At 43.0% G+C, this 72,089-nt stretch overlaps 1 protein-coding gene and 1 long non-coding RNA gene across 2 annotated transcripts; both read left to right on the forward strand.

Moving 5' to 3' along the window:
• The first annotated feature begins 7,220 nt into the window (after positions 1 to 7,220).
• Positions 7,221 to 9,904, forward strand: LOC135571800 (uncharacterized). Its single transcript, XR_010463961.1, has 3 exons — positions 7,221 to 8,341; positions 8,522 to 8,672; positions 9,543 to 9,904. It is a non-coding gene; the product is annotated as an uncharacterized LOC135571800 (long non-coding RNA).
• Positions 9,905 to 31,629: 21,725 nt separating this feature from the next.
• LOC115129162 (glycine receptor subunit beta-like) lies at positions 31,630 to 52,216 on the forward strand (the record flags this gene model as incomplete). Its single annotated transcript, XM_029659263.2, has 5 exons — positions 31,630 to 31,789; positions 40,678 to 40,830; positions 42,372 to 42,470; positions 43,046 to 43,236; positions 51,219 to 52,216. Coding segments are annotated over 5 exons (942 nt in total), but the record flags the coding sequence as incomplete, so codon positions are not given.
• Positions 52,217 to 72,089: the final 19,873 nt, after the last annotated feature.

A 72,089-nucleotide genomic window follows, 5' to 3' on the forward strand; every position in this document is an offset into this window, starting at 1 on the left:
TTTGTAGCAATTTTTTGTGATGTTTTTTTTATTTATTTCATTTTTTTTGTACCCCCTATTTCTCCCCAATTTCGATCTTGTCTTATCGCTGCAACTCCCCAACGGGCTCGGGAGGCAAAGGTCAAGTCATGCGTCCTCCGAAACATGACCCGCCAAACCGCGCTTCTTAACATCCGCCCGCTTAACCCGGAAGCCAGCCGCACCAATATGTCGGAGGAAAAAATGTTCAACTGACGACAAGGTCCGCCTGCAGGCGCCCAGCCCGCCACAGGGAGTTGCTAGAGGGCGATGAATCATTTAAAGACCCTCCCATCCAAACCCTGCCCTAACCCTTGACGACGCTGGGCCAGTTGTGCGCCACCCTATGGGACTCCCGTTCACGGCCGGTTATGACACAGCCTGGGATCGAACCTGGGTCTGTAGTGACACCTCTAGCACTGCGATGCAGTGCCTTAGATTGCTGTGTCACTCGGGAGGGCCCCGGGAAACTTTTTCATTTTCAGTCAGTATGTAACAACTCAGCTGTCAGGACAAAATTCTAAACATCTAAATTGTTGAACTAGCCAATCTGTCACAAAATGGGTGGATTGTAACTTGATCCTACTTCTACGATTGGATAGAGCAAAGCTTTCAAATTAGCTCCCTTTCACATCTCCTCACATCTCTCTTCATCGTTCAAATCACTTGCTGCTGTTTACTGCTACTATGAGAACTAGCTCATTGGCGATGCTATTTGCTGCAAAGTCATAAATGTGCATGATATCTAACAAAGAGAGTGACTGTAGAACCTGCATTGTTGTTTCATTTTTTTTGTCTTAAATGCGGAAGGAGATCGGGGTGCCTTGTGAGGATCATGCGACGAGTGGCTAATCAGCCTTTGCCATCCGTACTGTTAGCCAACGTTCAATTCCTGGAAAATAAATGGGATGATCTAAGAGCACATATATCCTACTATTAAAAACTGTAATATTATGTTTTACTGAGTTGTGGCTGAATGAAGACATTAACATACACCTGGCGGGTTATACACTCTATCGGCAGGATAGAACAGCAGCCTCTGGTAAGACACGGGGTGGCGGCCTATGTACAGTGCCTTGCGAAAGTATTCGGCCCCCTTGAACTTTGCGACCTTTTGCCACATTTCAGGCTTCAAACATAAAGATATAAAACTGTATTTTTTTGTGAAGAATCAACAACAAGTGGGACACAATCATGAAGTGGAACGACATTTATTTGATATTAAAAATGTTTTAACAAATCAAAAACTGAAAAATTGGGCGTGCAAAATTATTCAGCCCCCTTAAGTTAATACTTTGTAGCGCCACCTTTTGCTGCGATTACAGCTGTAAGTCGCTTGGGGTATGTCTCTATCAGTTTTGCACATCGCGAGACTGAAATTGATTCCCATTCCTCCTTGCAAAACAGCCCGAGCTCAGTGAGGTTGGATGGAGAGCATTTGTGAACAGCAGTTTTCAGTTCTTTCCACAGATTCTCGATTGGATTCAGGTCTGGACTTTGACTTGGCCATTCTAACACCTGGATATGTTTATTTTTGAACCATTCCATTGTAGATTTTGCTTTATGTTTTGGATCATTGTCTTGTTGGAAGAAAAATCTCCGTCCCAGTCTCAGGTCTTTTGCAGACTCCATCAGGTTTTCTTCCAGAATGGTCCTGTATTTGGCTCCATCCATCTTCCCATCAATTTTAACCATCTTCCCTGTCCCTGCTGAAGAAAAGCAGGCCCAAACCATGATGCTGCCACCACCATGTTTGACAGTGGGGATGGTGTGTAATGTTTTGCATTGTTGCCAAAAAGTTCAATTTTGGTTTCATCTGACCAGAGCACCTTCTTCCACATGTTTGGTGTGTCTCCCAGGTGGCTTGTGGCAAACTTTAAACGACACTTTTTATGGATATCTTTAAGAAATGGCTTTCTTCTTGCCACTCTTCCGTAAAGGCCAGATTTGTGCAATATACGACTGATTGTTGTCCTATGGACAGAGTGTCCCACCTCAGCTGTAGATCTCTGCAGTTCATCCAGAGTGATCATGGGCCTCTTGGCTGAATCTCTGATCAGTCTTCTCCTTGTATGAGCTGAAAGTTTAGAGGGACTGCCAGGTCTTGGTAGATTTGCAGTGGTCTGATACTCGTTCCATTTCAATATTATCGCTTGCACAGTGCTCCTTGGGATGTTTAAAGCTTGGGAAATCTTTTTGTATCCAAATCCGGCTTTAAACTTCTTCACAACAGTATCTCGGACCTGCCTGGTGTGTTCCTTGTTCTTCATGATGCTCTCTGCGCTTTTAACGGACCTCTGAGACTATCACAGTGCAGGTGCATTTATACGGAGACTTGATTACACACAGGTGGATTGTATTTATCATCATTAGTCATTTAGGTCAACATTGGATCATTCAGAGATCCTCACTGAACTTCTAGAGAGAGTTTGCTGCACTGAAAGTAAAGGGGCTGAATAATTTTGCACGCCCAGTTTTTCAGTTTTTGATTTGTTAAAAAAGTTTGAAATATTCAATAAATGTCGTTCCACTTCATGATTGTGTCCCACTTGTTGTTGATTCTTCACAAACAAAATACAGTTTTATATCTTTATGTTTGAAGCCTGAAATGTGGCAAAAGGTCGCAAAGTTCAAGGGGGCCGAATACTTTCGCAAGGCACTGTATATTTGTAAACAACAGCTGGTGCACGATATCTAAGGAAGTCTTGAGGTTTTGCTCGCCTGAGGTAGAGTATCTCATGATAAGCTGTAGACCACACTATCAACCTAGAGAGTTTTCATCTGTATTTTTCGTAGCTGTCTACATACCACCACAGACCAAAGCTGGCACTAAGACCACACTCAATGAGCTGTAAACCACCATAAGCTAACAGGAAAACGCTCATCCAGAAGCGGTGCTCCTAGTGGCCAGGGACTGTAATGCAGGCAAACTTAAATCAGTTTTACCTCATTTCTATCAGCATATGCAACCAGAGGGGGAAAAAACTCTAGACCACCTTTACTCCACACACAGAGACGTGTACAAAGCTCTCCCACGCCTTCCATTTGGCAAATCTGACCATAATTATATCCTCCTGATTCCTGCTTACAAGCTCAAATTTAAGCTGGAAGCACCAGTGACTCGGTCTATTAAAAAAAGTGGTCAGATGAAGCAGATGCTAAACTACAGGACTGTTTTGCTAGCACAGACTGGAATATGTTCTGGGATTCCTCCAATGACATTGAGGAGTACACTACATCAGTCATTTGCTTCATCAATAAGTCCTTCGAGGACGTCGTCTCCACAGTGACTGTACGTACATACCCCCACGATAAACCATGGATTACAGGCAACATTCTCACTGAGCTAAAAGGTAGAGCTGCCGCTTTCAAGGAGCGTGACTCTAACACGGAAGCTTATAAGGAATCCCGCTATGCCCTCCGACAAACTATCAAACAGGGAAAGGGTCAATACAGGACAAAGATCGAATCGTACTACACCGGCTCCGACGCTCGTTGGATGTGGCAGGGCTTCCAAACTATTACACAGGACAAAGGGAAGCACTGCCGAGAGCTGCCCAGTTACATGAGCCTAACAGACGAGCTAATTCACTTCTATGCTCGCTTCTAGGCAAGTAACACTGAAACATTCATGAGAACTTCAGCTTTTCCGGATGTGATCACGCTCTCCGCAGCCAATGTGAGTAAGACCTTTAAACAGGTGAACATTCACAAGGGACAGACGGATTACCAGGATGTGTTCTCCGAGTATGTGCTGAGCAACTGGCAAGTGACTTCTCCCTGACTGAGTCTATAATACCAAAATGTTTCAAGCAGACCACCACCGTCCCTGTGCCCAAGAACACTAAGGTAAACTGCAAAAATGACTACCGACCTGTAGTACTCGTCTGTAGCCATGAAGTGCTTAGAAAGGCTGGTCATGGCTCACATCAACAGTATTTATCCCTAAAACCCTAAACCCACCCCAATTTGCATACTGCACAAACAGATCCATAGATGATGCAATCTCTATTGCACTCCGTACTGCCCTTCACACCTGGACAAAAGGAACCCCTATGTGAGAATGCTATTCATTGACTATAGCTGAGCTTTCAACACCATAGTGCCCTCAAAGCTCATCACTAAGCTAAGGACCCTGGGACTAAACACCTTTGCATCAGGGGTGCGTGCCCAGCCCCCTCTTGTACTCCCTGTTCACTCATGACTGCACAGCCAGGCATGACTCCAACACCATCATTAAGTTTGCCAATGACACAACAGTGATATGCATGACACCGACAACGATGAGACAGCCTATAGGGAGGTCAGATAACTGATTGTGTGGTGCAAGGACAACAACCTCTCCCTCAACATGATCAAGACAAAATTAGATGATTGTGGACTACAGGAAAAGGACGACTGAGCTATCCCTCATTCTCATCTATGAGGCTGTAGTGGATTACGTTGAGAGCTTCATGCTCCTTGGCGTCTACATCCCCAACAACTAACATGGTCCAAGCACACCAAGACAGTCGTGAAGAGGGCACGACAAAACCTATTCCCCCTCAGGAGACTGAAAAGATTTGACATGGGTTCTCAGATCCTCAAAAGGTTTTACATCTGCACCATCGAGAGCATCCTGATTGGTTGCATCACTGCCTGGTATGGCAACTTCTCTGCCTTCGACCGCAAGGCACCACAAAGGGTAGTGCGTACGGACCGGATACTATATAGGTCCTGGATGTCAGGAAGCTTGGCCCCAGTGATGTACTGGGCTGTACGCACTACCCTCTGTAGGGCCTTATTGTCAGATGCCGAGCAGTTGCCATACCAGGCGGTGATGCAACCGGTCACGATGCTCTCGATGGTGCAGCTGTATAACTTTTTGAGGATCCTGGGACCCATGCCATATCTTTTCATTCTCCTGAGGGGAACAAGTTGTTGTCGTGCCCTCTTCACAACTGTCTTGGTGTTTTTGGACCACGATAGTAAATTGGTGACACCAAGGAACTTGAAACTCTCGACCCACTCCACTTCAGCCCCGTCAATGTTAATTAATAAATGACCTAGACTAAGCTGTACCCCTGGACATTTGACTCGGTACTTTTTGGATATAGCCTCATTAACTTGTTGAGTTAATAAAATATTTTACTAACTCTATTTCTTGAACTGCATTGTTGGTTAAGGGCTTGTATAACTAAACATTTCACCGTAAGGTCTACACCTGTTGTATTCAGCGCATGTGAGAAGTATGATTTGATTTAATGGGGGCCCGTTCGGCCCGCTTTTTCCTATAGTCCACGATGAGCTCCTTTGTGTTGCTCACATTGAGGGGGAGGTTGTTGTTGCACTAGACTGCCAGGTCTCTGATCTCCCTATAGGCTGTCTCGTCGTTGTCTGTGATCAGGCCTACCACTGGTGTGTCGTCATTAAACTTAAGGATTGTGTTGGAGTCGTGCTTGGCCACACAGTCGTGGGTGAACATGGAGTACAGGAGGGGACTAAGCACGCACCCCTGAGGGGCCCCAGTATTGAGGATCAGCATGGCAACTGTGTTGTTGCCTACCCTTACAACCTGGGGGCAGCCCGTCAGGAAGTCCATGCTCCAGGTGCAGAGAGAAGTGTTTAGTCCCAGAGTCCTTAGCTTAGTGATGAGCTTTGAGGGCACTATGATGTTGAACACTGAGCTGTAGTCAATGAACAGCATTCTCACATAGCTGTTCCTTTTGTCCAGGTGGGAAAGGGCAGTGTATGATTGAGATTGTGTCATCTGTTGGGGTGGTATACGAATTGGAGTAGGTCTTGGGTTTCTGGCATGATGGTGTTGTGAGCCATGATCAGCCTTTCAAAGCACTTCATGACTACAGACTACAGACTTCATGACTACAGACGCGAGTGCTACGGGGCGGGAATAATTTAGGCAGGATTACCTTTGCTATCAACACAACGAGCAATGGAGAGGAACCACTATCACTGCCTGGCCATCCTGAGTTCATCGGGCCAGTCAGTTTCGCATTTCTACAGGATTATTGAGCATGTCAAATTCGTGATGGTAAATGCCCATTGAAACATATTGGAAATGGACAGCCGTTCTCCTGGTGATCGGAACAGGTTACCAGGAGCCCATTTAAAAAATGGGTTTTATGCCTTTAGGGGGATTCAAGGGGTCCCCCCCCCCCACATGTGCCCATCCAGTAGGGCCCCTGGTCATTTTGGATGTTTTTTAAAAAATCGTTAAAATAACGACAGAGTCCCACTTCTCTCATCATACATGACAAATAGACCTAGGTTGATTCAGGGCTAGGGGGCACTATTTTTATGTTTGGAAAAATAACGTTCCCAAAGTAAACAGCCTATTTCTCAGGACCAGATGCTAGAATATAATTGACAGCTTAGGATAGAAAACACTAAAGCAGTGGTCACCAAACTACGGCCCGCGGGCCGGATACGGCCCGTCAGCACATTTGGCCCGGCCCTCTGAACAATACCAGAGACGCTATCGAATTTTTTTCCTATTTGGCCTCCAGAAAAAAAATCCTAGGCCCGGCCCTGTCAAAGAGAGAACGGAATAATGGCGAAAAGGTTAGGTAAGAGAAAAATTGATTCAGAATGCAGGGTATTTAACCTGCAGTGGACAAACAATTTTTTTTTTGTTCAATGCAAAGAAAAGGCTGTTTGTCTCATCTGTCAAGAGACGGTGGCGGTATTCAAAGAATACAATCTTCGCCGACACTATGAATCCCGTCACAAAGACAAGTACGATAGCTTGCAAGGCCAAATACGAGCAGACAAACTCTCAAAGCTAAAAAGTGGACTACTATCTCAGCAGAATACATTTGTACGCCAAGCTCAGCTGAACCAGGCATCCGTTCGGGCCAGCTTTCGGGTTGCTAAACTGATAGCAAGAAGCGGTAAGCCTTTCACTGACGGAGAGTTTGTTAAGAAATGTATGGATGCTGTCGCAGAGGAGGTGTGTCCCGAGAAGAAAGATGCATTTAATGCCGTAAGTCTGTCGGCGAGTACAATCACCAGACGCGTTGAAGAAATCGGGAGTAATGTATATGCCCAGCTGCAGCAGAAGACGAAAGAATTTGACTTTTTTTCATTAGCACTGGATGAGAGCACGGACGTGCAAGACACAGCGCAACTGCTCATTTTTATTCGTGGAGTTAGCGCAAACTTTATGCGAGGAGATATGCGAGGAGCTGGCAGCCCTCCAAAGTCTCAAAGGGACTACAACGGGAGAGGATATTTTTGACAAAGTGTGCCAAACCATGGAGAAGTTGGACCTGGACTGGTCAAAGCTAGCTAGCATCACGACTGACGGGGCTCCTAGCATGGTGGGCGAAACTCGCGGTCTAATAGGACGCATGAACCGGGAGTTGGAAAAAAGGGGTCTCACCGCCCCGCTACGAGTCCACTGCCTAATTCACCAGCAAGCACTGTGCTGCAAAGTGTTGAAGTGGGATTCTGTAATGAAGGTTGTGGTGTCGTGCATAAACTTCATCAGAGCAAAGGGACTTAAACACAGGCAGTTCCAAGAATTCCTGTCTGAACTGGAGTCTACGCACGGAGATGTGCTGTACTACACAGAGGTCCGATGGCTGAGCCGGGGCAGAGTTTTGAGGCGTTTTTACGAGCTGCTACCCGAAATTAACGCATTTCTTCATTTAAAAGACAAAACGGTCCCAGAGCTGATCGATACTTAACAGCCTTAACTTGCAGCTACAAGGCGAGGGGAAACTCATTTGCGACATGTATTCACACATAAAAGCATTTGAGGTGAAATTAGCGCTGCTTTTGGAACAAGTGAAAAAGCGCAACTTCGTCCATCTTCCTGCTACCCAAAACCTGTCGACAGAGAACCCAGCGGTCCCGTTCCCAGCTGAAAAGTGCGAAATGCTGAAGGCGGAGTTCGGTGTGCGATTCAGTGAACTACATGTTCATGCAAAAGAAATCCGTCTTTTTCAGAACCCCTTTGTTGCCGACATTGATGAAGCCCAGCCTTCATATCAGTTTGAGTTGGCTGAGTTACAGAACTGTGATGTTCTGAAAGACGCATTCAAGCCCAACAGTCTCATTGACTTCTATGCCGCCCTCCCAAACGACACATATCCAAACATCAAAAAACACGCAATGAAAATGTCCACAGTTTTTGGCAGCACGTATATCTGCGAGAAAACCTTTTCTCGCATGAAACTGCTGAAAACCCCGATGAGATCAAGATTGACAGATGAACATTTGCATCAGTGCTTGAGACTGGCTGTAACTAGAATGGAACCTGATATTCAACTTCTCACCAGCCAGATGCAGGCCCACAGTTCACACTGATGAACATACATAGGTAAGCTCACTTTTCTGACTTGAATGAGTCATTCTGAGCATAAACAAATATAATCATAATAAAATCTACTGGGATAAAATCCATCTTTACAACCATACTGGTAGTGAAATGTATTGTGCTGTGTAGGTGCTGTATCACTTAGTTCAGTTTCTCAACCTGCTTCTTTTGTGGTTTTCACAGGGAAGTTGATGAGAGAGAGCTGCAAACAGCGGTGTCTACAAGCCTACTGGAACCTACAAAAGGATTATAAGGAAGGAACACAAGAACTTTAAGAGACTGCTCATATGTGTCAGAGAGATTCTGCTCTGACAACTGAGCTGAACTTTTATCTGTTAACCTGTTGCTTCTACTCGGGACGCTTGCGTCCCAACTAGAGCTCTGGAAATGCAAATGCGCTACGCTAAATGCTAATAGTATTAAATAATTAGCATTTCGGCGTTACACAAACCGCACAATAAAATAGAAAACATTCATTACCTTTCACCATCTTCTTTGTTGGCACTCCTAGATGTTCCATAAACACTATTTGGGTCTTTATTTCGATTAAATCGGTCCATATAAAGCCTAGATATCGTTATATGTAGACTGTGTGATAAACGAAAAAAACATCGTTTCAAAACGTAACGTCATTTTTTAAAATTCAAAAAGTCGACGATAAACTTTCACAAAACACTTCGAAATACATTTGTAATGCAACTTTAGGTATTAGTAAACGTTAATAAGCGATAAAATTCATCAGGAGGCGATGTTAAAGATCATTAGCTGTCCGTCTGGAAAAATGTCCGGCTAGAAACTCAACGAAAATATCCGGTCCTAGACCGGATTAGATACGGTGTCCTGTATGTGTTTGACCAAGAAAAAACTCGAAGGGAAATGACAAGACTCTAGACACCCTGTGGAAGCTGTAGGTACTGCAACCTCAGTCAATTAATTGTGGTTCACGTTTATCAATGGGTTCAAGTAGCGCATGGATATATTTTCCCCATTTTCAGTGATCAGTTTTTCCTGTGCTTTTCGATGTAAATGCCGTTCTGGTAAAGCCAAAGCAGTGATTTAACCAGTTTTTTAAACGTCTGAGTGTTTTCTATCCACACAGACTAAGCAAATGCATATACTATATTCCTGGCATGAGTAGCAGGGCGCTGAAATGTTGCGCGATTTTTAACAGAATGTTCAAAAAAGTAGAGGGTCGACTGAAGAGGTTAAGATTGTGCATGGCACGACAGAAAGTTAATGTTCCATGGCTTTTTTTTCTATGAAGAACCCAGAGAGAGTTATTTAGTTATTATTTATTTCCTGTTTTTTCTGTGAAGAACTCAGAGAGGGTTATTTAGTTATTATTTATTTCATTAATAGTGTTATTATTTGTTTCCTGACTTTTTTTCTGTAAAGAACCTGGAAAGGGTTATTTGGTTATGTGTGGCTTTCTGGAAAACAATACATTTTTTAAGCTCCCCTACGATCGTCACACTTTTTCTGTTACAAACTGACACCGGCCCCCCATCAGAGAAGGGAAAAGTTATGTGGCCCTCACAGGAAAAAGTTTGGGGACCCCTGCTCTAAATTTTCCAAAACTGTAAAAATATTGTCTGTGAGTATAACAGAACTGATATTGCAGGCGAAAGCCTGAGAAAAATCCAATAAGGAAGTGACTCTTATTTTGAAACATCTGTGTTCCTACGCATCCCTATTGACCATTGAAAGGGATATCAACCAGATTCCTTTTTCTATGGCTTCCCTAAGGTGTCTACAGCATTTAGACATAGTTTCAGGCCTTTATTTTGAAGAATGAGCGTGAACGACCACATTACGTAAGTGGTCAGGTGGGGGCTCTCAGAGTGATTTTTGTGCAAAAGAGAGAGGCGGCCATTGTTCCTCCCGGTCCTAGTGAAAAGCCAATTGTCCCGGTTGATATATTATCCAATAGATATTTGAGAAACACCTTGAGGATTGATAAAAAAAAATGTTTGCCATGTTTCTGCCGATATTATGGATATCATTTGGAATTTTTGTCTGTGTTGTCGTGACCGCTATTTCCGGTGGATTCCTGGGCATAACGCATCAAACTAACGGAGGTATTTGGATATAAAAAATATCTTTATGGAACAAAAGGAACATTTGCTGTCTAACTGGGAGTCTCGTGAGTGAAAACATCTGAAGATCATCAAAGTTAAATGGTTAATTTGATTGCTTTTCTGATTTTCGTGACCAAGCATCCTGATACTAAGTGTACATAATGCTATGCTAGGCTATCGATAAACTTACAATAACGCTTGTATTGCTTTCGCTGTAAAGCAATCACCCTGAGACGACAGGGTGATTAACAAAAGGCTAAGCTGTGTTTCTCTATATTTCACTTGTGATTTCATGAATATGAATATTTTCTAGTAATATTTTTTGACTGTTGCGCTATGCTATTCAGCGGTTGCTGATGACAAATATAGCGGATCCGGGATGCGTGGTTCTAAGAGGTTTTTAACATCGTGATATATGCAGTGGGGCAAAAAAGTATTTAGTCAGCCAACAATTGTGCAAGTTCTCCCACTTAAAAATATGATAGAGGCCTGTAATTTTCATCATAGGTACACTTCAACTATGACAGACAAAATGAAGAATAAAAATCCAGAAAATCACATTGTAGGATTTTAAATGAATTTATTTACAAATTATGGTGGAAAATAAGTGTTTGGTCAATAACAAAAGTTTATCTCAATACTTTGTTATATACCCTTGACAGAGGTCAAACGTTTTCTGTAAGTCTTCACAAGGTTTTCACACATTGTTGCTGGTATTTGGGCCCATTTCTCCATGCAGATCTTCTCTAGAGCAGTGATGTTTTGGGGCTGTTGCTGGGCAACACGGACTTTCAACTCCCTCCAAAGATTTTCTATGGGGTTGAGATCTGGAGACTGGCTAGGCCACTCCAGGACCTTGAAATGCTTCTTACGAAGACACTCCTTCGTTGCCCGGGCGGTGTGTTTGGGGTCATTGTCATGCTGAAAGACCCAGCCACGTTTCATCTTCAATGCCCTTGCTGATGGAAGGAGGTTTTCACTCAAAATCTCACGATACATGGCCCCCATTCATTCTTTCCTTTACACGGATCATTCGTCCTGGTCCCCTTGCAGAAAAACAGCCCCAAAGCATGATGTTTCCACACCCATGCTTCACAGTAGGTATGGTATTCTTTGGATGCAACTCAGCATTCTTTGTCCTCCAGACACAACGAGTTGAGTTTTTACTAAAAAGTTAAATTTTGGTTTCATCTGACCATATGACATTCTCCCAATCTTCTTCTGGATCATCCAAATGCTCTCTAGCAAACTTCAGACGGGCCTGGACATGTACTGGCTTAAGCAGGGGGACACGTCTGGCACTGCAGGATTTGAGTCCCTGGCGGCGTAGTGTGTTACTGATGGTAGGCTTTGTTTCTTTGGTCCCAGCTCTCTGCAGGTCATTCACAAGGTCCCCCCGTGTGGTTCTGGGATTTTTGCTCACCGTTCTTGTGATCATTTTGACCCCACGGGGTGAGATCTTGCGTGAATCCCCAGATCGAGGGAGATTATCAGTGGTCTTGTATGTCTTCCATTTCCTAATAATTGCTCCCACAGTTGATTTCTTCAAACCAAGCTGCTTACCTATTGCAGATTCAGTCTTCCCAGCCTGGTGCAAGTCTACAATTTTGTTTCTGGTGTCCTTTGACAGCTCTTTGGTCTTGGCCATAGTGGAGTTTGGAGTGTGACTGTTTGAGGTTGTGGACAGGTGTCTTTTATACTGATAACAAGTTCAAACAGGTGCCAACAGGTAACGAGTGGAGGACAGAGGAGTCTCTTAAAGAAGAAGTTACAGGTCTGTGAGAGCCAGAAATCTTGCTTGTTTGTAGGTGACCAAATACTTATTTTCCACCATAATTTGCCAATGAATTCATAAAAAAATCCTACAATGTTATTTTCTGGATTTATTTCCTCATTTTGTCTGTCATAGTTGAAGTGTACATATGATGAAAATTACAGGCCTCTCTCATCTTTTTAAGTGGGAGAACATGCACAATTGGTGGCTGACTAAATACTTTTTTTGCCCCACTGTATCATTTGGGCAGTATTAATTCCATTTGAACATGGTTCACTGACTTTTGGGTTCTGAAGCTGACTTCCTATGATCATATATGGCAAATGGACATAACATTCTGATTTGGAACTTTCAATACTTATACATTGCATTTGGACGTTTTGTATTGCATTTGGCAATAGTTCACTGACCTTTGGCTTTGACTTTCAGACTTCCTATGATAGCATATTGAAAATGGACAAAACATACGCCTATGGACAAATCAATAAAATATGACAAAGGCATGTTCATACAGTTCTTATACATTATTATTGACAAAAAAAAATCTAAATTAATTTTGAAAAAGGGTCCAAAAAGCACTTTTTTCGAGGGTGATACATTTTCAAAATTTGACACTTGGGTGTTGACTTGATGTCCATTTTCAATATGAAAATTTACGGTGGAGCGCGCTCGCCCTCTTTTTGCTGGATTTTTGCTGTATGACACTTGGCATTTGCCATATGCCAGTTGCCATAAGCTTTGGATGAATTGCCATCCAATTGAGTGGTATCTGCCATCGTGCATATTGCCCAATGGCAATATGTTCCCATTCATTTTTGTCCAATTAAGGGAGGTATTCCCCTACCAATGTCTTTGCACTTCATGGGGAGTGACACCCATAACAAAGCCTTAGATTTTGTATTCTGGAATGTTTTGTCCAATGATCAGTGTTGTGTGTCTGCGGTCTCCCGGCGCACTTAATGCTAACAGTGGTTTTTGCCTTTTTTTTCTCCAGAGTTAGCGGTTGGCTTTTTGAGAGGGAAAATAGTGAGAAAGACCGACAGAGACAAAGTCATAAAGAAAGAAGACACAGACAGGTGCTCATCTTTTTCTTTTCTTTCATATTTCCACTTAGCTATATCCAAGCATGGTAAAAGAGAGGACGGAAAGAGAGTGGGGTGAAGAGAGACAGCTGATTCTCCATTTATCACTCAACGGTGCTTCTGATCTTTTTAAATACTCGTCGGTCATTTACACCTCGGCTGAATACTCCTCTCTGCTGCACGCCCACCATAGTTAATACATCCATTTTCACTTTGAGGCACAGTTGCCTGGAGAGGATGACTAATTTGATGTTGCAGTGGACAATAAATCCCCACAATGTTTTATAAGGCATACACTTGGTGGATGTGTTAAATCTTTTCCAAATTCATAGTGGCAGACGCGTGGTTGATACCCGGCCGTGGAGAATACATTTCATCTTTAGAGATGTACAAAAATCAGGTGTGAAATTTGGAATGCAACAGATTTTGTTTGAGTTAATTAATGACAGGGTATAGTTAAAGATAGGCCTGTTAAACATACTATTATGGTAAGTTGTTAAAGACCCAGTGCAGTCAAAAATGTTATTTGCCTTTATTTTATATGCTGTGTATTTCCACACTATCTGGTTGGAATAATACTGTTAAATGAGGATAATGCCCATTATTGTAAGAGCTTTTTGGAGAAAAAAACACCTGAAAGTTCAGCCTGTTTTGGTGGGATGGAGTTTTAGCCTGCCTTGACTTCACCAGGCTGGCTCTGCCAATGACAGCTAGTTTTCAGTTTTCCCCTCCCCTTTCCGACCACTCCCTGGCAGGCCTAGCAAAATTCTTGCTTTAGAAAACTGCTTTGAAGTTACAGTATTTTTTGTTTCTTTTTGAACATTGTAATTGAAAACAATTACAGTAAGGTACTTAATTTTTACCCGGAAATTATATGTGACTGACCGGCTCGCTTCACCATTTTGAAATGGTGTTTTTTACAATGGATAAAAGTAGAGACTCAGAGCTAGAAAATGGTATATCATACGTTAAAGTTGAGGAACATTGGGAAAGAAATTCCTCTTTGAAAGTTGATAACACTTTTGCAGTTTTACTATGTGATATATTTTCTAAAAAGCCTCGTTCGAAAGGATTACCTACACATACTGTCCAGCTCATGTTATAGACGACAGCATGCTACATGGCAGACCAATCTGAACTCATCTCTCGGCATGTTCAGCCCATCCATTATCTCAGCCAATAATGGCTAGCGGGAAGGTTCTTGACTTTTTCCGTGTCTAAACTTACTAGGCTCGTAATTTAACACTTTTATTAGTATTTACAGATGGCATATCCTGTTGAGGCTAGGGGGCAGCATTTTCACTTTTGGATGAAAGGCGTGCCCAGAGTAAACGGCCTCCTACTCTTTCCTAGATGGAAATATATGCATATTATTATTACTGGTGGATAGAAAACACTCTGAAGTTTCTAAAACTGTTTGAATTATGTCTATGAGTATAACAGAATTCATATGGCAGACAAAAACCTGAGAAGAAATCCAAACAGGAAGTGAGAACTCAATTTAGAAAACAGTGCCATTGGATGTCCACCTTAGATATGGATGAGCATGCACTTCCTAGGGCTTCCACGAGATGTCACCGTCTTTAGATGCTGGTTGAATGATTCTACTATAAAGGTGGGGCTCATAATAGCTCTTTGAGTGGGTGGTCTGGCAGAAAGCCTTTGTCTCATTACGCGCGGTCACGAGAGTGTCCTCCCGTTCCTATGCTTTTCTTCAGACAATGAAATTCTCCGGTTGGTAACTTATTGCTGATTAATGTTTAAAACATCCTAAATATGGATTGCATACATCATTTGACTTGTTTCTACGACCTGTAACGGAACTTTTTGAGTTTTTGTCTGGAGGAATTGCTCATGCTTTTTGAGGATTGAATGCTGGGCTGAACAAGCTAACAACAAGTGGCTAAATTATGGGCTTTTTGGAACTTTATGGAACAAATCAGTCATTTGTTGTCGAACTGGGATTCCTGGAACTGCCTTCTGATGAAGATATTCAAAGGTAAGTGAATATTTAGAGTGTTTTTTTGTAGCTTCTGTTGATGCCAAAATGGCGGCTATTTCTTTGGGTTTTGAGCGCCGTTCTCAGATTATTCTTTTACCCGTAAGGTTTTAAAAAAAAAACTTTAATTCTGTGAATAACACTTGCATCTTTTATCAATGTTTATTGTGAGTATTTCTGCAAAATTACCGGATGTTTTGGAATCAAAACATTACTGCACGTAACGCGCCAATGTAAACTGAGATTTTTATAATTATTTATATATATATATATATATATATATATATATATATATATATATATGCACATTATCGAACAAAACACACAATACATGTATAACATGATGTCCTATGAGTGTCATCTGATGGAGATAGTCAAAGGTTAGTGATTCATTTCATCTATATTTATGCTTTTGTGACTGTGAAATATCACTGTGTGTGTTTTTGAATTTGGTGGTCATTTAACATAAATATATGTTCGAACATGATGGGTAGATTAACAAAATGTTTATCTTTCATTTGCTCTATTGGACTTGTTAATGTGTGAAAGCTAAATATTTCTAAATAATGTTTTTTTCAGCTGTGCCCCCCTAGCCCCAACATTAAGGCACTTGAAAGTTCACATGTTCCAGGAGGCATTTCTGCCCAAATGTGTTTATTTTTTGATTAAAATATGCTTTATGTTCGAATGGCTCACATATGATATTGAGATAAAAACGGCTGCATTGGACCTTTAAGGCCATAATGTATTGCAGGGTTGTCAAACAAACGCATTCGGTCTTCAACGAGAGCCACACTGAAAATTGGTTATACTTTTGTATATATAGTGTATGTGGACACCCCTTCAAATGATTGGATTCACAATTTCGGCCACAACTATTGCTGACTGGTTTATACAACTGTGCACACAGCCATGCAATCTCCATAGACAAACATAGGCAGTAGATTGGCCTTACTGAAGAGCTCTGTGACTTTCAATGTGCCACCGTCATAGAATGCCACATTTCCAACAGGTCAGTTCGTCAAATTTCTGCCCTGCTACAGCTGCCCCGGTCAACTGTAAGTGCAGTTATTGTGTAGTGGAAATGTCTAGGAGCAACAATGGCTCAGCCATGAAGTGGTAGGCCACAAGAGCTCACAGAATGGGACCGGTGAGTGCTGAAACGAGTAGCGTGTAAAAATCGGGGGTCCTAGATTGCAACACACACTACCGAGTTCCAAACTGTCTCTGGAAGCAACGTCAGCACAATAACTGTTTGTCGGGAAATTTGTTTCCATGGCCGAGCAGCCGCACACAAGCCTAAGATCACAAATTTGCTTTGCCAAGCGTCGTCCAGAGGGGTGTAAAGCTCACTGCCATCGGACTTTGTAGCAGTGGAAGCGCGCTCTCTAAAGTGATAAATCACGCTTCACCATCTGGCAGTCCGACAGACTAATCTGGGTTTGTTGGATGCCAGGAGAACGCTACCTGCCCGCAATGCATAGTGCCAACTGTAAAGTTTTGAGGAGTTTTCATGATTTGGACTAGGCCCCTTAGTTCCAATGAAGGGAAATCTTAACGCTACATCATACAATGACATTCTAGATGATTCTGTGCTTCCAACTTTGTGGCAACAGTTTGGAGAAGGCCCTTTCCTGTTTCAGCATGACAATGCTTCCATTCACAAAACGAGGTCCATACGGTGTGGAAGAACTTGACTGGCCTGCACAGAGCCCTGACCTCAACCCCATCAAACACCTTTTTGGTTGAATTGGAATGCTGATTGCCATTTAGGCCTAATCGCCCAACATCAGTGCCCAACCTCACGTGGCTGAATGGAAGTAAGTCCCCACAACAATGTTCCAACATCTAGTGGAGTCTGTTATAGCAGCAAAGGAGGGACCAACTCCATATTAATGCCCATGATTTTGGAATGTGACGTTGAGCGAGCAGGTGTTCACATACTTTTGGTCATGTGTATTTCCTCTCTGTCAGTTTTCGATACTCCCTGACTGTCTAGCTCTAATTTAGGTGATTATTAGTGAGCTGGACACAATATAAATGTAGGTCCATTATCATTTCTACACAGTTTCAAATTGGTTTTAGTCATTTTAAAGTATATTGAGTGAGCTCCCCCTCAAAAGAAAAAAATCATAATAAATCAAACCACCCGCTTGCCGCATTGAATAACCTACAGCTGAAGAACTATTGGACATTTTGTTAATGAATTTATACTGTTAATGAAGATGGTTAAAAAAAACGGATAAAAAAATTAACAAGGCACACACACATAGACACAAGCTAGTGTGTTTGAAGATTATTTGACAGGTTATCCGTCTCCATATTTTGCACTAATAGCCCCTCCCTACACCTGCTCTTCAACAGAATTTGGCATACACCACAACAGAATGTTACATAAAACATCACTGAGTGAAATGTTCTCGTAAACAATTATGGTCTGAGCTCTTAATTAGGCTTTTGCATCATTCCTTGTTGCTGTATTGATAACCCTTTGAACCATGGCAACACCCCTACCTAAACAGTTCATTTCATGTTACCATTGTATTGATTGCTCTAAATAGAAATACAATCAGCCTTTCTCTGCATCTGTAGAACCTAAGAATATCATGTTGAAGTAACTTGGACTATGTTTACACAGGCAGCCCAATTCTGATTTTTTTATTCTCCCATTAATTGGTCTTTTGACCAATCACATCAGATCTTTTCATATCCGATATTTTTCAGAAGACCAGTTAGTAAATAAAATATCAGAATTGTGTAAATAAATGATGAATAGTAATCACACTTTTTTGACATTTAACTCCAGAAAGTCAGGTCTGCTTGTCAAATATTAATCAGAGCAAGTCTGACTACTAGTTGCTGCAGATTCTGGTTCAACAATCCGTGCCGACCTCGACTGGGAGATCCATGAGATGACTGTAGGTTTTTAAAAAACATAAATAAATAATTCAAAATAACAAACTGGCTTTATTTAGAAGTTAGTAACGTCTCACCCCATGTTCTTGAATGGCCTTTTTTCTCGCTCATTTTATGTTATTTAAAAACGAAATCTCCAAAATCTTGTTATTTTTTAACTAAGTGGCTATTATTAATTTAGAATTATATAAAAGCACATTGGATATTCTCACATATATATATATATTATTAACTCCATTATTAGCAGGACAACAAATTCAGCAAAAAAAAATAAACGTCCCCTTTTCAGGACCCTGTCTTTCAAAGATAATTGGTAAAAAGCCAAATAACTTCACAGATCTTCATTGTAAAGGATTTAAACACTGTTTCCCATGCTTGTTCAATGAACCATAAACAATGAATGAACATGCACCTGTGGAATGGTCGTTAAGACACTAACAGCTTACAGACGGTATGCAATTAAGGTCACAGTTACGAAAATTTAGGACACCAAAGAGGCCTTTCTACTGACTCTGAAAAGCACCAAAAGAAAGATGCCCAGGGCCCCTGCTCATCTGCATGAACATGCCTTAGGTATGCTGCAAGGAGGAATGAGGACTGCAGATGTGGCCAGGGGAATAAATTGCAATGTCCGTACTGTGAGACGCCTAAGAGAGCCCTACAGGGATACAGGACGGACAGCTGATCATCCTCGCAGTGGCAGACCACATGGATTGGTACATCCGAATATAACATCTGCGGTACAGGTACAGGATGGCAACAACAACTGCCCGAGTTACACCAGGAACACACAATCCCTCCATCAGTGCTCAGACTGTCCGCAATAGGCTGAGAGAGGCTGGACTGAGGGCTTGTAGGCCTGTTGTAAGGCAGGTCCTCACCAGACATCACCGGCAGCAATATCGCCTATGGGCACAAACTCATCGTCGCTGGACCAGACAATACTGGCAAAAAGTGCTCTTCACTGACAAGTTGCGGTTTTGTCTCACCAGGGGTGATGGTTGGATTTGCGTTTATCGTCAAAGAAATGAGCGTTATATCGAGGCCTGTACTCTGGAGTGGGATCGTTTTGGAGGTGTCATGGTCTGGGGCGGTGTGTCACAGCATCATCGGACAGAGCTTGTTGTCATTGCAGGCAATCTCAACGCTGTGCGTTACACAGAAGACATCCTCCTCCCTCATGTGGTACCCTTCCTGCAGTCTTATCCTGACATGACCCTGCAGCATGACAATGCCACCAGCCATACTGCTCATTCTGTGTGTGTTTTCCTGACAGGAATGTCAGTGTTCTGCCATGGCCAGCGAAGAGCCTGGATCTCAATCCCATTGAGCACATCTGGGACCTGTTGGATCAGAGAGTGAGGGCTAGGGACATCCCCCCCAGAAATGTCAGGGAACTTGCAGGTGGAAGAGTAGGATAACATCGCACAGCAAGAACTGGCAAGTCTGGTGCAGTCCATGAGGAGGAGATGCACTGCAGTACTTAATGCAGCTGGTGGCCACACCAGATACTGACTGTTACTTTTGATTTTGACCCCCCCTTAAACAGGGACACATTAATCCATTTCTGTTAGTCACATTTCTGTGGAACTTGTTCAGTTTATGTCTCAGTTGTTGAATCTCGTTATGTTCACACAAATATTTACACATGTTTAGTTTGCTGAAAATAAACGCAGTTGACAGTGAGAGGACGTTTCTTTTTTTGCTGAGTTTATTGAGAGTAATATATGTACTTTACATTGAACCATAACATTAGCTCAGCTATTGGTTAGCATAGCTGTGGGCCAGGTGTTTTGTGTCCTGGATTTCTCTGTTGTCTTTTTGCCTGGATTTAGCTTACATTTTTTTAAACATGCAAACATACAAGGACAAATCTCTCCATTACTGACAATAACCACAAGACTAAGGTTTTACCATGTTTTTGTATTCCCAACTGTGAACATAACAGGATTACAGAGTGAACATCTTCCTGAGGTAGCGATGGAACGATCCCAGACTCAAGCTACCTCTGGACTTTAAGTCTGACTCGCTCACCGTGGATCCAAAGATGTTCTAATGCCTGTGGAAACCTGATCTGTTCTTCGCTAACGAGAAGAGTTCCAACTTCCACGACGTCACCCAGGAGAACATTCTCCTCTTCATCTTCCGCAATGGTGACGTACTCATCAGTATGAGGTGAGTGTTACATTTATGTATTTTAGAAGAGAAACTTGTTTAGAAGCATACATGTGTATTGCTAATCGTCCTATGGGGAGATGGGGATGAAACATTTAATTTGGCATTTACTGCTATTATTCAATAAACGCATTGAATAACAGATTCATTATATGGGAACAACAGATAGTCAAAACAATTATCTGAAGGAAGTGTGTTTCTGAAGTGTCTCTCCTATATCTGAGAGAAATAAGAAAGATTTTATTTACATGTATTTATCCCCTTTATTTTCGGCACTAAACTATCTCCATGTATAATTCCATTCATTTTGTAAACTTGTACCTGGGACATTCAGACGAGTCTTGTGAGGCTTGCGTCTCCCACGAACACAATGGGGGGGGGGGGGGGGGGGGGGATGTATTTCTGATTTTCCTTCTATACGAAATGTAACTCAGTAAAATCTTTGAAATTGTTGTTTATTTTTGTTCAGTATAAAAGCTGATAGTATTTCAACCACATAAATAGGCCTATTAATCACAGCTGAACTGACAATCTTATCAGAAACATGTTGGGATGTTCATAGCTTTCTATTTTCCTTAAAACTGGTCAAACAGATGATATATGGACATTTTGACAAATCTTTCCATTTTTATTTAAACAAATTTTAATTTTCTATTTTTTTTTTTAATGCAATTGCATTTTGACCATGGGCTGTAAGTGTTTTTGCTCCACGAAAGAAGCAGAGAAGACATTCATTCAATCATTTATTACATTATTCTGGTGAGCAAGGGTTTATTTTGTTTTCTACGGCAACATACTGTATATTGGCAGAAGATAAGCTGTATGTATCTAGTTATAGACAAGTTGACTAAACACAAAGCCTACCAAATATCGGAAATTAGAATCAGAAACCTCTTAATCTGTCAACTTGTTCTGCTGTCTCTGACTGTAACCTACAGCGCATTTACTCTATTAAGGGAAGGGAAAGGAAAGGGGATACCTAGTCAGTTGTATTAGCGGGATAAGGTTTGGTACGGGCCTCATTTTCCCTTCATCACATAGTACATAGTCGGGTGGTTGTGGATGGGTTATTAGCAATTGCGGGCAGGTGTGGATGAGCAAACGGCTGACCCGCGCACCACTAACACACACACAGACACACATTATTGCAAGCATGCCCCCCCCCTTCAGATCCCCACCATTTCCACTCTACCAGCTGGTTACAACTACTCTACTAGCTGGGTGGTCTTCCCTCACCCACTCTCTTTTTCTTCTCTCACTGCTAGTTTGTATTTTCCCACAGTACTCCACTCCGCTTCACCCAGCCCAAAGATTAGCACATTAAAAATGCTTTCCCCCACTAATACAGTCCAATGTTCATCTCCCCAGTCAGTTCTCCCTCTACTTGCTCCCCATCTGTCAAGACTTAGCCTCTGCTGAGTCCCCAACAACCGGATGTTCTGGTTTTTGGGGGAAATGTAATGGGAGCCTGTGACACGACTTCTACTTTTGGATGTTAACAAGGCGACACTCCATCTTAACAACAAATTTACTAGATTGGTTGAACAGTGCGGAAGCGAACCTCTTCCAACATTTGTCTTCTTGTCAAGAACAGTATGTTGGGGATCTAGTTTCAGTCGCTTCTTTTACGCCTGCTATGTTAGGTTAGTCTATACATGACATTATTATTTTCCTTATAAGTCACCTGACAAGGTGGCACTAGCTGTTGTAACTACAGTATCTGGATAGGATGATGTTTAGTTTTGAACCTCACACTCTCAAGTACTGAAGCTTGGCTGCTTGACTGCTTAATTCCGATCCCATATTGGATGCCCCACACATGTATTTTCATGTCACTCAGGGCTAAAAACTCGGAGTCACTCCCTAAGCTTACTGTGTTTGTGATGATCTACTGTAATGTGTGTACTGCGTATACACAGGATTGGATGGAGAAAGCTGTAAAAATACCAAAGTAACACCACCCTGTTCAGTGGTGTTGCATACCTCTAGAGTCTGGAGCACCCAAAAACAAAGCTTTCATGTGCAAATGGAAGGCTGGGAAATAAATATGCAACTCCGTCTCTGCTCATGCACAATAAAGGCGTCGCTTGCATTAAGAATTTATTTCCAGAGCCGACAAAAAAGCTTTTAAGAGCGGGAGGAACAGTCATTTTCAATCATTCAGCACCCTCCATTGTCTCTGAAATGATGAAATAGAGGGTCTAATTCTGCTGAATAATGTAGCCCACCCAATTTTGCCTACCTCATCCCCATACTGTTTATATTTATTTACTTTTCGGCTCTTTTGCACACCAGTATCTCTACCTGTACATGACCATCTGATCATTTATCACTCCAGTGTTAATCTGCAAAATTGTAATTATTCGCCTACCTCCTCATGCCTTTTGCACACAATGTATATAGACTCTCTTTTTTTTCTACTGTGTTATTGACTTGTTAATTGTTTACTCCATGTGTAACTCTGTGTTGTCTGTTCACACTGCTATGCTTTATCTTGGCCAGGTCGCAGTTGTAAATTAGAACTTGTTCTCAACTAGCCTACCTGGTTAAATAAAGGTGAAATAAAAAAATTAAAAAATTAAAAATGACGCACAACAGAAAAAACATAAAAGCCCATAGATGTAGCTGGGTATATGCTCTTTTGTGTAAATAAATGAAACTACTGTATCTCCAGTAGGCTAATCCTTTTCAGTGTGAACTGTATTACTGTACTATATTGTATTATATGGACTGGAATTATGCACTGTTCAAACCATGATAAAGCAGGGAGAAAAAGAACATGGGATTCTGGTGCAGCACATGCGGCCTACAAAGTTACAAGTATAGGCTAGCAAATTGTATTTTAATTTTGAAATATAATAGGGCCTATTTGTATAATTAGTAGGCTGACGCATGTATACCTTTCATAATATTTCCCTTAATTTTATTAGTCTAGTAGGCTCTTTCACTCTTTATTATTGCTTAATTCCATCCTTGCTTTCAACAGTTAAATTAAATCAGGTACGTTGTCCTTATCTCCATCATTCAAACGACATCCTTGAATATTATAGGACTAGAATTAGATGGAGAAGGCTTTAACTTCTCTTCACGAAGATTCAGTAGTTATGGGTCTGAATAAATAACTGCTATAGCCTAAAGCCATCGCATGTTCGCTCTTCTTTCAAAGTACCTGTGATTTCCTATTGGCTGCTGTTTTTAACATTCAGCAAACAATCGTCTTTTGGTATAAGAAAATGTCCTGCACGCTTTTCTAGTCTAGCTTTTCCTGCATGTGACTCCAAGAGCTAAGGATCGTTTTTTAAGGAGAGGCCAGCGGAGCACAGGTAAATGCATATTGCTCAAGAGACAGAGGCTATCAGTTAGAAGCTTATTATGCATAACTCATCATTAAATAGATCATTATAAGGCTAATACTGAATTGAATGTATTACCTGAAAGAGGTAGGCTAGGACATCGATATATAGGGCTATATATCAGTAGAATGTGATGATCTATTTTGGATGCAATTTGTATGGAATTGATGGAGAGAGAAAAAGACTGCGAGAGAGTTAAAGCTACGATATTCGAGTGATAGGCTGTTTTTAAAACTCAGCAGCATCAATTATTTTAAATTATAATCTTTACAACAACAAAAAAGAGGTGACCCCCGAAAGCCAGATGGAGATGGGTAAATGAAATACACATTCTGTCTTTATATTATAGACCAGGGATCATCTAGATTCAGCATCCAGACAATTTTTTCTTGAGCAGATGGTCGGGGTGTAACGCTCCGGGTGTCATGGGTGTGGAGTAGGACGCAGGAAACAGAGAGTGCAATACTGTGCTCTTTAATGCACTAACGCAAAACTGGGTGCTCAAAACCAAAATGCCCCAAACACGGGGGACAGAAATAGTACAGCAGAATACACGACCAGGAATAAACACGTTCCTCTACTACATAACCGAAGGTCACAATAATTAATCCCGCACAAAGAAACAGGCGGGCTGGCTGTCTAATAAAGCCCAACTAATGATTCACGAACAGGTGCTAACAATAAACATACAAGGAGGGGGAGGAAAGACAATCAGTGGCAGCTAATAGGCCGGTGACACGACCGCCGAGCGCCACCCGACCTGAAAGGGGAGCCACCTACCGGGAAGGGGAGCCACCCGACCGGGAAGGGGAGCCACCCTCTAAATCATAATCATTTCAAACCTTGATTAGATTTGGGGACATCACCCTGTGTAGGGTGCTGTCTTTTGGGCGGGACGTTAAAACAAGTTTCCTGACTCTCTGTGGTCATTCAAAATCCCTTGGCACTTATTGTAAGACTAGGGGTGTAATTGCTAAATTTCCAACCTGGCCACATTCCATCATTGCCACCTAATCATCCCCCTCATTCCTAATTGGCGTACACTACCGGTCAAAGGTTTTAGAACACCTACTCATTCAAGGGTTTTGAATTCATCAAAACTACGGAATCATGTAGTAACCAAAAAAGTGTTAAACAAATCTAAATATATTTTATAATTGAGATTCTTCAAATAGCCAGCCTTTGCCTTGATGATAGCTTTACACACTCTTGGCATTCTCTCAACCAGCGTCACCTGGAATGCTTTTCCAGCAGTCGTGATTTCGCACATATGTATGAGAACTTGTTGGCTGCTTTCCTTCACTATGCAGTCCGACTCATCCCAAACCATCTCAATTTGGTTGATGTTTCGGGGGATTGTGGAGGCCAGCTCATCTGATGCAGCACTCCATCATTCTACCTCTTGGTCAAATAGCCCTTACACAGTGGACATGTGTTGGGTTATTGTCCTTTTGAAAAAGAAATCATAGTCCTACTAAGCCAAACCAGATGGGATGGCAGATCGCTGCAGAATGCTGTGGTAGCCATGTTGGTTAAGTCTGTCTTGAATTCTAAATAAATCACAGACAGTGTCATCAGCAAAGCACCCCCACACCACAACACCATCTCTTCCATGCTTTACAGTGGGAAATACACATGCCTTTCTTCTATGCAAGTCTATTGTCCAGCTACCTGCTAATATCTATAATGGTGCTGTACAACATGACCGTGTGTGTTTTGAAAGAGTATGTTTTCAATAAGCAACCATTTCTTTACCTTCATTAGACAACTTTATTCCAATATGTGTAATTCATTGGTTTTTATTAACGAAAGCATAAAGATGCTGATGAAGAAATACAGTACTATACAGTATATGCTTTTACATTTCAATAATAAAGCATTTAAAGCATTTTTAAGATATAAGCCACCTGCATTTGTTTATTATCCTATAGCAGAACAGCAGAACGGTCCGGGCGGCTCTTGCTGTTCCTGGTGAGCAGTTGGTCAAGTTCTGTTGTCAGAACAGGACTGGAAATTTCAGGTTGAACCGACGACCTGATGAACCCGCCAGGTTTGAATATATTTATTTCAAACTATAACGCCAAACTTTTTTCAAAATTTGCTCCATAATATCGACAGAAACATGGCAAACGTTGTTTAGGATCCATCCTCAAGGTGTTTTTAACATATATAATATATCCATCGAGGCAATTGGTTTCTCATAAGAAGCGATTGAAAAAATGGCTACCTCAGTATTTTACGCGAGATTTTCTGCGGGAGACACATGCTATATATGGTCCCTTACAGCCATTATTCAATGGAAATGCCTAAAAAGACGTCACAATGCTGTAGACACATTGGGGAATACGTGGAAAACGTAAGCTCATTCGTAGCTCATTCACAGCCATATAAGGAGTCATTGGCATGAGGCGGTTTTAAAAAATGCGGCACTTCCTGGTTGGATTTTTATCTGGGTTTCGCCTGTGTATTCAGTTCTGTGGCACTCACAGACAATATCTTTGCAGTTTTGGAAACGTCAGAGTGTCTTCTTTCCAAAGCCGTCAATTATATGCATAGTCAAGCATCTTTTCGTGACAAAATATCTTGTTTAAAACGGTAACGTTTTTCATCCAAAAATTTAAATAGCGCCCCCTAAATCCAAGAGGTTAAATCCAGTTTGGATTTAAGTATAACTTTTGAGTGACGTGTTCAGTGAGAGGTCTAATGATTTAAAAAATAAATAATATTATTTGCTCTCCGAATTCAAATCTAAGGGGCATTTTTCACGCCATTATTAGTTACATTGTTTTAGTTTGAAAATGAAGACTGGCACTAAGAACAGCGGGAACATTTCCCAAGTCAGCGCCATTATTAGTGCAATGCCCCCTTAAATTTGTTGCTATGTCCACCACCGCCTGCTCTGAGATGCAGTGTCTTAGACTGCTGCGCCACTAAGTACACGCAGTACAACGTGACTGGCCGGGAGTAGGCTACAATACTACAGAGACACAGTAGTGCCTTGGGACCCAATAGCATAATCAGTGCTCTAACTCCCCCTTGCGCTGTTCTGGGGCAATGAAGCAGTGACGCAGGGTAACATACTAAACCACACATTACCTCTCAGTCACGCAGTATAATCACAAAACCTTTAGTGGAGCAACCACTGTACCTCCATAAAGCTGGTTGAGGGAATGCCAAGAGTGTGCAAAGCTGTCATCTAGGCAAAGGGTGGCTATTTGAAGAATCTCATTTATAAAATATATTTTGATTTGTTTTAGACTTTTTTGGTTACTACATGATTCCATATGTGTTATTTCATAGTTTCGATGTCCTCACTATTATTCTACAATGTAGAAAATACTAAAAATACAGAAAAACCGTTGAATGAGTAGCTGTTCTTAAATCTTTGACCGGTAAGTGTATATATCTCCTCACCTCTCCACCTGATGGCTGATGTGTGGTGAGCGTTCTGGCACAAAATTGGTGGTGGATGAGGTGAGTTTCCCTCACCTATGTAAAGCGCTTTGAGTACCTCAGTTGATAGAAAAGCTCTATATAAATCTAATTTTTAATTATTATTATTTCTATACGGTCACATATTTCTGTATTATGCGTGGGAATACTTGGGAACAGAGTTTCATAAACTAAAATCACTTGGAGCTGAAATCCTGGTGTTTTTATAGTATTTTATGTACAACAATGTAAATGGCCAAATAAAACCACACGCGGGCCAAATTCAGCCTGCGGGCCACCAGTTGGGTAACCCTGTTATAGACTATGCTGCAGCAAATGTAGGCTTTTTATTTATTTATTTATTTATTTCACCTTTATTTAACCAGGTAGGCAAGTTGAGAACAAGTTCTCATTTACAATTGCGACCTGGCCAAGATAAAGCAAAGCAGTTCGACACATAAAACGACACAGAGTTACACATGGAGTAAAACAAACATACAGTCAATAATACAGTATAAGCAAATGAGGTGAGATAAGGGAGGTAAAGGCAAAAAAAGGCCATGGTGGCAAAGTAAATACAATATAGCAAGTAAAACACTGGAATGGTAGATTTGCAATGGAAGAATGTGCAAAGTAGAAATAAAAATAATGGGGTGCAAAGGAGCAAAATAAATAAATAAATTAAATACAGTAGGGAAAGAGGTAGTTGTTTGGGATAAATTATCCTGTCACAAGAAAAAAAGTTACCATGGTAATAGATCTACCATGGTGATAGATTCTCCACCCATCGCGCCGACAGAAACAAACATCTTTCTGGTAAGAAGAGGGGCGGGGGCGTATGCTTTATGGTTATCGAGACGTGGTGTGGTCACAACAACATACAGGAACTCAAGTCCTTCTGTTAACCTGATTTAGAATTCCTCACAATCAAATGTCGACCGCATTATCTACCAAGGGAATTCTCTTCGATTATAATCACAGCCGTATATATTCCCCCCCAAGCAGACACATCGATGGCTCTGAACAAACTTTATTTGACTCTTTGCAAACTGGAATCCACATATCCTGAGGCTGCATTCATTGTAGCTGGGGATTTTAACAAGGCTAATCTGAAAACAAGACTCCCTAAATTGTATCAGCATATCGATTGAGCAACCAGGGCTGGCAAAACCTTGGATAATTGCTATTCTAACTTCCGCGAAGCATATAAGGCCCTCCCCCGCTCTCCTTTCGGAAAAGCTGACCACGACTCCATTTTGTTGCTCCCTGCCTACAGAGAGAAGCTAAAACAAGAAGCTCCCGCGCTGAGGTCTGTTCAACGCTGGTACGACCAATCTGATTCCACGCTCCAAGACTGCTTCCATCACGTGGACTGGGATATGTCACGTGGACTGGGATATGTTTCGTATTGCGTCAAACAACAACATTGACGAATACGCTGATTCGGTGAGCGAGTTCATTAGAACGTGCGTTGAAGATGTCGTTCCCATAGCAACGATTAAAACATTCCCAAACCAGAAACCGTGGATTGATGGCAGCATTCGCGTGAAACTGAAAGCGGGAACCACTGCTTTTAATCAGGGCAAGGTGACCGGAAACATGACCGAATACAAACAGTGTAGCTATTCCCTCCGCAAGGCAATAAAACAAGCTAAGCATCAGTATAGAGACAAAGTAGAATCGCAATTCAACGGCTCAGACACAAGAGGTATGTGGCAGGGTCTACAGTCAATCACGGATTACAAAAAGAAAACCAGCCCAGTCACGGACCAGGACGTCTTGCTCCCAGGCAGACTAACTAACTTTTTTGTCCGCTTTGAGGACAATACAGTGCCACTGACACGGCCCGCAACCAAAACATGCAGACTCTCCTTCACTGCAGCCGAGGTGAGTAAAACATTTAAACGTGTTAACCCTCGCAAGGCTGCAGGCCCAGACAGCATCCCCAGCCGCGCCTTCAGAGCATGCGCAGACCAGCTGGCTGGTGTGTTTACGGACATATTCAATCAATCCCTATCCCAGTCTGCTGTTCCCACATGCTTCAAGAGGGCCACCATTGTTCCTGTTCCCAAGAAAGCTAAGGTAACTGAGCTAAACGACTACCGCCCCATAGCACTCACTTCCGTCATCATGAAGTGGTTTGAGAGACTAGTCAAGGACCATATCACCTCCACCCTACCTGACACCCTAGACCCACTCCAATTTGCTTACCGCCCAAATAGGTCCACAGACGATGCAATCTCAACCACACTGCACACTGCCCTAACCCATCTGGACAAGAGGAATACCTATGTGAGAATGCTGTTCATCGACTTCAGCTCAGCATTTAACACCATAGTACCCTCCAAGCTCGTCATCAAGCTAGAGACCCTGGGTCTCGACTCCGCCCTGTGCAACTGGGTACTGGACTTCCTGACGGGCCGCCCCCAGGTGGTGAGGGTAGGTAACAACATCTCCACCCTACTGATCCTCAACACTGGGGCCCCACAAGGGTGCGTTCTGAGCCCTCTCCTGTACTCCCTGTTCACCCATGACTGCGTGGCCGTGCACGCCTCCAACTCAATCATCAAGTTTGCGGACGACACAACAGTGGTAGGCTTGATTACCAACAACGACGAGACGGCCTACAGGGAGGAGGTGAGGGCCCTCGGAGTGTGGTGTCAGGAAAATAACCTCACACTCAACGTCAACAAGATGATTGTGGACTTCAGGAAACAGCAGAGGGAACACCCCCCTATCCACATCGATGGAACAGTAGTGAAGAGGGTAGTAAGTTTTAAGTTCCTCGGCGTACACATCACAGACAAACTGAATTGGTCCACCCACACAGACAGCATCATGAAGAAGGCGCAGCAGCGCCTCTTCAACCTCAGGAGGCTGAAGAAATTTGGCTTGTCACCAAAAGCACTCACAAACGTCTACAGATGCACAATCGAGAGCATCCTGTCGGGCTGTATCACCGCCTGGTACGGCAACTGCTCCGCCCACAACCGTAAGGCTCTCCAGAGGGTAGTGAGGTCTGCACAACGCATCACCGGGGGCAAACTACCTGCCCTCCAGGACACCTACACCACCCGATGCCACAGGAAGGCCATAAAGATCATCAAGGACAACAACCACCCGAGCCACTATCATCCAGAAGGCGAGGTCAGTACAGGTACATCAAAGCTGGGACCGAGAGACTGAAAAACAGCTTCTATCCCAAGGCCATCAGACTGTTAAACAGCCACCACTAACATTGAGTGGCTGCTGCCAACACACTGACTCAACTCCAGCCACTTTAATAATGGGAATTGATGTAAAATATATCACTAGCCACTTTAAACAATGCTACTTAATATAATGTTTACATATATTTACATACCCTACATTATTTATCTCATATGTATACGTATATACTGTACTCTATATCATCTACTGCATCTTTATGTAATACATGTATCACAAGCCACTTTAAACTATGCCACTTTGTTTACATACTCATCTCATATGTATATACTGTACTCGATACCATCTACTGCATCTTGCCTATGCCGCTCTGTACCATCACTCATTCGTATATCTTTATGTACATATTCTTGTGTGTATAAGGTAGTAGTTTTGGAATTGTTAGTTAGATTACTCGTTGTTTATTACTGCATTGTCGGAACTAGATGCACAAGCATTTCGCTACACTCGCATTAACATCTGCTAACCATGTGTATGTGACAAATACAATTTGATTTGATTTGATTTGATTGTGAACTGCGCTCCAATCTGAGATGGGCTGTCTGTCCCCCCCTGATGATTCATCATGCAGATGCCGTAGATAAGCCAAATTTAGACATTGCATATAATTTAACAGTTCCATTTCACGCCCATGCTCTTCATTTAAATAATTGATTATCATGCCCCGTTATCTCGCTGTTATTTATCCCAGGGAAAGGGAGTGGTTTTGGGTGGTAAGTCTCGGTAAGCGGGTTCCCGCCATTCAACCCGATTTAGAGACCAATTTGTTTAATTTATAACCAGTTTGTCTCTGTTTTAGTATGCATTGTTGTTACTGTCTGCATTGTCTTATGTCTTGCGATGTCTTTCCTGTTGTCTCTTTCCTGTCTTGTTTTATTTATTTAGAGCTGCACTTGCCCTTCACCACTTCTCAGGCCGTAATCGTAAATAATATTTTTTTCTCAACTGACTAGTCTGGTTTAAAAAAACAACACTAGTAAAATCTATAGGACATGTAAATCTGCCTATATTTCATGTTTGTAAGTAATTGAAAATGACTACTGGAAAAAGCATCTTCTTAGCAGAGTGTGATTACTATTATTTGAAAAATGTACTTCAAATAACATTGAGATATAGTGTAATCATGCCTGGATGGAGATTTATATATAGTATTAACTGTTGTTGATGACGACGATGTGTGTGGGTGTGTTTGCACGTGCGTGCGTGCGTTTGCCTGTGTACGCGTGCCTATGTATGCTTCTCTGTGTGTGAATTTGTCTGTCCGTGTCTACAGTTGGCTATAAAACAGATGACCTGCAGTTTATGTGGCAGTCAGGGGACCCTGTCCAGATGGAGGAGATCGCCCTGCCCCAGTTTGATATCAAACAGGAGGATATAGAGTATGGCAACTGCACCAAATTCTACGCAGGGACAGGTATGCTCCTCATATGCATGCATATGTGAAACTGTGCTAACTACAGGTATAAGTCATGATTACTTGTCATATGCATGTATGTATAAATACCTTTATTTTTAAGGAATATGCGAATGAAACCATATTGGTCTAATTGATTTTACTTATGCCAGACTCTCCCTTGCATTTGGTTGCACAGTGAGAAATCCTTTGAACCAATGAACTTCAAGTCTCCTGATTAACCTTTACCATAAATTGGAGTGTCAGAGACCTACATGTGCTTGGCTTAAGAATGTAAAGGCTCTGGATTTTCCCTTTTCATCTATTCATTCATTATTCCCTGTGAGTTCAAATGTTTTACGTGGCTCAATACTAACGCTAATAATAATAATTTATTCAACGTTTATAGCGCTATTCATTAGATAAATCTCAAATTGCTTTAAAGAAACACAAAAGACAAGCAATACAGAAAAACAACGATATCTTTCATTTTTTTGAGTGGTCAATGGCGGGAGGTGTTCAAAGGGGGAGAGCAACCAAAGATAGTCTCTGTAGCAAGGGCGGGCAGGCAGCATGGTGTGATTAAGGTGTCTCTCCGCCCTGTGTGGCTTCTCCATAGTAGGACGTTTGAGCTCAGCCACTGCAATTCATGGAATCCGTAGCTTGTGAAAGAGGGCTTGAAAAACCTATTCCCCCTCAGGAGACTGAAAAGACTCGTCATGGGTCCTCAGATCCTCAGAAGGTTGCATCACTGCCTGGTGTGGCAACTGTTCGGCCTCTGACCACAAGGCACTACAGCGGGTAGTGCGAACAGCCCAGTACATCACAGGGCCAAGATACCTGCCATCCAGGACCTCTATACCAGGAGGTGGCAGAGGAAGGACCTAAAAATGGTCAAAGACTCCAGCCACCATAGTCATAGACTGTTCTCTCTGCTACCGCACGGCAAGCGGTTCCGGAACGCCAACTCTAGGTCCAAGGGGCTTCTAAACAGCTTCTACCTCCAAGCCATAAGACTCCTGAACATCTAATCAAATGGCTACCCAGACTATTTGCATCCCCCCTCTCGCCCTCTTTTACACCACTGCTACTCTTTGTTGTTATCATCTATGCATTGTCACTTTAATAACTCTACCTACATGTACATATTACCTCAACTAACCGGTGCCCCCGCACATTGACTCTGTACCCACCTGTATTTTTTTTGTTTGTATTATTATTTTACTGCTAATTTTAATTTAATTACTTGTTACTTTTATTTCTTATTCTTATCCGTATTTTTTTTAACTGCATTGTTGGTTAAGGGCTTGTAAGTAAGCATTTCACTGTAAGGTCTACACCTGTTATATTCGGTGCATGTGACTAAAATTTGATTTGATTTACTCCTTCACTTTTACCAAACTAAAGCACCTACCTAGTTGAAGCCACGGCAGTCACGTGGCGCCAAAACACAAACCACATTTCAATAATAATTCAAGAGTAGCCTTGTAACGTAGTATTCCATACGATCCTCATCACTGCATCACTGTATGTAGCTAACTAGCTTTGGCCAAAGCTTTATTGGTCTTTTTTTACACTTGTCCTGCACTTGCACATGGAAGAAATATATAGTTGCCCTCATGCTCAATGCCTGGAGATATTAAAACCTTGATAGGTCACACTTCTCTAATGCACTTTGAAAACCCAGGCCTTTTTTTCACTTGTCAGTGTGAGAACCAAAAGGCTAAGACTAAAAACAAAGCAGCGATTGTCACTGGAGACTAGCATAGCGCCAATAGCGAAAGGCCTACACAGTTAGCACTCAGTTTGAACACAACCCCAGCACACTCACACAGGGGAGCATCGCAGCTGGCAGTGAGGCTGACCTTTTTAATGGGATTGTTGTGACGAACCAGTGAGACACAAAGATCACCGTTGTCTGTGACCGGTGGGAGCCTGTTCTATGGCAGCCCCCCCTTAACATGGCATGAAGATCACACAGTGAGACTGGAGGTGGGTGAACAACCTCAGTCTGTCCTCCCGAAACCCCTACAGGGTCTCAAAGCCTGGTTCAAGTAGGATTCCTTCTCTTTCAAATACTTTGTTTGATTGAGCCTGTTTGAGTGCCAGAAGGGCAGGGGTTTGCACTACTGTGACTATTCCATTGGTTCCATTTCTCCAGGCAAGCTACATTCCAGGCAAGCTGTTTGGACCCCAGGAAGAATAGCTTCTGCCTTGGCAAAAGCTAATGGAGATCCTAATAAAATACTAAACACAAGCTCTATTGAAGGGAAAGGTAGAGCGAGTAGCCAGGAAACAGGGTGTGAAAATGAATAGTTATGAATATAGCCAGCCTAGTCTCAGACTAGATATATTGTAGTAAATGTACATATGCGTCACTTCAATTAGAAACTTTTTATTTTACCTTTATTTAACTAGGCAAGTCAGTTAAGAACAAATTATTATTTTCAATGACAGCCTAGGAACAGTGGGTTAACCGCCTGTTCAGGGGCAGAACGACAGATTTGTACCTTGTCAGCTCGGGGATATGAACTTGCAACCTTTCGGTTACTAGTACAACTCTCTAACCACTATGCTACCCTGATGGCCCAAGTATGATGTGTTAAGTTTGGTATGGTTACACAAGACAAATGGTTACTTAAGCAAAGGGTGGATGGGTGGGCGTATAACGCAAACGTCAAGGAACACAAAAGTTGCGAGTTCGAATCTCCTCACGGATAACTTTAGCATTTTATCTAATCAGCAACTTTAACTACTTAATACTTTTTAGTTACTAAGCAACTAGTTAGCATGTTAGCTAACCCTTCCCATAACCTTAACCCTTTAACCTCATTCTTAAACTTAACCCTAACATTAACCCCTAACCCAGCTAGCGTTAGCCAGCTAGCTAATATTAGCGACCTAGCTGACCTAGCTAGAATTCGTAACACACTCATACGTTTAGCAACATATCATACAAAATGGGTGATGGACATCCACAAATTAATGCATGACATACAAACCTAACATATCATACTAAATTAAGTCTTCGATTTACGTAGAGAATAATACTAAATGCCTTGAGACCAGGTTGATATATAACTGTGGGGCCTTATAGACAGGTGTGTGCCTTTCCAAATCATGTCCAATCAATTTAATTTACCACAGGTGGAATCCCATCAAGGATGATCACAGGATTTACCTGAGCTAAATTTCGAGTCTCATAGCAAAGGGTCTGAATACTAATGTAAAATATTGTGGGAGGTCTTTTGTTAGACTTCAGTACGGCTTTTGACATTATCGATCATAGTCTGTTGATGGAAAAACTTGTGTTATGGCTTTACACCCCCTGCTATATTGTGGTTAAAGAGTTACCTGTCTAACAGAACACAGAGGGTGTTCTTTAATGGAAGCCTAAACCAGGTAGAATCAGGAATTCCCCAGGGCAGCTGTCTAGGCCCATTACTTTTTTCAATCTTTCCTAATGACATGTCAGTGTCTCTATGTATGTGTATGACTCAACACTATACACTTCAGCTATTACAGCGACTGAAATGACTGAAATGCTTAACAAAGAGCTGCAGTTAGTTTCTGAATGGGTGGCAAGGAATACGTTTGTCCTAAATACTTCAGAAACTAAAATCATTGTATTTGAGACAAATCATTCACTAAACCCTAAAACTCAACAAAATCTTGTGATAAATAATTAGGAAATTGATCAAGTTGAGGTGACTGTCATGGTCAAAACATGTTAATACAACAGTAGCTAAGATGGGTCTGTTCATAATAAAGCATTGTTTTGCCTTTTTAACAACGCTGTCAATAAGTCAGGTCACACAGGCTCTAGTTTTGTTGCACCTGGACTACTGTTTAGTCGTGTGGTCCGGTACCACAAAGAGAAACCTCAGAAAATTACAATTGGCTCAACACAAGGCAGCATAGCTAGCCCTTAAATGAACATGCATGTCAAGGTGGAGGAGAGATTGACTTCATCACTACTTGTTTTTGTAAGAAATGTTGATATACTGAATGCACTGAGGTGTCTGTTTTTAAACTATTGGCACCTAGCTCGGACACCCATGCATACCCCACAAGACATGCCACCAAAGGTCTCTTCACAATCGCCAAGATAAGGACAGACTATGGGAGGCGCACAGTACCACATAGAGCCATAGCTATGTGGAACTCTATTCCAAATCAAGACATACACACAGGCACAGACACACATACACATAGGACACTCTACACACACGTACATATGGATATTTTATTGTAAATATGTGATAGTGGAGTAGTGGCCGGAGGGAAACACTAAATGTATTGGGTAAAGTGTTATATACAATTTTAAATATTACATTTCATAACTGCCTTAATGTTGAAGGACCCCAGGAAGAGCAGCAGCTAATGGGAGATCCTTAATAAATACAACAACAAAAAATACCAGTCATCATACCCTTGAACTATGCTCAAGTAGCCGCCACACCTCTGGTGGAGTGAGCATGCACACCTCTAGGCAACCCTTGTCATTTGCTGTCGTATGCCCTGAGTTGATGTCCCTCAGAATCGAATGAGAAAGACGCTGCATAGAAAGCCGCCTACCCCGAGCTGGATTATCGAAACAGACAAAAATCTGGCCAAGAACGCGGATATCCTAGGTTCTATCCATATCCGTGCATAAAGTGCATGCCGGACACAAGCGTTGCAACCTCCGTTGTTCACTAGAAGTAAACGGAGGAGGTGAGAATGGGAACAGCTCGAAAGCAAGGGACCTGTAAAGACATAAGCATTACCTTGGGAACAAAAACTGCATTATGCCGTAACATCCCTTTTGGAGTAACCAGGTGCGAACTCCAAACAGGAAAGGTGTACGTGTGGAGAACCCCCAACATGCTTGGCCGACACCAAGGCCATGAGAAAGGCAGCCTTGTATGAAAGGACTTTCAGGTCCACAGACTCCAATGGTTCAAATAAAGGCTCACACAAAGCGTCCAGGACCAAAGCCAGATTCCAGATCAGAGCCATAGGCTTAGACACTGGTCTGGGCCGATGCACTCCTTTCAGGAACCACACCACCAGTGTATGAGGCCCCGGGGTAGCACCCTCAATCCATACATGACAAGCTGAGATGGCTGCCAAATATACCTTAAATGTGGAAAAAAAAGGCCCTGTTCAAAGAACTCTTGCAAGAACAACAAAATGTCCACCAAAGGAGAAATTCCTTTTCCCTGACACCAACCCTCAAACGTGCCACTTATATGTATACAACACCCTATACACTGACTGTACCGTCGTAATCATGTTCAAAGGAAAACCCGTAGCCGTCAAATTCAACTTTTCAGGGGCCAAAACCCACAGATTCATATCTGCAGTGGTGGGGGCCAAACTCTCCCGTGCCCCCGACACAATAGATCCCAATAATACAGAACCCTCCACAGGTCCCCGCCCAACAGGTGGACGATCTCTGGGATCCAGGGTTTTCTGGGCCAACAGGAAGTCACCAGAATCAACAACAGACCCTCTTAACGTACCTTCCGTTCTAATATCCGGCCCACACCGGGTTCGGGGACTTCGGCAACCAGTAACTTGCCCCCATTGACACAGTAAATGCTTGGGGACGAGAGCGCCGAGAACATGCCCCCTACCTCGGCCTCCAGCTAGGGTCACAAGGTCTGCTTCTTCACCCTGCGCCATTGAAGAGTCTACTTTCACCCTGCTCTCCTTTGACCCAGCATGGCATCTGTGCCAAGATGTCCACCGCTGCCCAGAAGCACCAAAACAGTCAAAAACTGATCTTGAAGCCCCCCCATCACCCATCCTCGAAACGGCCTATAAGGACTCCATAGCCGAGCCAAACAACCTTATTGGCGTAACTGGCTCATCCAAATACATCCGCCTGTCCCTCCTCTGGAATCCGGGACAACGTCAATCAGGGGTGACACTGAGCCACTACCGTCGCCCCCATACTTTTCCACAGCCAGGATAATACAGCGGGAAAGATGCAGCACTAAATCAGCCATAGCACGGATTGTGTCGGGTAGCTCTGAATCCGGCTTCTCCACCTCCACGGTCCTATTCAGCTACTGCAGCAAACCAATATGATAAATCTGCAGCATTGTAACCACATTCAACGAACTGGCCGCCAACGCTCATCCTGATACACTTTGTCCAGCTGATCTGCCGAGAACCGGCACTGTTTATTTGGAAGCACCATGCTAGGATTAGCCCCCTTCTTAACCTCTGGAGTTAAGTAAATTGCTTTCCATCCATCGGCTGTATGTAAACCACCTCCATACCCTCTACATTCATGAAGTCTAAATAACCTGGTAGCACCAACATGGCCGAATGAAGGGAATCCCAGGTTGACTTTAGCTCATCAGGCTAAATCTTTAAACAGCGGTAAGCTACGCTTCACCACTGCAGGTCACGAGGTAAATACCTTCCCCCAAACCTGGAGGAACTTCACTGTGGGGGAGAAGATGGCCAATCCGCCCCCAGGTGATCTGCTGCCCTATGACACAGCTCCATCAAAGGCGCATTAACCACCAATGGTTCACTCTCCCCCGCCGAATCCAAAGCCAGAGCTTTAGGCTGCCCCGGACTGATGTCATCCAATTCAGACTCTGAAAACTCTCTAGAGCCAACCAGGGATAGTATATTATCACCAGAATCCAGACTCTGAACAGTACCAGAGAAACTGGAATGAGCCTCACCTCGGCTGGGATGACACCCCTATCAACTCCGACAACCACTGCTGATCCCTCCTGGCCTCACTCCTGAGTGTGTTTTCACCCCAGGAAAACAGGACCGCACCCACGAGTATCTTAAATTGTCATTCTGAAACCACATGCCCTAAGGCGCGGTTGGAGGTCAGCCTTTTTGAACTTAGTCTTACGCTGGCCATCTTACTAAAGTAAGGAAGCATTGGCTACACAAGCAGAGCAGCAATTAATGGGCTTTTAGCAAACACAAATCCTACCCAAGTAAGGAAGCTTTAGCGACACAAGCAGAACAGAAAGTTGTTGCTTTTTTGTTGTTGCAAAAACCAATACACAACATTCACAACATCTAGGGCAGGGGTCTTCAACCTTTTCTAGCATGAGAGCTACTTTTTAAAAATTAAACATGTTGGCACATTCTTCTCTTTTATTCTCCCCTGCAACTCTTCCCCAGGTTCCTAGTGTACAAGAGAAATTAGTGCACTGTTTTCTGCCAATATATCTGGTAAAATAATGGTTAATTAATTACTCTAAGGGGGGCCCTATAAAATCTGTGGATTTTCTTCTCCCCAATTGTTATATTTTCCTAGTTTTCTCAGTTTTATTTTTCCTGGTTTTATGTTGTTTTTCACTCTCAAATTACAATTGTTCAAAGAGAGACAACACAATTGGAAGTACTGAGTCCATGTCAATGCTGAAATGCTGACCTATTTTTTTTTAGGTCTGGAAGAAAACAAAAATGTATTTTGGAGTGTAATTTCCCTTTTAATTGTGCATCTAGCAAGTGAGGAAGGTGCCATCTAATAGGCTAGTCTAATGATGAGTCTGAACTGATACTGCTCATTTCATGGCATACTTTGCCAATAACAAATAATAGATACAAATGATGTACTTACTTATGATATATTTCTGCCAAGTAAACCTACTTTGCAGTTCACATTTAATTGCGAAGGTTTGGGGGAAAGTATTTCTGTCAATCCACAAGCCCCTTATCACATCAACACACGGAGTGAAAGACAAACGCGCGCACCACACAGACCGACAGGGGCAATATTGCTGGAAATGTATTTGCAGATATTGTGTTAGGTTTGGCTTTTTAATCCAATAGTGGCTAACTAGGGCTGGGATAATATCAATGTTGCATTGTTTAGATAGTAGCTGTGAGATTGCAGTGTCTGATACTTGTGAGATTTGTTAACAAAAGTTTGCGGTGGGACGTGAAATTTGGATGTACTTTCAGAATTGTTTGGCGAGCTACTCATGGGTGGGCTACAAGCTACTTGGTAGCTCACAATCGACATGTTGGAGACCCCTGATCTAGGAGGAGGACTACGCACTGTTCCCACTAACAGACAACTAAGTCGGAGCCGAATCTCGTGGTCTTCCTGTGCTTGAAAAGTTTGGAAATTGCGTGACAGGAGCTGAAGAGCGAAGAAATTAGGAATTGAGTGCGAGCCCTGATTTATTATAGCCATGAAGGGGGCGGGCTCGGCATCCATTGGGCGTGATTTCAGTTTTCTTAAGGCGAATACGATTGGTCGTTGACTCCCCTAGTGTGTTATACCGAGTGACCGACTGAAGGGGAACATGAGAGAGACGTGTTTCAATGACGTTACTCCAAAGCAGATAACAGGGGAAAGAAATGGTGAAACAGCAGTCTGTCTAGGAAGTGAGATACCATGGTTATTCACAAATGCAATTAAACAGCAGAGCTTTAGCAGATAGGGGGAAAGAGAGCGGAATCTGACAAAATGGAACACGCCAGGGGCTGCCCCTCCTGTTCTGCTTTTGAAAAAAGATCCAAGAGGAAATAGCCTCCGGTATTAGACGAGTGTGAGAACATACCCTATGTACCAGGCTAAATGTGTATCTTGATGATGATGCGTTCTCTCCCTCTGCTTGTCCTTAGTCAAACTCTTGCAAAAGACGTGCAGTTCATTATTATGATTTCATTCATAGACCGATGTAATGCAATGGTATTTAGCAATTATAGTTAGTTATCACAACAGTCATTTAGTAGTCATATTATTGTATACCCAAATACATTTTTAGATTACTTCGTTATGAATGTGTGTTACCCTAACAGTAGCTTGAAAAACTTGGTACACTTTAGTTTGTGAATGTACATACTTATACAAGAGATGGCCAACATTAATCTGGTATTGCAAGCTTCTCACACTCCTCTGCCCCACCCCCTTGTCTTTACTTCTCTAGGCTACTACACGTGTGTGGAGGTGATCTTCACCCTGAGGAGGCAGGTGGGCTTCTACATGATGGGAGTCTATGCCCCTAAACTCCTCATCATGGTCCTCTCTTGGCTCTCATTCTGGATCAACCCTGACGCCAGCGCTGCCAGGGTCCCTCTGGGTAAGACCTCTGATCCCTATCCTAACCACTGACCGTAAACCCCTATCCTAGCCTTACCCTGAAAGCAGTGATTCCTTGGTCCCTTTGGGTAACAGACAAGCCTGCTTTAGTCCCCCATGTCACTGTGGTGTTGTCTGTGGTGTTCCCTTCCAAATCCAAACTGAATCACACCAAGTTTCACTATTGTTTCGCTTCACTAATTGAAGCAATAGTGAAACGTAGTGTGATTCAGTTTGGATTTCGAGGCATCAAATGCAGCCTAATATTAGCCATCACTGCATGATGACATGATTGCTTTCCATTTTTTCATATAATCTATTCTCCCATGTTACCTTTTCTGTCCGAGGAAGTGAATGGGACCACCCATTGTCCTTCCACTGTCGCCCTTACATGATACATAATAGATAATGATACCTTTTTATTTTGTATGGGTAACTCGCCTGGTCCATTGTCAACAGGCCTGCATGAGTCGGAAATGTAAACTTCTCACCCATTTGACGTCACGTCAAACAGTCCGATGGGTCTGGAAAGAGCTGTGTGGATAAGAGGACCATTCACCTCCAGCTGTTTGTCACTTTCATCCCATCCCGCCATTTCCTCTGGAGGGAGACCTCATGACACCTCAGTAAATGGGATCAGCAAAGGTCAGTCATCTCCCGCGTGTGACCATTTGACATATGTCATTCATTCATCTCTGTGAGTGTGTGTGTATGTTAGGGTACATGTTATTAAATGTATGGAATACTTCCATACATGCTACCTACTATGTGTGTCGGTTTCAGACTCATTTTTTCCCCACAATAAAGCACCCCATCGGGGGCCAAGCGTCGGCAAACAAAGCATTATGCTGTTTCAACAGAGCCAACATCTTCCTTGTCTTATGTAAAAAATAGGCCATCTTACATGCTGTGATGAAAATGATTTCGGAGCAACGGTGAACTCGAATGGGGTTAGATAATCATCCGAAATAAGGACCCCGCTTTTATATAAAGATTTTTATGCATACAACAACCTAGATTAATTGTTCATTTGGAGAAAAAAAATAGCCCTCCGTTATCAGTGGCTATTTGAACCATCTTCATCACTAGAATGAGAAAGGTAAAGGAGGTTTATAATTGGGCTCTTTGTACTGTAAATCCTGGGATATGGGCTTGTGAGTGTTTCATTACCACTGCCTAGTTTAGGTGATTCATATATCCATTATTATGTACTGTACACCAGGGGTATTCAATTCCAACTCTCAAGGGCTGCTGTGTCTTCTCCCTGCTATTAACCACTCACCTGGTTTAGATGAAAGTCTAGACCTCTGATTTAAAGGCAAGGATGAAAACAAATAAAATACTTCGATCCTCATGGTCTGAAATTGAACCTCCTTGTCTGCTGTGCATTTTATGTTGCGCATTAGAGAGTCCAGGGGTCAAATGCTAATTTGAGATCCTAAGACAAATGTAGAAGTATCCCCAAAGCTAAGCTATGCTCTCCTTCCTTGGATGTTTAATTGACAAGGCCACATCCTCACTCCCATCCTGTTAACCTCCCAGGGATCCTCTTGGTGCTCTCCCTGTCTTCTGAGTGCACGTCCCTGGCCTCAGAGCTGCCCAAGGTGTCCTATGTGAAGGCCATCGACGTCTGGCTCATCCTGTTTGGCCCTGTCCGGGGGTGTCCTCGGATGGGGCCACAGTGTCTCCTGACCCCTCCTGTCTCAGCCTCCAGTATTTATGCTGCAGTAGTTTATGTTTCGGGGGGGCTAGGGTCAGTTTGTTATATCTGGACTACTTCTCCTGTCCTATTCGGTGTCCTGTGTGAATCTAAGTGTGCGTTCTCTAATTCTCTCCTTCTCTCTTTCTTTCTCTCTCTCGGAGGACCTGAGCCCTAGGACCATGCCCCAGGACTACCTGACATGATGACTCCTTGCTGTCCCCAGTCCACCTGGCCATGCTGCTGCTCCAGTTTCAACTGTTCTGCCTTATTATTATTCGACCATGCTGATCATTTATGAACATTTGAACATCTTGGCCATGTTCTGTTATAATCTCCGCCTGGTTCCTCTCTAGGTTTCTTCCTAGGTTTTGGCCTTTCTAGGGAGTTTTTCCTAGCCACCGTGCTTCTACACCTGCATTGCTTGCTGTTTGGGGTTTTAGGCTGGGTTTCTGTACAGCACTTTGAGATATCAGCTGATGTACGAAGGGCTATATAAATACATTTGATTTGATTTGATGTCTGCTGTTTGGCTTCGCCTCGCTGGTGGAGTACGCCGTGGTGCAGGTGATGCTCAACAGCCCAAAGCGCATTGAGGCAGAGAAGGCCAAGATGGCGTCCAAGGCAAAGGGGAAGGAGAAGGCGGCGGGCAGGAACAACACGGTCAACGGCACCAGCGGGACGCCCTGTCATGTCAGCACGCTGCAGGTGGGTAAGGGGTGGTTGTGTGTGGCGGGTGAGGGAAAGGTAGGGAAGGGGATGGGCTTGTTTCTGGTGAGTGGGGGGAGGTTTGTGTGATTTTAGAAATAAGTTGCCCCCAGACACTGATTTAAGGTCAAGATGAAGTTGTCCCTAACCACTTCCCTCACAGTTGAAGGAGGAATGGTTATTTAACCTTGCATATTTTTATTTTTTTATTTCCCCTTTATTTAACCAGGTAGGCAAGTTGAGAACAAGTTCTCATTTACAATTGCGACCTGGCCAAGATAAAGCAAAGCAGTTCGACACATACAACGACACAGAGTTACACATGGAGTAAAACAAACATACAGTCAATAATACAGTATAAACAAGTCTATATACAATGTGAGAAAATTAGGTGAGAAGGGAGGTAAAGGCAAAAAAGGCCATGGTGGCAAAGTAAATACAATATAGCAAGTAAAACACTGGAATGGTAGTTTTGCAATGGAAGAATGTGCAGTAGAAATAAATAAAAATAATGGGGTGCAAAGGAGCAAAATAAATAAATAAATTAAATACAGTTGGGAAAGAGGTAGTTGTTTGGGCTAAATTATAGGTGGGCTATGTACAGGTGCAGTAATCTGTAAGATGCTCTGACAGTTGGTGCTTAAAGCTAGTGAGGGAGATAAGTGTTTCCAGTTTCAGAGATTTTTGTAGTTCGTTCCAGTCATTGGCAGCAGAGAACTGGAAGGAGAGGCGGCCAAAGAAAGAATTGGTTTTGGGGGTGACTAGAGAGATATACCTGCTGGAGCGTGTGCTACAGGTGGGAGATGCTATGGTGACCAGCGAGCTGAGATAAGGGGGGACTTTACCTAGCAGGGTCTTGTAGATGACATGGAGCCAGTGGGTTTGGTGACGAGTATGAAGCGAGGGCCAGCCAACGAGAGCGTACAGGTCGCAATGGTGGGTAGTATATGGGGCTTTGGTGACAAAACGGATTGCACTGTGATAGACTGCATCCAATTTGTTGAGTAGGGTATTGGAGGCTATTTTGTAAATGACATCGCCAAAGTCGAGGATTGGTAGGATGGTCAGTTTTACAAGGGTATGTTTGGCAGCATGAGTGAAGGATGCTTTGTTGCGAAATAGGAAGCCAATTCTAGATTTAACTTTGGATTGGAGATGTTTGATATGGGTCTGGAAGGAGAGTTTACAGTCTAACCAGACACCTAAGTATTTATAGTTGTCCACGTATTCTAAGTCAGAGCCGTCCAGAGTAGTGATGTTGGACAGGCGGGTAGGTGCAGGTAGCGATCGGTTGAAGAGCATGCATTTAGTTTTACTTGTATTTAAGAGCAATTGGAGGCCACGGAAGGAGAGTTGTATGGCATTGAAGCTTGCCTGTAGGGTTGTTAACACATTGTCCAAAGAAGGGCCGGAAGTATACAGAATGGTGTTGTCTGCGTAGAGGTGGATCAGAGACTCACCAGCAGCAAGAGCGACCTCATTGATGTATACAGAGAAGAGAGTCGGTCCAAGAATTGAACCCTGTGGCACCCCCATAGAGACTGCCAGAGGTCCGGACAGCAGACCCTTTGATTTGACACACTGAACTCTATCAGAGAAGTAGTTGGTGAACCAGGCGAGGCAATCATTTGAGAAACCAAGGCTGTCGAGTCTGCCGATGAGGATGTGGTGGTTGACAGAGTCGAAAGCCTTGGCCAGATCAATGAATACGGCTGCACAGTAATGTTTCTTATCGATGGCGGTTAAGATATCGTTTAGGACCTTGAGCGTGGCTGAGGTGCACCCATGACCAGCTCTGAAACCAGATTGCATAGCAGAGAAGGTATGGTGAGATTCGAAATGGTCGGTAATCTGTTTGTTGACTTGGCTTTCGAAGACCTTAGAAAGGCATGGTAGGATCAAGAGTGTCCCCCCCTTTGAAGAGGGGGATGACCGCAGCTGCTTTCCAATCTTTGGGAATCTCAGACGACACGAAAGAGAGGTTGAACAGGCTAGTAATAGGGGTGGCAACAATTTCGGCAGATCATTTTAGAAAGAAAGGGTCCAGATTGTCTAGCCCGGCTGATTTGTAGGGGTCCAGATTTTTCAGCTCTTTCAGAACTTCAGCTGAATGGATTTGGGAGAAGGAGAAATGGGGAAGGCTTGGGCGAGTTGCTGTTGGGGGTGCAGTGCTGTTGACCGGGGTAGGAGTAGCCAGGTGGAAAGCATGGCCAGCCGTAGAAAAATGCTTATTGAAATTCTCAATTATGGTGGATTTATCAGTGGTGACAGTGTTTCCTATCTTCAGTGCAGTGGGCAGCTGGGAGGAGGTGTTCTTATTCTCCATGGACTTTACAGTGTCCCAGAACTTTTTGAGTTAGTGTTGCAGGAAGCAAATTTCTGCTTGAAAAAGCTAGCCTTGGCTTTTCTAACTGCCTGTGTATAACGGTTTCTAGCTTCCCTGAACAGCTGCATATCACGGGGGCTGTTCGATGCTAATGCAGAACGCCATAGGATGTTTTTGTGTTGGTTAAGGGCAGTCAGGTCTGGGGAGAACCAAGGGCTATATCTGTTCCTGGTTCTAAATTTCTTGAATGGGGCATGTTTATTTAAGATTGTTAGGAAGGCATTTAAAAAAAATATCCAGGCATCCTCTACTGACAGGATGAGATCAATATCCTTCCAGGATACCCCGGCCAGGTCGATTAGAAAGGCCTGCTCGCTGAAGTGTTTCAGGGATCGTTTTACAGTGATGAGTGGAGGTCGTTTGACCGCTGACCCATTACGGATGCAGGCAATGAGGCAGTGATCGCTGAGATCTTGGTTGAAGACAGCAGAGGTGTATTTAGAGGGGAAGTTGGTTAGGATGATATCTATGAGGGTGCCCGTGTTTAAGGCTTTGGGGGGGTACCTGGTAGGTTCATTGATAATTTGTGTGAGATTGAGGGCATCAAGTTTAGATTGTAGGATGGCTGGGGTGTTAAGCATGTTCCAGTTTAGGTCGCCTAGCAGCACAAGCTCTGAAGATAGATGGGGGGCAATCAGTTCACATATGGTGTCCAGAGCACAGCTGGGGGCAGAGGGTGGTCTATAGCGGGCGGCAACGGTGAGAGACTTGTTTTTAGAGAGGTGGATTTTTAAAAGTAGAAGTTCAAATTGTTTGGGTACAGACCTGGATAGTAGGACATAACTCTGCAGGCTATCTTTGCAGTAGATTGCAACACTGCCCCCTTTGGCAGTTCTATGTTGTCTGAAAATGTTGTAGTTTGGAATGACAATTTCTGAATTTTTGGTGGTCTTCCTAAGCCAGGATTCAGACACAGCTAGAACATCCGGGTTGGCAGAGTGTGATAAAGCAGTGAATAGAACAAACTTAGGGAGGAGGCTTCTAATGTTAACATGCATGAAACCAAGGCTATTACGGTTACAGAAGTCATCAAAAGAGAGGGCCTGGGGAATAGGAGTGGAGCTAGGCACTGCAGGGCCTGGATTCACCTCTACATCGCCAGAGGAACATAGGAGGAGAAGAATAAGGGTACGGCTAAAAGCAATAAGAATTGGTCGTCTAGAACGTCTGGAACAGAGAGTAAAAGGAGGTTTCTGGGGGCGATAAAATAGCATCAAGGTATAATGTACAGACAAAGGTATGGTAGGATGTGAATACAGTGGAGGTAAACCTAGGTATTGAGTGATTAAGAGAGAGATATTGTCTCTAGAAACATCATTGAAACCAGGAGATGTCATTGCATGTGTGGGTGGTGGAACTAATAAGTTGGATAAGGTATAGTGAGCAGGACTAGAGGCTCTACAGTGAAATAAGCCAATAAACACTAACCAGAACAGCAATGGACAAGACATATTGACATTAAGGAGAGGCATCCTTAGTCGAGTGATCAAAAGGGTCCAGGGAGTGGAGAGGTTGGTTTGGGGGTCACGGCGATTTAGACAGCTAGCCAGGACATCGGTAGCAAGCTAGCATAGGATGGAGGTCTGTTGTTAGCCACCTCTTGCGTTCCGTCAGTAGATTAGTGGGGTTCCGTGTGGTAGAGGGGATTAGTCCAAATCACACAACAACAAAAAAATAAAAACAATAGATATAGTTATAGAGGCCCAAGAAGAAACATAATAATAATAAAAATAAATAAATTGTCCGATTGTTTATTCTGAGAGCAGCCGGTAAGACGGCTAGCGGTTAGCAGGCCGCAGATGGGCGTTCAGGTAACGTCGCGACGGAGGAGCCAGCCGGATCTCCTTCGGGTAGATAACGTCGGCAGTCCAGTTGTGAAGGCCCGGTGGGGCTCCGCGTAGGCAGTAAAACGGGTTCGGATAGGTGACTGCAGCCCAGGAGTGATTGTCGGAGCTGGCTAGCTCCGGAGTAATTGATGTTTGCTCCGGAATCGACGAAAGCAGATAGACACACGGATAGCAGCCAGCTAGCTGTGAGATCCGGGAATGAGTGTCCAGAGAGCAGTTGAAATCCAGGGACATGGAGAGAAAAATTGGTCCGGTATGTTCCGTTCCGAGCCGCGCTGCGCCGTACAAAACTGGCGATAGATTTTCGAGCTAAAGGATAGCTGATGACCACAAACCATGGTTAGCTGAATACTAATGAGTTGCCAGTAAAGAAGCTAACTAGCTTCTGAACTAGCTTCTGATTAGCTTCTGGCTAGCTCCTGGCTAGCTTCTGGCTAGTTTCTGGCTAGCTTCTTGGAGTTTCTGGCTAGCTTCTGGCTAGCTTCTTGGAGGATTGCAGATTTGAGGTAAATAATACTTATTTATAAATATAAATTGGTGAGGCGGGTTGCAGGAGAGTGTTTTGAAGATGAGTTGATGGAAAATAAAAATAAAATGTATGTGAAAAAAGTTATAAAATATATATATATATACAGGACACGACAAGACGAGGACAAAAGACGTCTGAACTGCGATGCCATCTCGGCTAAGTCCTTAGGCATGATGAGAGGGAAGTTAGAGATACCAATAGATGGCATTTATGAGTGATTGAATTGTCCTAACATCTCCTGCACTCTGGCCTTACATGGATAAAGATTGACACAGGTACAGATTTAGTTTGTGAAATGTTATTTTCGATCATACACTTCATAGAAATTCATTTACATCGTCATGTATGTTAGTCAAGACTTGCGATTTGCGAGAAGATGACTCTAGTGGAATGTGGGTAGCCTAGTGGTTAGAGCGTTGGACTAGTAACCGGAAGGTTGCCCCCCGAGCTGACAAGGTACAAATCGGTCGTTCTGCCCCTGAACAGGCAGATAACAGGCAGTTAACCTACTGTTCCTAGGCTGTTCCTAGGCCGTCATTGAAAATAAGAATTTGTTCTTAGCTGACTTGCCTAGTTAAATAAAGGAAAAATCAAATAAAAAATCAAAAGTAAATCAAATTAACGCCAATTAATGAGCTTGATGGTTGAGTGAAAAAGTAGCAACTGTATGATTAGTATCTCATTTCCCCTGTAGCCGATGAGAAAGATTGAAACGTGTGTTTTCAGAAGTTACTTCCCACTGATTCTGTTGTAACATAACAGCATGTCAATTCACCAAAGAAAAAAATAGAAAATCCAGATTACAGCTCCAAAACATCAACATTAGGGGCATTCTGCCATGCATGAGGTAATTGTGTATCTGGTGCATTCTCATCTCTTCCTGAAAGAAACTGACAGTTAGCATTAAAGTAAGACGGTGATTTGACAACAACACTACTGCACAACACCACTACACTGTCAAAATGTTGCACTCTTTGTATACGTGGAGATTTATACATTAGAGGTCGACCGATTTATGATTTTTTTCAACGCTGATATCGACTATTGGAGGATCAAAAAAAGCCGAGACCGATTAATCGACCAATTTTTTATATATATATATATATATATTTGTAATAAAGACAATTACAACAACACTGAATGAATACTTTTATTTGAACTTAATATAAATCAATTTAGTCTCAAATAAATAATGAAACATGTTCAATTCAGTTTAACTAATGCAAAAACACTGTGTTGGAGAAGAAAGTAAAAGTGCAATATGTAAAATATGTATGTAAAAAAGCTAACGTTTAAGTTCCTTGCTCAGGACATGAGAACATATGAAAGCTGATGGTTCCTTTTAACGTGAGTCTTCAATATTCCCAGTTAGAAGTTTTAGGTTGTAGTTATTATAGGAGTTATAGGACTATTTTTCTCTATACCATTAGTATTTCATATACCTTTGACTATTGGATGTTCTTATAGGCACTACAGTATTGCCAGCCTAATCTCGGGAGTTGATAGGCTTGAAGTCATAAACAGTGCTGTGCTTCAAGAATTTGCGAAGAGCTGCTGGCAAACGCAGGCAAGTGCTGTTTGAATGAATGCTTACGAGCCTGCTGCTGTCTACCACCGCTCAGTAAGACTGCTCTATCAAATATCAAATCATAGACTTAATAATATAACAAACACACAGAAATAAGAGCCTATTAATATTAATGTATTAATATATGTTATTAATATGGTCAAATCTGGAAACTATCATTTTATGCACATATACAGTGTGAAAAAAAAGTATTTAGTCAGCCACCCCATGGGGTGAGATCTTGCGTGGAGTCCCAGATCGAGGGAGATTATCAGGGAGATGGTGGTCTTGTCTTCCATTTCCTAATAATTGCTCCCACAGTTGATTTCTTCAAACCAAGCTGCTTACCTATTGCAGATTCAGTCTTCCCAGCCTGGTGCAGGTCTACAATTTTGTTTCTGGTGTCCTTTGACAGCTCTTTGGTCTTGGCCATAGTGGAGTTTGGAGTGTGACTGTTTGAGGTTGTGGACAGGTGTCTTTTATACTGATAACAAGTTCAAACAGGTGCTATTAATACAGGTAACGAGTGGAGGACAGAGGAGCCTCTTAAAGAAGAAGTTACAGGTCTGTGAGAGCCAGAAATCTTGCTTGTTTGTAGGTGACCAAATACTTATTTTCCACCATAATTGCAAATAAATTCATTAAAAATCCTACAATGTGATTTTCTGGATTTTTTTCTCATTTTGTCTATCATAGTTGAAGTGTACCTATGATGAAAATTACAGGCCTCTCTCATCTTTTTAAGTGGGAGAACTTGCACAATTGGTGGCTGACTAATTACTTTTTGCCCCACTGTATATATATGTATATATATATGGACGTGCAAGAGTGATCATCTCCGTATGTCTCCATCCTACCCTACAACCATTGGAAAAAAACAGAACAGATCTGATCGAAACCACACCAAAGAGTCCTGACAGGGTTGGCAAAGCACCGCAGTCATAAATCAGCTCATGTCAGAATGTCACACGAATTAAGGCCTAATTCAATTGGAGGTGCACGGAGGACAGGCTTTGAGATGTACAAAAGGTATGGCAAGCATCATCACCATTCCTTTCCAAAGTCGAGTCAGGCAAGTCCTCAATTCTTCCATTGTCTCCCCCTTCCCCTGGTAATAAGGGCCAGGTGATCTGTGGCACCCATTTGCGTTCCTTCCGCGGTTGCCCGGGATCCTTAAATGTGAGACTGTGAGTCGCTGGGTATGACAGAAACAGAACAGGGCATTTGTTGATTTTTTTCCCCCACGTTGAGTCAGGCTCCTCTCTGGTTGGCTTAAACTACTGTCGACGTCTCTCTGGCTCTGGCCGCAATGGCTCAGCATTGGCGGTAGCTGCCATCTGTGGCAAGGGAGGAGGAAATGGGATGTGATTGGAGCTCTAGCTGACTCCTGTTGCATTGCCTGCCGAGATGTATGTTGCCGTTAACTGAGAGAAAGTCAGAGAGCTGGAGAGTGACTGGACAGGAGTGTTTGGAGTAGTGGGACTAATGCAATGTTTTCAATTGTTCCCATCACCACCTCACCACCCACTGCCATTGTGCACTTGAGCACAGCACTTAAGCAGTTAAGGGGTTAAGGGGCACTGCTCTTTGGCTGACCCTCTGCTCCTCCAATGATTGTGCAGCTGTTACTCTATCCACTTTTCCCTTTTCCAGGTGGGAGAGACCCGGTGCAAAAAGGTTTGCACCTCCAAGTCGGACCTGCGCACCAATGACTTCAGCATTGTTGGCTCACTGCCGCAGGACTTTGAGCTCTTCGACTGCTACGGGAAGCCCATCACCTTGCATCATGGCCTTAGCAAAAGCCAGGCCAAGGCCAAGAAACCGCCAACGCCCAAACCCGTCATCCCCTCAGCCGCCAAGCGGGTCGACCCCTTTTCAACGTCACCTATTGGTCCGTGTACTTGTGATCATGGAATGAATTTAAGGATTTTGGGCACAGCCAGCTGTGCTTGTAGACCACATTTTCTACTAATTTCCATCTTTGCCCTGTGATCTCGTATTTTGATCCATTCTTCCTTAATTCAAGTTGTTAATGTATTTATATGAATCTATATATTATTAACTATCATTATTAGCACTAGATAAAAATCACATCGTCCATTAATTCATGATTGGCACTAGGAAAAGAAGAAAAGCATCACAGGTGTATTTCATGAGATGAGTAATATACAAATGATTTGACAATTAAGAAAAGAATAATCAATGAAAAATTGATCAAGAATTAAGTATTTTTTTAAGTATAAATTAAAATAGATCCAATTAATTATTTATTGAAAATATTAGTGTAAATGCCAGGTCCTCTGATTTTGGTGCTAATTGCCGGAACTTGCTTGCAAGTTTGGTAAGATGGCATTGGCAAAAAGTTTACGATTGCATGTAAAAAATTGCTTATATGAATATAAATACAGTATATTAGATCTATCAATGTTTATTAATATGACTTTTTTTTCTCCAGTACTCCTGTTGATATGTGAAACATCTTATCCTTGTTCAGATGGTTATATGACATTGCCATGACGAGAATTGTAACTTATGACCATCTCTCACATGACTACATATCATGTGTAAATGGGTTAACAAACTGACCATATATATATTATTTACAAATGTGCAATTTACAAACTAACCAATAAATGTTTATATGAATCACACATTTATGTATTTGTGATATTTGTAGTAGTCTAAATCTGTCTGTCCCTAAACACATTTATCACAGATTTACTACAATAACTAAAGAAAGTAAGATTGATCTCATTTTGGAAGACCGTATACCCATTCTTCATTCAAATAAACTCAAGGATTTTGTCAGATACCTGAAACATAACCCCCATCCCACTAAAGTATTCACATGGTATCAAAAGATTAACTTCTACTCATAAAAACAGTCACATTTGTGAAAAATCATTCCTCGTAAGATTGATAATTGGGGGAATATCTATCCTTCTTTCTCCTCCCTCCATGGGCCGACCCATATTTTCCCAACATGCAACCTGCACATTAAGCACGCCACACAGCTGTTTCTCCCCGTGAGAGTCTTGCCCCTCTCCTAATCCACCAACAAGCCATTAATTATGCATTGGAAATGTGTTTGGATATTGACCTCAGAGTATCATTGCGAGACTGAATGAACCAAGATACATACCGACCTCGTGTCATGACAAATGGCCCATATAAAGGAAGCAGAAGGAGATCTGGTTTGTTGAGGATGGAAAGGATAGAAGAAAATGAGTCATTTCAGTGGATATATTTCTTGGGGTTGGTCCATAGATTCATTAATAACATGTTTTGATTCTATGCTTATTTACCAAGCAAATAAGTACCATCATGACGACTTTCCTGTTGCTGTCATGGTAACAGACATAATGGAGGGAACATTTCAGTGGTCACTGAAGGCAACCAATCTCGCCGACTGATGTTTCTGGAATGAGGACACGTGCCAGACGATAAAGTCTAGACAAAACAATAACAGCAGGTGAGTTAAAAATGAGCTCAAATAATCTCCCCGTTAAAAGGTGTACTTAATACTACTCTGGAGATGCACGGTTTTTAGGGCCGAAATGTGTTGGTTATATTGATTTTGCCAAGAAAATCTATCGGTTTGTCGTTAAAATCAACTGGTTCCCATGGAATATCCTCCCAAGGTTTTTAACCTTATTTTGAAAGTCTCAGAGAATAAGATTGACCTCTGCCGTTCCCGCTAGAGGATGTTTCTATTGCTGGCTCTAATTCAACTGGTTGGAGGAGATTCATTCACTCACATAGATCTAGAATCTAAAGGTTCCCTTGGAACAGAAAATAAACACGTGATTCTGGGGGAGTATGTAGTCAAATACCACACCAACAAATAAACCAGAAGCCAGTTGATTATATAGCAAATTTGATCACCTTTTGTGTATGATCCTTTTGTCTTATTCCTTCACTACAAATCAACATGCAATATAGGTTATTTTGGGTCAGTCAGATGCCTTGTTCCCATAGAAACAGCATTATGAGACAAGAACTTGTCTCGTTTATCACTATTCTTAAAAACAATGTTATTGTAGTCAATGGCATTTGAGATGAAGGAAAGTATTTATGCTACAGTACTCATGGCTCGTCTCCGTTTCACATCCTCTTTCATCACTGACGTAACCGTGATACCTCTTGAGTCTCCACCGCCCCCCACCCTCCTCCACCCCCCTGTATCTGCACCACCTGCCATCCTCCTCCACCCCCCTGCTGCTAACACATCTCTGTATCTGCACCACCCCTACCCTCTTCCATCCCCTGCTGCTAACACATCTCTGTATCTGCACCTCCTCCACCCCCTGCTGCTAACACATCTCTGTATCTGCACCACCCCCACCCTCCTCCACCCCCTGCTGCTAACACATCTCTGTATCTGCACCACCCCCACCCTCTTCCACCCCCTGCCGCTAACACATCTCTGTATCTGCACCACCCCACCCTCCTCCACCCCCTGCTGCTAACACATCTCTGTATCTGCACCACCCCCACCCTCCTCCACCACCCTGCTGCTAACACATCTCTGTATCTGCACCACCCCCACCTCCTCCACCACCCTGCTGCTAACACATCTCTGTATCTGCACCACCCCCACCCTCCTCCACCACCCTGCTGCTAACACATCTCTGTATCTGCACCACCCCCACCCTCCTCCACCACCCTGCTGCTAACACATCTCTGTATCTGCACCACCCCCACCCTCCTCCACCCCTGCTGCTAACACATCTCTGTATCTGCACCACCCCCACCCTCCTCCACCCCCTGCTGCTAACACATCTCTGTCTCTGCCCACCCCCACCCAACTTCAGCCTCCATGCCGCTAACACATCTCTGTATTTGCACCACCCCCACCCTCCTCCACAGCCCCTGCCTCCTGCTAACACATCTCTGTATCTGCACCACCCCCACCCACCTTCAGCCTCCATGCCGCTAACACATCTCTGTATCTGCACCACCCCACCCTCCTCCACCCCCTGCTGCTAACACATCTCTGTATCTGCACCACCCCCACCCTCCTCCACCCCCTGCTGCTAACACATCTCTGTATCTGCACCACCCCCACCCTCTTCCACCCCCTGCCGCTAACACATCTCATCTCTGTATATGCACCACCCCCACCCTCCTCCACCCCCTGCTGCTAACACATCTCTGTATCTGCACCACCCCCACCCTCTTCCATCCCCTGCCACATCTCTGTATCTGCACCACCCCCACCCTCCTCCACCCCCTGCTGCTAACACATCTCTGTATCTGCACCACCCCCACCCTCTTCCACCCCCTGCCGCTAACACAACACATCTCTGTATATGCACCACCCCCACCCTCCTCCACCCCCTGCTGTTAACACATCTCTGTATCTGCACCACCCCCACCCTCTTCCACCCCCTGCCGCTAACACATCTCTGTATATGCACCACCCCCACCCTCCTCCACCACCCTGCTGCTAACACATCTCTGTCCACCATCTGCACCACCCCCACCCTCCTCCACCCCCTGGTGCTAACACATCTCTGTATCTGCACCGCCCCCACCCTCCTCCACCCCCCTGCTGCTAACACATCTCTGTCTCTCCACCACCCCCACCCACCTTCAGCCTCCATGCCACTAACACATCTCTGTATCTGCACCACCCCCACCCTGCTCCACCCCCTGCTGCTAACACATCTCTGTATCTGCACCACCCCCACCCTCCTCCACCCCCTGCTGCTAACACATCTCTGTCTCTGCCCACCCCCACCCAACTTCAGCCTCCATGCCGCTAACACATCTCTGTATCTGCACCACCCCCACCCACCTCCAGCCTCCATGCCGCTAACACATCTCTGTATCTGCACCACCCCCACCCACCTTCAGCCTCCATGCCGCTAACAAATCTCTGTATCTGCACCACCCCCACCCACCTCCAGCCTCCATGCCGCTAACACATCTCTGTATCTGCACCAACCCCACCCTCCTCCACCCCCTGCCGCTAACACATCTCTGTATCTGCACCAACCCCAACCACCTTCAGCCTCCATGCCGCTAACACAGCTCTGTATCCTATAAGTCACAGACTGTCTTCTAATCCAACCGGACCTTTCACAGAGGGACAACCCCCCCCCCCCCCCACCCCATGGGACACACAGGTAACCAGCAGACCTGAGTGACAGTTGGAGCTGATGAGCTAAAATAGGAGCTATTCCCACACTGGATCTTATCTTAGAATTGACATGTGGTCAATTACCACCCCCACATAACCCGATGAGTGTCAGGTTCACAAGATGGTACAAAGTTAATTGTGAGGAACCAGGATGATAGTTATAGCTGATTAGCTCAAAAAGGAGTGATTGCTGAGTTGTCTCTTAAATGTACTGTACACTATGTTCAATTATTCCGTCCACTTCACTCTATAGATTCCAGGTTATGGAACGTAGGGTTAATTGTGCTTAAGCTTTCCTGGAGCTCCCGAGAGGCGCAGCGGTCTAAGGCACTGCATCTCGTCCGGGTTAAGGGAGGGTTTGGCTGGGGTAGGCCGTCATTCTAAATAAGAATTTATGCTTAACTGACTTGCCTATTTAAATAAAGGTAAAAAAATAAAAATAAAAGAGGTGGTAATTTTGAGGCATTAGATCATCTTCAACTCTGAAATTATTATTACATTTTTTCTGTAGCTCAGCCTCTGAAATGATAGAGATTAAACCACAGATAATACTAATGATTGATGCACAGTGCATTTGGAAAGTATTCAGATCCCAATACTTTTTTTCAACATATGGTTACGTTATAGCCTTATTCTATAAAGGATTAAACATTTTTTCTTCTCATCAATCTACACACAATTCCCCATATTTACAAAGCTATTTTTTTATTCAAATTTTTTTTATCCAATGGAATTGAGGAATACACCACCTCAGTCATCGGCTTCATCAATAAGTGCATCGATGACGAGCTAAAGGCTAGAGCTGCTTTCAAGGAGCAGGAGACTAATCCGGATGCTTATAAGAAATCCCACTATGCCCTCAGATGAACCATCAAACAAGCAAAGCGTCAATTCAGGATTAAGATTGAATCCTACTACACCAGCTCTGACACTTGACGGATGTGGCAGGGCTTGAAAACTATTACGGAATACAAAGGTAAACCCAGATGCGAGCTGCCCAGTGACACGACCCTACCAGACGAGCTAAATGCCTTTTATGCTCGCTTCGATGCAAGCAACATTGAAGCATGCACGAGTGCATCAGCTGTTCTAGATGACTGTGTGACAACGCTCTCGGTAGCCGGTGTGAACAAAAACTTTAAACAGGTCAACATTCACAAAGCCGCTGGGCCAGACAGATTACCAGGACATGTACTCAAACCATGAGTGGACCAACTGTCAAGTGTCAGTTTAGACATTCTCAAACTCTCCCTGACCGAGTCTGTAATAACTACATGTTTCAAGCAGACCACCATAGTCCCTGTGCCCAAGGAAGCGAAGGTAACCTGCCTAAATTATTACCGCCCTGTGGCAATCACGTCAGTAGCCATGAAGTGCTTAGAAAGGCTGGTCATGGCTCACATCAACAACATCCTCCCGGACACTCTAGACCCAGTCCAATTCGCCTATCGCCCCAACAGATCCACAGATGACGCACTCAATCGCACTCCACACTGCCCTTTCTCACCTGGACAAAAGGAACAGCTATGTGAGAATGCTGTTCATTGACAGCTCAGCATTCAACACCATAGTGTCCACGAAGCTCATCACTAAGCCAAGGATTCTGGGACTAAACACCTCACTCTGCAACTGGATCCTGGACTTCCTGACGGGCCGCCCCCAGGTGGTAAGAGTAGGCAAGGGTGTGTACTTAATCCCCTCCTGTATTCCCTTTTCACCCACAACTGCGTGGCCAAACACGACTCCAACACCATCATTGTTTGCTGACGACACAACAGTGGTAGGCCTGATCATCGACAACGATGAGACGGCCTATAGGGAGGAGGTCAGAGAACTGGCAGTGTGGTGCCAGGACAACAACCTCTTCCTCAATGTGAGCAAGACAAAGAAGCTGATCGTGGACTATAGGAAAAGGTTGGCCACGTTAACATTGACGGGGCCTCCATTAACATTGACGGGGCTGTAGTCGTGTGCGTCGAGAGTGTGGAGAGGCATGGATCCCCAGATCCCTAAAAGGTGCTACAGCTGCACCATCGAGAGCATCGTGACCGGGTGCATCACAGCCTAGCATGGTAACTGCTCGGCATCTGACAGTAAGGCGCTACAGAGGATAGTGCGAACGGCCCAGGACATTACTGGGGCCAAGCTTCCTGCCATCCAGGACCTACATAGTAGGCGGTGTCAGAGGAAAGCCCATAAAATTGTCAGAGGCTCCAGTCATCCAAGTTATAGACTGTTTTCTTTGCTACCGCACGGAAAGCGGTACCAGAGCAACAAGTCTAGGACCGAGAGGCTCTTCAACAGCTTCTACCACCAAGCCATTAAACTGCTGAACAATTCATAAAACTGCCACCGGACAATTTACATTGAGAAGCCCCCCTCTTGTACACTGCTGCTACTCACTGTTTGTTTGTTACCTATGCATAGTCACTTTGCCCCCACCTACATGTACAAATTACCTCAACTAGCCCGTAACCCTGCACACTAACTCAGTACCGGTGCCCCCTGTATATAGCCTCGTTATTCTTATTGTGTTACTTTTTATAATAACTTTTTTATTTTAGTCTACTTGGTAAATATTTTCTTCTTGAACTGCACTGTTGGTTAAGGGCTTGTAATTTAGCATTTCAAGGTAAAGTCTAGACTTGTTGTATTCGGGCACATGTGGCAAATACATTTTGAAAAACATCCCCACAGCATGATTCTGCCACCACCATCCTTCACCGTAGGGACAGTGCCAGGTTTCCTCCAGACTTGGCATTCAGGCAAAATAGTTCAATCTTGGTTTCATCAGGCCAGCATCCCAGAGTCTCCTCTTTTCTGTTGATGTTGAGACTGGTGTTTTGCAGGTACTATTTAATGAATCTGCCAGTTGAGGACTTGTGGGGTGTCTGTTTCTCAAACTAGACACTCTAATGTACTTGTCCTCATGCTCAGTTGTGCACCGGGGCCTCCCACTCCTCTTTCTATTCTGGTTTGAGCCAGTTTGTGCTGTTCTGTGAAGGGAGTAGTACAGAGCGTTGTACCAGATCTTCAGTTTCTTGGCAATTCCTTGCATGGAATAGCCTTCATTTCTCAGAACAAGAATAGACTGACGAGTTTCAGAAGAAAGGTCTTTGTTTCTCGCCATTTTGAGCCTGTAATCGAACCCACAAATGCTGATGCTCCAGATACTCAACTAGTGTAAATAAGGCCAATGTTATTGCTTCTTTAATCAGAACAACAGTTTTCAGCTGTGCTAACATAATTGCAAAAGGGTTTTCTAATAATCAATTAGCCTTTTAAAATGATAAACTTAGATTAGCTAACAAGGCCAATTGGAGCACAGGAGTGATGGTTGCTGATAATGGGCCTCTGTACACCTATGTAGATATTTCATTAACTAATCTGCAGTTTCCAGCTACAATTGTTATTTACAACATTATCAATGTCTACACTATATTTCTGATCAATTTGATGTTATTTTAATGGACGAAAAATGTGCTTTTCTTTCAAAAACAAGGACATTTCTAAGTGACCCCAAACGTTTTAACGGTAGTTTATGCAATTAAGGTATTTCTGTTTTGTATTTTTAACACATTTGCAAAAATGTCTAAACCTGTGTTTGCTTTGTCATTATGGGGTATTGTGTGTAGATTGAGGATTTGTTTTTATTTAATCCATTTAAGAATAAGGCTGTAACGTAACAATATCGAAAAAGTCAAGGGGTCTGAATACTTTCCGAATGCACTCTCTTTGGATTTAGCAACCTCAATTGCTGTATTCTAAAAGGTTAACTCACCAATTACTGTACCTTAGTCTGAATTTGAGCAAGGTTTACTTGTTAATGAGATGCAGATCAAATTAAGGTGTCTAGATTATGTTCATTGCAAGACTCAAGGTACTGTGGCCACTATGACTTCCTGTCACAGAATGGGGCCGTGGGCGTCTCAACACCGGGCTTGAGCTGAGCTGACTGAAGCAATTGCCAAGGTGTCCATGACTCCTGGCTCGGTTGCCATGAGTGAACCAGTTAGTTCTGCTCAGACCTGAGAGTGAAGAAAGGGAAGGATGAATGGAGTTTGAAGGAAAGAGTGTTTGGGTATCTGTGAGAGAGAGAGCAAGTTAGAGAGGAAGTGTGACAGCGTGCAAGAAGGAAAGAGAACACGTATCATCATGTAAAATATTACTGGAGTCACACAGAACGAGAGAGACAGAAGAAAAATTGAGGAGAAGAACCATCTAGAAACCTGGAAGTGTTGTTAAAACATGTTATTAATAAACCGCGTTAACCATCTCCAACCTCAGCCATTTACGCCCCCTCAACTCCCTGAAATAGTCTCAGGGCTCTTCTAGATAAGGCCATTACAATCATCTCAAGCACTATTTTACTGTGAACAAATGATAGGATAATTATAATATCTCATAATTATAATATCTTAGGCATATGTACACTGAGTGTACAAAACATTAAGAACACTGTCCCAATATTGAGTTGCACCCCCCTTTTTGGCCTCGGACCAGCCTCAATTAATTGGGGCATGGGCCATTCTTCATATACACGGGAAAATGTTGAGCGTGAAAAAACCCAGCTGTGTTGCAGTTAGTGACACAAACCCGTGCGCCTGTCACTTACTACCATACCCCATTCAAAGGCCCACATACACAATCCATGTCTCAAGACTTAAAAATCCTTCGTTAACCTGTCTCCTCCCCTTCTGTGTAGATGAAGTGGATTTAAGTGACATCAATAAGAGATCAGTGTATATATTCTGAGTGTGTTATAGTTCAACTATCTCTAATGTACATATTTGAGAACCATTACAATTCCCAAGCACAGGGAACTTACATTAGAAAGAGTACAGTATTACACAATCTCTAATGCATGATGCTTTTGATCCAGAGACCATGGGTGTTAAAGGGTGGCTAAACGTCCTAATTTGGCCTCGTTTTAGATTTGGTTCATTAATAAGAAATGCTAGCAGCCATGACTGAAGTAAAATGTGAGGTGGGAAGAGCCCATTAGCTGCAGCCGGTTGGGTGTGCGGTCATGGCAACGTTGATTTCTCCGGGGCTAGTTAATAAATTACACAATATAAATAAGACCATTTTAATGTTGCACACCTTTCGGTTCTCATTAAATACTTTCACTATTTGTTAATGAATTTTTACAATGTGTAGTTGGTTTTGAGGTTAAGTCATTGACAATTGGAGCTATTGGAATTGTAACATATTGTCCCATTTACATTGTGTAATTTACCGGCAGTCCCTAACTAGCCTCATAGGGATATCCAAAGCCAACCTAAACTTACCACAGACATTACAATTGGGTCGCATGCAGCTGTACTCCGAATTGATGATTACTTGTTTACTGCCAGCTGTGGGCAGGATTGAAACTAACCCAACCTACATTTACATTGTGATGTAGTCACGACCACACAAAATTCTGTTTTGGATGAGACTGACTTTATGACCAAAATTATTCTATTTACACTTTCTAGTCAATTTTGACAGTAGAATAAATGTTGGACTCATATCGGTGCCACATGATATCCATGATAGGTTGGGTCATGGGAATTGTTGCTGTTTGTAATATGCTTGGCCAAACACATTTTTCGCCTCATGACTATTTATGGATTCATGCCGCCACCTTGTTGTATACAGTATATGCTCAAGGAGCATTTTCGGTCACTGAGGCATCAGCGACTGCCATTAGAAGACAGTGGCAGATGCAGTGTCCCCAGGTCCCTCATCAATTGACAAGGTTGCTGTGAACTAAATTCTCTAAGAAGCACAATTTGAAAGGACATTTCCTCAAAAGTGGGCCAGGAATCAATATCTTGTCGTCATCCATGGTTGTCAGTGACAACCTTTAATATGCAAATATTTCTGTTTATTCTTCTATGAAATGATTACTCAGGGTTACAGATGTTCTCACTGGATTTCAGGTTGACTGTTTGGGGTTTGTTATAGGCCTTGGTTTTTCTGTTTATATTTAGAGGTTGACGTTAGCGTGTTGGGCACACTAATTGGTGTCACTTCATTGTCAGTATGTGTTACACCTGTGGTGACTTGTCATCTCGCTGGCACAGGTGATATTGAAGAGCGGCTGGCCCAGTGCTCCAGTTGGCTTGAGAGATGGGGAGGGTTAACACCTTTAGTTGGCTCTCCCTATTTGATAAAAAACAAAAAATTCTTCTTCCCTGTTTTTGTTCCACCTTTTGATTTGCTTCCTGTCTTTAAGAATGGTATGGGTTTTCATTTTGTTTGCATCTTCTTGGGCAAATTTATTGGGAGCTCATGTTGGGTGTCTTTTCAGTCTCAGTTGTTGTTGCTCGTCAACTTTCAGTGGACACCCCCAAGAATGTCTTTGAGGACCTCTCCTAGACCCCCACCTGTTTTGTTTCGGTTCTTAATGACTCTTTGTTGGTTCCCCCTACTGTTTGAGCAACAATTTATGGTTTCTTGCTAGGGAACCTAACAAAATAGGGGCACGACCAGGATTTTGTTTCCCTGCAATATGGTAGTTGCTCTAATCAGATATTTGAGTGTTCTAAAGACACTTGTGGTAGTTTCTGACAGACATCCAACCAGAGTATATATATATATATATATATATGATTGGTGGAATTATTTTGAAACTTCATGAACAAAAACGCTGTGGACTTTAAGTTGGAAGCATTTGTGGAAACCCGTACATGGGAGATGCTAGTTAAGACAAAAACAGGAATGTGAGCATGCCATTCAATTAAAAGAGATGGTGCTGGTAGCACGACAAATAGAGAAGTACTCTGAATCAATTCAGGCCATCCTGCTACCTCAGCAAAGTTTGATCTTGGTCGGAACAGCCCGCTTATATCACCTTTCAACGAAAAGGAGGTGGATGTACATTTTACTCTGTTTAAACGGATTGCCACATCCCTAAAATAGCTCCTCGAGTTTTCTTGTGGGAGAAGCTCAAAGTGTATGCCGCTTTATCTCTTGACCAGAGCTCAGATTGACACTGTTAAAACTGCTATTGTTCAGTTTACGAGTTGGTCCCAGAGGCATACAGACAACAGTCCCGTAAATTGTGAAAGACCAAATCATAAAGCCATGTTGAATTCGCAAGGGAACTAGCATGTATTTCATTGTGGTGTGGTTCTCAAGAGGTCAAGGACCTTCAGGATTCAAAGACACTCATACTTCTCGAGCACTATTGCCTTCACAAAAGGGTTGCTACCTACATGTTATGAGCACAAGAATCTTACTCTTGAGAAAGCTGCAGTCCTTGCAGATGAGGTTGCGTTGACACATGGAACTACCTTCACAAGCAAAGCACTCAGTAGTTATCCCTAAACAAAAAGCAATCCAGAGAAGTCTCCTCCTACTGCAAATTTCAGTCTTTTCCCCCAGTGACCAAAGACAAGGATTGTCAGAAAACATTATGTTTTTGATCCCCCAAGTAACTTTTCTCACGGCAGTAGTGACGCACATCGTCTCTGTGTCCTAAGTTGAAACAGAAAAATACATGTATTCTTGTGGAAGCCCTTCAGCCCATCAAGTGTGTGGATAGGACTGGTGTATCTCCTAAACAAGATGTTGAATCAGATCCTTTGTTTCAGTGTCTGAAGAGTGGCGATGCAGTTAAGCAGCCAGTGAAGACACTGGGGCAGCCAGCCACTTCTTCCTTAATTTTGGAGGGTGTTCAGCTTTTGTTCTGACACTTCAGAAACTGGTTACAGTGTATTAGTACAAGGTTTGGAGATGGGTTGCATGTATAATGTGGAATTAAAGTCTGATCTTGTTTCTGGTTCCATTGTCATTGGGGTGAGGCCTAGCCTACCAGTGGAAGGGGTCTCATTCATTTTGGGAAACGATTTGCCTGGAGGGAAGGTTGTGCCATATCCTGTTGTTTGTAAGCAACACAGAGTGGAGTAACCTAATGGATTATCAGAAACGTACCCTAGAGTGTTCTCAGCATGTGCCATTACACATGCTATGTCTAAGAAAGTTGTTGGGGCAAGTCTAGTGTTGAGGAGGATGTCAGAGGTCCTACCATGTTCGATGTGTCCGAGACGTTTATGTGTGATCCTGATTTCGGTAAAACCTCCTGAGCAAGTTTGTAGAACCACTGAAGGAAGAGCGGATCCCTACAGTTGACACTTCAATGACTAGGAAGCAGCTCATTGCTGAACAGATTAAAGAGGTTTCCCTTTCTCCTCTTTTTGCTGCGATGCATCCAGAGGAGGAGTTTGATAAAGTTTGTGTGGGTTATTTTGTAAATAGGAAATGGCATTCCTACGCCACTTCTGGAAAGACGATTGTCCTAGTGTATCTCAAATTGTTGTTCCAGTTACCCTTCTACAAGAGATACTGAGGTTGGCTCACAATGGTAGGATGTCAGGCCATCTTGGGGTCAACAAGACAAATTACCGTATCTTGCATAATTTCTTCCAGCCTGGTCTGAAACAGGATGTTGTGATTTACTGTAAATCCCGTCTCGTTTGCCAGAGGACGGGTAAACCGAGTCAAGCTGCACCGGTTGCACTTTTTGCAGCCTCGTCCTGCTTTTGATTAACCTTTCAGCAGGGTTCTGGTGGACTGTGCCCAAAGAAAATACTGCTAACTAGTTTCTCTAACCATTATGTGCGCTGCCACTTGTTTCCCTGAGGCCAGTCCACTGAGGAAAATTACGGCTCCCAGTATTCTTAAGGCCTAGGTGACATTCTTTTCAATGTTTGTACATCCGCAAGTAGTGCAATCGGACCAAGGTTTGAATATCATGTCAACGGTCCACTTCCAGCAAGTGTTACAGCAGTTGGGTGTTACCCGTTGCTCCTCAAGTGCCTACCACACAGTCTCAAGTTGTTCTGAAGTCCATGTTGAGAGCTTACCGCATTGAGTTAGAGAAAGACTAGGATGAAGGGGACCCTCTTGTGAATTTTGCAGTGAGGAGGTTGTTCGGGAATCTCTTGGTTTCAGTCAGTCAGAATTAGCTTGTGTTTGTACATCATGTCAGAGACCCATTGAGCTTGCTGAGAGAGGGGTTGTTTTAGGACAACGGCCAACAAAAACAAATCTGTTGGAGCGTGTTAGCGCTTTTCAATATAAATCGCACCGTTCCTGTGAGTTTGCCGGGTGGATTCTGGAGAAGGCACAAACAGAAATAAAAATTTGCTACGATTAAAAGGCCCAAGCTGCACGTTTGATGTGGCTGACCAAGTCCTGGTTTTGTTGCATGTTCTGGGGTCACTGTTGCAAGATGGCTTTCCAAACCGTTACACCATAGTGAAAAAAAAATCAGTAATGTGGATTACGTCATCGCCACTCCAGAGCTCAGGGAAAAAAAACCTGACTGTGTCATGTCAACATGTTGAAACCATACTTCTCCCACTATGATCGGGCCGAAACCGGTAGTAATCTTCTGCCTGTGGCCACTGCTGTCACCGTTGACTATAGTCTTCCTCAAGAGCACAAAGAAATGCCAATATAATCTATGCCTGTGTGCCGGCTGAGTAACTCAGAGATTCTTGAAACCCTTGATGTCTTTTTGTCACACTTGTCTCTGGCTGAAAAAGGCGACATTGTTGCACTTATTTTGGAATGTCTGGGTTTGTTCTCGGATGTACCAACTCAGACAAATGAACTAGAACATGACATTGATGTTCGGGACACTTCCCCAATCAAACAACATGCCTATCAAATGAATCCTGAAAAGAGAGAACTCCACATTCAGGTGGAATTCATGCTTGAGCACGGCATTGCACATTGTGGTAATAGTCTGTGGAGCTCGCCCTGTACATTAACTCTAGTGACTCCCCATCCCGCATGAGGGAGCGTAATCATCGACTGACACTAATTAGCATAACGCAACTGACATAAATATTCCTAGAAAATATTCCTATTCATGAAAATCACAAGTGAAATATATTGAGACACAGCTTAGCCTTTTGTTAATCACCCTGTCATCTCAGATTTTCAAAATATGCTTTACAGGCAAAGCTAGACAAGCATTTGTGTAAGTTTATCGATAGCCTAGCATAGCATTTTGTCCAGCTAGCAGCAGGTAACTTGCTCACGGAAATCAGAAAAGCAATCAAATTAAATAATTTACCTTTGATGAGCTTCGGATGTTTTCACTCACGAGACTCCCAGTTAGATAGCCAATGTTCCTTTTTTCCCAAAATATTATTTTTGTAGGCGAAATAGCTTCGTTTGATCTTCACGTTCGGCTGAGAAATCGCCCGGAAATTGCAGTCACGAAAACGCAGAAAAATATTCCAAATTAGCTCCATAATATTGACAGAAACATGGCAAACGTTGTTTATAATCAATCCTCAAGGTGTTTTTCAAATATCTATTCGATAATATATCCACCGGGACAATTGGAATAATGGCTACCTCTGTATTTTATGTGAGAATCACTCTGAGAGCATCAGGTGACCACTTGCGCAATGTAGCCGCTTACGGGTATTCTTTAACAGAAATGCGTAAAACTAGGTCACAATGCTGTAGACACCTTGGGGAATATGGAGAAAAAGTAATCTGGTTGATAGCCCATTCACTGCTCAATAGGGACGCATTGGAACGCAGCTCTTTCAAAACATGAGGCACTTCCGGATTGGATTTTTCTCAGGCTTTCGCCTGCAATATCAGTTCTGTTATACTCACAGACAATATTTTTACAGTTTTGGAAACTTTAGAGTTTTCTATCCTAAGCTGTCAATTATATGCATATTCTAGCATCTTGTCCTGACAAAATATCCCGTTTAGTACGGGAACATTATTTTTCCAAAAATGAAAATACTGCCCCCTAGTCACAAAAGGTTAATACCTAAGGTGGATGGGTCTCTGCGGTTTTGTTTCCGATTTTCGCTAACTCAATACCGTTACTAAGTCAGACTCTTACCTTTTGCCCAGGATTGACGATTGTGTGGACTGTATGGCCCTGCTAAGTACATTAGCAAGTTGGATCTGCTGAAGGGATATTGGCAGGTCCATTTAACTGAGAGCGCCAAAGAGTTGTTTCCTTTCGTTTCTCCTGATGGTTTGTTTTCCTACCTTCGTCTCTCCTGTTCAGGTTTCAAAATGCTGGGACCTTTTTGGTTTCTACACTGGTGCTCGCTGCTCCGGATTGCCATTGTCCATTTGCTTTGTACACCAATGCCAGCGATGTAGGAGCAGGGGCTGTGTTCCTGTAGATAGACGATAAGGGGTACTTTTCAAAAACACTACTCAACTATCGAGAAGGAGACGGTCGCTTTGGTATTATTATTGTAGAATAATAGTGAAGACATCAAAACTATGAAATAAAATATGGAATGATGTAATAACCAAAAAAAGTGTTAAAGAAATCAAATATATTTAATATTTGAGATTCCTCAAATAGCCAACCTTTGCCTTGATGACAGCTATGTACAGTCTTGGCATTCTATCAACCAGCTTCACGATGTAGTCACCTGGGATGCATTTCAAATACAGGTGTGCATTATTAAAAGTTAATTTGTGGAAATTCTTTCCTTCTTCATGTGTTTGAGCCAATCAGTTGTCATGTGACAAGGTAGGGGTGGTATACAGAAGATAGCCCTATTTGGTAAAAGACCAAGTCCATATTATGGCAAGAACAGCTCAGATAAGCAAAGACAAACGACAGTCCATCATTACTTTAACCTCTTCAGTCAACCCTCTACTTTTTTGAACATTCTGTTAAAAATCGCGCAACATTTCAGCGCCCTGCTACTCATGCCAGGAATATAGTATATACATTTGCTTAGTCTGTGTGGATAGAAAACACTCAGACGTTTAAAAAACTGGTTAAATCACTGCTGTGGCTTTACCAGAACGGCATTTACATCGAAAAGCACAGGAAAAGCTGATCACTGAAAATGGGGAAAATATATCCATGCGCTACTTGAACCCATTGATAAACGTGAACCACAATTCATTGACTGAGGTTGCAGTACCTACAGCTTCCACAGGGTGTCTAGAGTCTTGTCATTTCCCTTCGAGTTTTTTCTTGGTCAAACACATACAGGACACCGTATCTAATCCGGTCTAGGACCGGATATTTTCGTTGAGTTTCTAGCCGGACATTTTTCCAGACGGACAGCTAATGATCTTTACATCGCCTCCTGATGAATTTTATCGCTTATTAACGTTTACTAATACCTAAAGTTGCATTACAAATGTATTTCGAAGTGTTTTGTGAAAGTTTATCGTCGACTTTTTGAATTTTAAAAAATGACGTTACGTTTTGAAACGATGTTTTTTTCGTTTATCACACAGTCTACATATAACGATATCTAGGCTTTATATGGACCGATTTAATCGAAATAAAGACCCAAATAGTGTTTATGGGACATCTAGGAGTGCCAACAAAGAAGATGGTGAAAGGTAATGAATGTTTTCTATTTTATTGTGCAGTTAGTGTAACGCCGAAATGCTAATTATTTTGTTCACGTCCCCTGTGGGTCTTTTGGGGTGTTGCATGCTATCAGATAATAGCTTCTCATGCTTTCGCCGAAAAGCATTTTAAAAATCTGACTTGTTGCCTGGATTCACAACGAGTGTAGCTTTAATTTGATACCCTACATGTGTATTTTAATGAACTTTTGAGTTTTAACTAATACTATTAGCATTTAGAGTAGCGCATTTGCATTTCCAGAGCTCTAGTTGGGACGCAAGCGTCCCAAGTAGAAGCAAGAGGTTAAGACATGGTCAGTCAATTTGGAAAATGTCAAGAACTTTCTTCAAGTGCAGTCACAAAAACCCTCAAGCGCTATGATGAAACTGGCTCTGAATGGGACCGCTGCAGGAAAGGAAGTCCCAGAGTTACCTATGCAGAGGATAAGTTCATTAGAGTTAACTGCACCTCAGATTGCAGCCCAAATAAATGCTTCACAGTGTTCAAGTAACAGACACATCTCAACATCAACTGTTCATAGGAGACTGTGTGAATCAGGCCTTCATGGTCGATTTCCTGCAAAGTAACCACTACTAAAAGACTCCAGTAATAAGAAGAGACTTGCTTGGGCCAAGAAACATGACCGATGGAAGTCTGTCCTTTTGGTCTGATGAGTCCAAATTTGAGATTTTTGTTTCCAACTGCTGTGTCTTTGTGAGATGCAGAGTAGGTGAATGAATGATTTTCGCATGTGTGGTACCCACCGTGAAGCATGGAGGAGGAGGTGTGATAGTGTGGGAGTGCTTTCCTGGTGACTTATTTAGAATTCAAGGCACATTTAACCAGCATGACTACCACATCATTCTGCAGGGAAACACCATCCCACCTGGTTTGCGCTTAATGGGACTATCATTTGTTTTTCAACAGGACAATGACCCATCACACATCCAGGCTGTGTAAGGGCTATTTGACCAAGAAGAAGAGTGATGATGCTGCATCAGATGACCTGGCCTCCACAATCACCCTCCCTCAACCCAAGTCAGAATTTGGGATGAGTTGGACCGCATAGTGAAGGAGAAGCAGCCAACAAGTGCTCAGCATATGTGGGAACTCCTTCAAGACTGTTGGAAATGCATTGCTCATGAAGCTGGTTGAGAGAATGCCAAGAGTGTGCAAAGCTGTCATCAAGGCAAAGGGTGGCTACTTTGAAGAATCCCAATATAAAATATTGATTGATATGTTTAACACATTTTTGGTTACATTTAACATTACATTTACATTTAAGTCATTTAGCAGACGCTCTTATCCAGAGCGACTTACAAATTGGTGCGTTCACCTTATGACATCCAGTGGAACTGCCACTTTACAATAGTGCATCTAAATCTTTTAAGGGGGGTGAGAAGGATTACTTTATCCTATCCTAGGTATTCCTTAAAGAGGTGGGGTTTCAGGTGTCTCCGGAAGGTGGTGATTGACTGGCGTCGTGAGGGAGTTTGTTCCACCATTGGGGGCCAGAGCAGCGAACAGTTTTGACTGGGCTGAGCGGGAACTGTACTTCCTCAGTGGTAGGGAGGCGAGCAGGCCAGAGGTGGATGAACGCAGTGCCCTTGTTTGGGTGTAGGGCCTGATCAGAGCCTGGAGGTACTGAGGTGCCGTTCCCCTCACAGCTCCGTAGGCAAGCACCATGGTCTTGTAGCGGATGCGAGCTTCAACTGGAAGCCAGTGGAGAGAGCGGAGGAGCGGGGTGACGTAAGAGAACTTGGAAAGGTTGAACACCAGACGGGCTGCGGCGTTCTGGATGAGCTGTAGGGGTTTAATGGCACAGGCAGGGAGCCCAGCCAACAGCGAGTTGCAGTAATCCAGACGGGAGATGACAAGTGCCTGGATTAGGACCTGCGCCGCTTCCTGTGTGAGGCAGGGTCGTACTCTGCGGATGTTGTAGAGCATGAACCTACAGGAACGGGCCACCGCCTTGATGTTATTTGAGAACGACAGGGTGTTGTCCAGGATCACGCCAAGGTTCTTAGCGCTCTGGGAGGAGGACACAATGGAGTTGTCAACCGTGATGGCGAGATCATGGAACGGGCAGTCCTTCCCCGGGAGGAAGAGCAGCTCCGTCTTGCTGAGGTTCAGCTTGAGGTGATGATCCGTCATCCACACTGATATGTCTGCCAGACATGCAGAGATGCGATTCGCCACCTGGTCGTCAGAAGGGGGAAAGGAGAAGATTAATTGTGTGTCGTCTGCATAGCAATGATAGGAGAGACCACATGGTTACTACATGATTCCATATGTGTTATTTCATAGTTTTGATGTCTTCACTATTATTATACAATGTAGAAAATAGTTTAAAAAACTATTTAAAAAACTTGAATGAGTAGGTGTGTCCAAACTTTTGTCTGGTATTGTATTTGTTGTGTTGAGGGGAAGGTGTAACATGCCTTGTTCTTTCATTTATATTTAGAGGTTGGACTTTAGCATGTTGGGTGCATCAATTGGTATCACCTCGTTAGTCAGTGTGTGTTACACCTGTGCTGGTTTTTCATCTCTTTGGACAGAAAGTGTTTCACCTGTGGCTGGTCCAGTGCTCCAGTTGCCTCGAGAGATGTGAAGGGTTAACACCTTTAGATGGCTCTCTGTATTTGATTTCTAAATAAACACATTTTATCTGATCTTCCCTGTTTGTTTTTTTCCCCACCCTTTTGGTTTGCTTCCTGTCTTTAAGCTTGGTGTGGGTTTTAATTGTGTTTGCCTCTTCTTGGGACTAATTTTGTGGGCACTCATGGTGGGTGTCTTTTCGGTCCCAGTTGTTGCTTGTCAACTTTCAGGGAACAACCCCATGAGTGTCTCTGAACCCCTCCTAGAACCCCACCTCTTTTGGTTGTTGTTAGTGACTGTTAATTCCCCTTTCTGTTTGAGCCTTTATTTTTAGTTTCTTGCTGCGGAATGTTTGATGCTCCATCCTGTTAGGTTCTAATTCTCAGAGTAAAAAACTCAACGGACACTATGAAAGCTTAACCAAGTTTATTCTCCCAGAGGGTCAATACAGCTGCATCAGACAAAACATGTTTCCACCAACACAAGTATATATACTCCAATTTAGATGCACTCCTCCTTCTCTCCAACCCTTACATATTTTAGGGTTTGACGGGAAGACGAAGTGATGGGGTAATAACTGTTCCTTCTCCCTTAAGGAGGCCTGACCTGACCTCAACCGCCTTGATGCCTAATCCAAAGCTCTCCACCCGTATCACCTATAGCAATCATGTGACTGCCTCCCCTCTACTCAGTACATTCCAAAGCCATCTGGCTCCTACAGATAACCATTAACTTCTGATGTGAAAACCAGTCCCTATCACTCCTGATATACTATAGTATTACTCCTGATGTATCATGTCTCTAGTATAACAAGGTTCCAAGTTTAACCCAGAATCTATCAATCCAGTACCTCACAAAAGGGTATGATTTCACAAACTTGGTCAGTCTTAGGTTGGCAGTGTTACCCAATTCTTCTCAGATTGATTTAGCCTATTCCTTTCTCAGTCAATAAGGGATTATCTTGTTTTTTGCTTCATGCAGTTTCTGCCTAAGCAGACATCACATAGTTTAAGCTCTTGTGCAAGTTATTGTGTGTGTATCATAATATCATCATTGTAACGGCGTTCTTCATTTGTGGAAAGAGAGTCGGACCGAAATGCAGCGTGTTGGTTACTCATGTTACTTTAATGAAAGAAAACGTGGTACATGAAATAACTCATACTATGAAAACAACAAACAGAACGTGAAACCTAAATACAGCCTATCTGGTGAACTACACAGAGACAGGAACAAACACCCACGAAATACCAAGCGAAACTCAGGCTGCCTAAATACGGTTCCCAATCAGAGACAACGAAAGCACCTGACTCTAATTGAGAATCGCCTCAGGCAGCCAAGCCTATACCACACCCCTAATCAGCCGCAATCCCAAATAATACAAACCCCAATACGAAACATAACATATAAACCCATGTCA

The sequence above is a fragment of the Oncorhynchus nerka genome, linkage group LG5 (assembly GCF_034236695.1).
Source record: "Oncorhynchus nerka isolate Pitt River linkage group LG5, Oner_Uvic_2.0, whole genome shotgun sequence".
NCBI lineage: Eukaryota > Metazoa > Chordata > Actinopteri > Salmoniformes > Salmonidae > Oncorhynchus > Oncorhynchus nerka.